Consider the following 72,089-nt stretch of genomic DNA (forward strand, 5'->3'; position numbering starts at 1 on the left):
GGATATAATCTAACCGCCTTGTAAGCTTTGTGCAAGTAAATGAGGACGAGTGCTCAGTCAACAGGCCATATGGAGGGGCCCATTGAATGCCATTCCACATCTAGCAAACGCCTGATCTTTCCATTTGCCGTTTGTTCCATTCGCTTCAGTTTCTCCCTTTGCGTAGGCGAGGGTCATACAGAAGTGGGGTTCATTTGGTCATGCAGCTTCATCCTGGCTCCGAGCCTCAGGGTGATTGAAATCTTGAAATGGCTGATTGTGTCAGCTCAGACAAGAGATTCTAATTACACAAATGCTTTTAGATGTGGAGCTGTGAAACATGTTTGCTTTGCACCAGCAAGATCAACACGGTCTGATTCTACAGGCTTGTATTTTAGGGCGATCGTAACCAAATATTTGAAAAGAGGGTGTGTTGGCAGCAGAGTCTGAAATAACATTCTAAAATCTCGCATTTTCTACAGAGCTATGTGTGGCTGTCAGCATAGATGCCACTGTTACTCAAAGTAAGGAAGCTGGCTCAGGCAGCAGATACTAGAATTCACTCTGCCATAGAATCATAAAATTGTAGAGCCGAAGGGACCCCAAGGGTCATCTAGTCCAGCCCCCTGCAATGCAGGAATCTCAGCTAAAGCATCCATGACAGATAAACATCCAGCACCTTAATGAAGGTTTCAGGTGAACCTCCCTGAGGAGTGAATTCCACAAATGGGGATCCACTGCATTTTGTGATGCAGTTTTCCTTAAAACGTTAAGGGGAAATCTGCATGAAAATGAATGTATTAATGAAAACATACATGCAAGAATTCATTTTATTAGGAGAAAATGTGTAGATTAGTCAAAACCGCTTACAAAATGTATTTATTAAGGAAATATATACTAAAATGCTGAAGAATTTCTATGAGGATTTTTTAAAATTACCGGTACACATTGCTGCAGAAATTAGGAGAATGAATTTCAGATTAGAAAAATGAGAAACGCAGAGAAATGAAATTTACAGATGCTTCCATTCCTGCTGATCCCTACTCTATCGATCTATCACCCTTCATTCCTTACCTGTAACTAAAAAAAGAAATATGCTCCTCCTAAATTATATATTAATTAAATAAATACAGGCAGTCATCATTTTAGGTGCATCTGATATGCGTCCAACCATGCAAATACCTATGTAGAATTGTGCTGGAAATTATTGTGGAAGCATCTCTCTGGTGACTTTCTGTGCTCTTGTGTTGAAAAACAAAAATAAGAAGAAAAACACACACAAATCAGTTACAGGTAGGTAGCCATGTTGGTCTGCCGTATCTGAAGACGTGTGCATGCACACGAAAGCTCATACCAATAACAAACTTAGTTGGTCTCTAAGGTGCTATTGGAAGGAATTTTTTAATTTTGTTTCAACACACAAATCAGCTAGCTTTAAATATGCCACAGGACTTTCCCCATTTTATTGTGCGCTTGTGAGGGGTTCACCTACAGCAACTTCCTGATGAGGCTTAAAGCACCAGTTGGGAGCCATCGGTTTACATCACTTCCTTTTTCCTGTTCAGCCACTCCTCAAGCAGGATGTTGTGCGTGATAATTGCTGGAACATGTTTGCTTAACACAGCCTCATTAATGTTAATGTTAAATGAATAAATAATGAAACATTTAAGGTGTTAATGGAGCATTAATTATTACTGAACTATGGTGGGGTTCCTGTGGAAGGGCGGATGACATCCGCATTAATGCCTAATGACATTTTTTATGACTAGCGTAATTACGGTGAATGTTAAATGAAGTATCTCATGATGGGGGCTGTTAACTTTAATTATCTTATGTGCATAACATGCTTCATTCCTGATATTGCAGCTACACAGGTTAAAAAAAAAATCACAAGAGATGAATAAGATTTTATGTATTTGTTTATAAAAGTACTTACATGCCGTCTCTTGGGGCATAGCCCACTTAAAGCTGCTCACAGTATCATAAAAGCACAATACAGTGCAATGATTCAAAACAATCAAAGTTAACAAAGTTTGCAGCATTAATCATTATTGAAACGGCTAATTAATTCAGTGACGTAGACTAATAAAATAACCAAGCAGAGTTACCGAGCTTTGTAGAAAAAGCCTTTACAAAAAACAAGGTAGAAAATGGGTTTTTAGAACCTGTTTGAAAATCTGCAGCATGGAAGCCATGAACACCTCTGGTGAGGCATCTGGTTCCTGGTTTTTGTAACTGTGGTCGACGCCCCCAGCTGGACCAACAGGGAGATCCTGGGAGACGCCTTCCTCCTACTGGGCTCCAGAGCTGGCGGTTTCCTTCGTTCTCTGAGATGCTTGGAGAAATAAGTTACCATATTTTTCGCTCTATAGGACGCACCAGACCACAAGACGCACCTAGTTTTTGGAGGAGGAAAACAAGAAAAAAAATATTCTGAATCTCAGAAGCCAGAAGAGCAAGAGGGATTGCTGTGCAGTGAAAGCAGCAATCCCTCTTGCTGTTCTGGCTTCTGGGATAGCTGTGCAGTCTGCATTCGCTCCATAAGACGCACACACATTTCCCCTTACTTTTTAGGAGGGAAAAAGTGAGTCTTATAGAGCAAAAAATACGGTATGTAGAGAAAGACATTGTATACAAGGAATAGGCAAAGTGCATTGGCACAAATAAATGTGGACAGCATTTTTTCAGTGGCTAGAACAGGGGTAGCCAACATGGTGCCCTCCAGATGTTGCTGAACTACACCATCCATGAACCCTGATGACTGGCCATGTGGACAAAGGCTGATGGAGCTGGGAGTCCAGCAACATCTGGAGGGTGGTACCATGTTGGCTATCCCTGACCTAGAAGAGAATTCACCTTTTCTGCAGGATGTTTTCTGCAGGAGTTGTTTCCACTCAATAATGCACCGAAGAAATTAAGGCATCTCTGACCCTGCCTCTTGAAGTGTGCAGGGGATGCACAAAGGAAAGCAATGGTTGGATTTCTCCAAGCCTTTTTCATCATTCTTATTGTAATGCAAACTTTAAAGGGGGGGGGGACTATTAAGAGGGGTGAGGGAGTAAACCACTTTTAGAGCATCTCATCCTCTGGTCTGAACTGGGATTTGAATTCAAGCCTCAAAGGTCCAGGCCTTTTGAGTTCCAAGCTAGAAGTAAATGCATTTCAGAAAAGCCATTTTTATTGTCTCATGGAGACTGCATTTATCTTTCACACCAGGGATGTCAAGAGTCCAGAGAAAGACATTTGAGCATGTGCTGTGTTCTGTTCTATAAAAGAGCCACCTGCATATCATTGCCTTGATAGTGATACAGTGTGGGACTTCCTGAATAGAAAAAAGTTTGATATTGAACTATGTAGAAGTATGAGCACAATATTTTATTAAGTCTCCATTTGATCATTTCATGTTGACTTAGCCCAGGAAACAATACCCCATGGGAATAGTTATAGCAAACTCTATCCTATTCCAATGCACTTTCTCCACTCACGGACAACTCCATCAACAGATTTTATTCAGTTGATGTTACAGTGAGATGTAAGCATAAACCTTGGACTGCCATTTTTGGCTGCTTTAAAGAAGTTTTTTCAGTACCTCTTTGTGTTGGCTTAGTCTTGTGTTCTTGGTGACTATACAAAATACAGTGGTACTTCTGGTTAAGAACTTAATTCATTCCGGAGGTCTGTTCTTAACCTGAAACTGTTCTTAACCTGAGGTACCACTTTAGCTAATGGGGCCTCCCGCTGCTGCAGCCGCACGATTTCTGTTCTCATCCTGAAGCAAAGTACTTAACCTGAGGTACTATTTCTGGGTTAGCAGAGTCTGTAACCTGAAGTGTCTGTAACCAGAGGTACCACTGTACGTTCAAATGTGGCAGGGAAGTGATGTCCTCAGGCCATTGCGTAACAGACAATGGGTATGTATCCTTTCAGTCTCTTAGTAGCCATAAGGACTCATAAAATTCACCTTTGTTATCCTAGCATTAATCCCCATACTACATGAATGAATGCAATTTATAAGTGCATGAACATTTGCCAATATCAAGGATTTTGACAATACACAATTGATGCCGGAAACATCATACCAAAAATGACTTACTACTAGACACGCCCACATCGTAAGCCACAATGAGGCATTACAATTCCAGCTACTATCTGTAGCGAACAGTGCCTTCCTATGCAAATTTTTTACAGTCCAATGCACTTTTTCCACAATACATCTGCAATAGTTTTTAAGTTGCAGTAGGCTACAACCTCACCTGAGTTGTGCATTCTTATTCTCTTGAGTTTTCAGTTTGCTTTTGTTTTCTTTGTCTCTGTGTTTGAATTTAGATGAAGCTGTATTGTTGTGTTGTTGATGAATAAAAAAAAGTTAAAAGCGCAAAAAAATTCAAAGACTGTCACTTGCATCTTTTTATATATGCATAAGCCTTGTCATCCACAACCTGGTGGTAGAAGTTTTCTGACAAACTGTCTCCTGGGCTATGTAAAAGTGCTTTCAATATTAATCTCTGATTTATATTTGCTAATTCACCACTAGCATGATACAGGGCTTCTTAGTCTGAAACCTGTCTCTCGCTCTCTGTGATCCTACCTTTGATGTCATAGTCCATGCCTCCAGGAAGCAAGGGCCGCTTTTCTGAATGAATATATACCTTCAGGCACATCTTGCTCTCAACCTCACCAATTGCAGTGCCCAGAATATCTGCCCATGCAACACTGAACAGATTCAAATCATCCAATGCAATTTCTTGGTACTTTAGGTAAAGATAAAGGGACCCCTGACCATTAGGTCCAGTCGTGACTGACTATGGGGTTGCGGCACTCATTTCGCTTTATTGGCCGAGGGAGCCGGCATACAGCTTCCGGGTCATGTGGCCAGCATGACTAAGCCGCTTCTGGCGAACCAGAGCAGCGCATGGAAACGCCGTTTACCTTCCCGCTGGAGCGGTACCTATTTATCTACTTGCACTTTGACGTGCTTTCGAACTGCTAGGTTGGCAGGAGCAGGGACCAAGCAACGGGAGCTCACCCCGTCACAGGGATTCGAACCGCTGACCTTCTGATCGGCAAGTCCTAGGCTCTGTGGTTTAACCCACAGTGCCACCCACGTCCCTTTCTTGGTACTTTAGAAGGAGTTTTATACCAAAGCTGCTGATGCTGATGAATCTAGCCCAGTTAGTCCAAGATGCTGTAGGATAGGGTGCTGCAATCAGCAATATAGTTTTTGAAGTGCAGGAGTAGATCATTCATGACAGTCCCCATAGCCACAATCCCAATAAGAGTTCATAGACATATCCTCAAGTAGAGTCCAAATATGCAGGCAGCTGTAAAAAGGTAAAAGGGTAAATGTTGTGTATACGCACTTCTTTGGCAGACTATGTTTGGGGCACCTTTTCTAGCCCCTCCCCCTTTTTGGGGTGAGCAGAGTGGATCCTAAATAGGACTGGATACAGCTGCCAAGCGCCCAGGTGGCAAAAAAGGTTATTTATGTATGCCACAACTGCAGCTCATGTTTTGTAAGACCAAAAATGGAAAACTAAAGAAGAATGGCAACATAAACTGATGGAATATGCACAGCTTGCAGGTCTAATTTATAGAATAAGAGAACAAGAAGAACATACGTTTAAAGACGATTGGAAAATGTTTATTGAATACATGGAGGAAAATTGTGTATATTTGAAAGATAAATTCATTAAGATAAATTTAACAGTGTAAATAAGTTTTGATGGATGTAACAGTAAATGGAATACTGAATGGTTTAGTTTACCGGTATATAAAATATGCAGGGTTTTATGTTGTGCAAAATGAACCATGGAAAGAGAAGAGGTCTTTGATATTTTAAGATTGTTTAAGTGAATTTTCTAAAATATAATGAAATATAATAAAAATTATATATATAAAAAAGATACAGCTGCCGAGCTACTCAACTCATTCCTTGAGTCAGAATGACTGAATCTGTATAATACCCAATTTATTACAACCCAGTGACTTCTGACTGCATAGACCCAGCTTGTAAAACACACTGAGCTGTAACAAGAGGTCTCCAGCCTGCTGAAACGCAACCTTTCACTTTTGATTAGAAATGCATACGATATTGCAAAGAAATGTTACCATTTAAAGTTCTAGCGTGCAGTCACAACCCCATTCAAAGGAAAGGTGAAGGCCTGTCTCTGACTATTTTCTTCATTCTCTGTCTTCCTCATGCTGCTGCAATCTGTCACAAGCAAACTTGGAAGCCTCATTAACACCTCATTCACTTGCCAGAGTCAGGAAGGTCCATCAGTTACCCTGGTGCTTCTGCAGATGACATCATCGAGGCTGCAGAGCTGCGATCCTTTGTGTTCCTCCTCCACTGCACCATGGATTAGAATTATACGTTCCTCCCCTGACGTATGGAACGTGGGTGGCGCTGTGGGTTAAACCACAGAGCCTAGGGCTTGCCAGTCAGAAGGTTGGCGGTTTGAATCCCCGTGACGGGGTGAGCTCCCATTGCTCGGTCCCTGCTCCTGCCAACCTAGCAGTTCAAAAGCACGTCAAAGTGCAAGTAGATAAATAGGTACCTGACATATTAGACTGAAGGAGGGTATTTATTGTTTCAAGCAATCAGGTACACAACTGTTTATGTACACAAATGGTCCATGTTCTAGTCTGAATGAACATTTGGCATGCATCTGGCTCTGTCTGAGCAAAAAGGAAGTAAGAAGGTGCCTGTTTGCATAATGTGCCATTAACTCAGAGCCATTAGACCTCTGAGAGTGTTCTTGTCTTGGGGAAAGCCAACATTTTGATTGTTCTTCTCCTTCCTAATGGGGAAAACTCCCCCCACTGTCCACAATAGAGTCCACAATAGTTCCAAGACAGCTTTCTGTACATGCTCAGGGGAATACATCATAGGGCAGGAATCCTGAGGGGGGAGAAAAGAAGAAGAGATCTGGGGGATAAAATCCAAGCGATGCCGGTCCGGCGAGGGCATCCTTCAAAGCCAGGCTCATTTCCCAAACAAGAGGCAACAAAACTGTAATGATATTTGATGGTTGAAGTGGCTTCCTAGAGAAAAAGGGGTGCCAATGCGGTGGAGATGAAGATGGTCTTTCAACGTGCCAAGAAACACTGGAACAGCTGTGGATCTGGAAGCAACCTGTAAGACACTAAAGGGCGTTGCAATACTTCTTCCTTCCGGAAATGAAGTTCGGCAGGCGTGAAATTCCTGTTGCCAAATAACCAGGGTGACCAATCTAAGATGTGCTTCAGAAAATTGACAAGTCCTGGCCTGTATCAAAGATGGGGCACTTTGTGCTGGAGTGACATTGCTGTGCGGTAGATCTGCACTGCGCACGAAAATAGTCCACTTCGCCACATCCAAAGCAGGTTTTATCCTTTGCAGGATTCTGGGACACGGTGGAAGACAAAGCTGTGGCTAGCAGGCAAGCTTTATGTGTCTCAGTGTCCACTGACTGGCAGGCTTTAAGCACATCTGCAATGGCTATATTGGGAGTTGTCATCAAAGGGCGTAGTGCTTGCTTACAGTCCTCAAACGCAAGCTGGCGGACAATCAGTTCTTGGGCTGCTACGTCCTGAACTTGCCGCTTAAGAGTGTTATCCAAGCGATCGACAAATTGTCCATAGGGCTTTGTAGGGCCCTGTCTGATGCTGCCACCGCGCTCATTCTTGTCATCAGGAACAGAGGACAGGGCTTCTTGGGCGGCAGCGGTGGTAGCTGTCCAATACATGGAATCAAGGGCCAACTGTTGGGCAATAGTAAGAAAATTGCCTTCGCCAGTTAAGCCATCAAGAACATCAGTTTGGTTCAGCATAATGGGGGCTGGGGGTGCAGGGCCATTGTCTTTGACAGAAGAATACAGTTCCTTTATGAATCTCAAATCAAACTGTTCGTGCCGGGCTGGGCCTCCCTCCGGGGCGGCAGGAGCAATCACAGGGAAGAGATTAGGAGTTGTACAGTCAAAACCCAACAATGGGGCAGCGGCACGGAGAGATTCTTGGAGAGGAGTAGTAGAAGCGGTGCCAAATGCCTTGGGCGGAGGAGGTGGAAGAGCAGGGGGTGCTGCAGAATTTGAAGAATGCAGGGGAGAGACAGGAGTAGGCGAAGGGAGAATGTCCGGCGGTTTAGGAGGTAGGTTTGAGGCAGGCAAAGCGGGAGCTGGGAGGGCGGGCGAAGAAGCTGTTTCAGCAGCCAGAAGAATGTTTGAAGGAGTTAAGCATGACATAGCTTTGTAGACGTTACCCCAGGCATGCAAAACCTTGACATCAATCTGAGGATGATTTTGAAAGAAGTGTCCAATTTTTTTCCAATCGTCTAACTCCCAATTTCCGTCCTGGGGAAACCAGGGACAGTGAGTGTCCAGGGCTTTTATAAGGGACTTAAGGTCAGCTTTCCGAACAGCAAGGTTGTTACTGGCCAAAAGGAATTTAAGGTCTTTAAAAAAATTTTTCTGTGGTGCAGAGAGAGATTTTCCCATGATTGCAAGAGTTGCAAAAAGAGCAGGGAGCAACTTACCAGGGATCCTCGGAAGGATGAATGGCGCCTGAAGCCCTTGCCGGGCGAGGTAAGTGCTGATAAGTCCGTAACGTAGTCCAGAATCACATTCACACGGGAGCTCTCACCGGGGATCCACTACGTGGATGAACGACGCGTCTACAGCCCTGCCGGGCGAGGTGAGGCTGAACGTTGTAAAACAGCATGAAGTCCGAAAGAAATCACACGGGAGCACTCACCAGGGATCCACTACGTGGATGAACGACGTGTTGGTGAGTGCTGAATAATGAAAAACAACGTGAAGTCCGAAGGCAGTCACACGGGGTAGCAAGGGAGCACTCACCGGGATCCGAAGCGGATGAAAGACGCGTGGTGAGCGCTGAACGATGAGAAGCAACGTGAAATCCGAAGTCACTCACACGGGGCACCAATTGTCGAGTTGCAGCTCGGCATCCAGAGAAAAATCAGTCTCACACCTTATTAGGTTCCGAAATATGGCTGCTCTCTAGGGCTGATGCAGCACAGCTTTTATTGTGTGAAATCAGAAAGATACAAAAAATACAAGTCAAGCAATTTGTTCTAGCAAGCAGATAAAGACCTTGGTACTAGACCATGCGAGCGATCAGGCCATGCTACGTTAGCCAATCATAGGACAGCACGAGCTGTTCACGCGCTGTTCATGCTCCAAGGATGCTTCTAGCTATGAAATCACCCTGTAATAATAAGAACCTTGCTCATGCTCTCATGTACAAGCAATCATTTTCCCACACCCCACCCCTATGATGACCTGGGTTCTAAAAACAGATCTTGTGCAAAAGCACAAAGGAATTGTGGTTTTCTTGCCATCTGGACCTTAAAACATATTCTCACCTGGAAACACATAGTAGTTACATGGATGGTTTACAGAAGCATAGCCATGTTAATCTGCTGCAGCAAAAACAATCCAGAGACCCGTAGCACAGTGAAGGCTTAACAAACTTTACTGCTTCATAAGGCTTATGCCATATGCTTTCATGGACAATAGAAACACCTGACAAGTGAAGTTTAATCCACAGGCTTCCACAAAAATTTAGGCCTGATGAGTAGCCAACATCGTGCCCTCAAGTTGTTGGGACTAGAACTCCCATCTTCCTCCCGCCATAAGCCCCAGTTCTAAAATACAGTGGTGTCCCGCAAGACGAATGCCTCGCAAGATGGAAAACCCGCTAGACGAAAGGGTTTTCCGTTTTGGAGGTGCTTCGCAAAACGAATTTCCCTATGGGCTTGCTTTGCAAGACGAAAATGTCTTGTGAGTCTTGCCATTTCCCCCCCGCTCCCCCCCTTTTTCAAAGCCGCTAAGCCGCTAATAGCCTTTTAGCAGCTTAGCCGCTAATCCTTTAATACCCGCTAAGCCGCTAAGCCGCTAATAGCGCTAATCCGCTTAGCCGCTAATAGGGTTGCTTCGCAAGACGAAAAAACCGCTAGACAAAGAGAATCACGGAACGGATTCTTTTCGTCTTGCGAGGCACCACTGTACATATCTCCTGCCAATCTAGCAGTTCGAAAGCACATTAAAGTGCAAGTAGATAAATAGGTACCTCTCTGGCGGGAAGGTAAACGGCATTTCCGTGCGCTGCTCTGGTTCGCCAGAAGTGGCTTAGTCGTGCTGGCCACATGACCCGGAAGCTGTACGCTGGCTCCCTTGACCAATAAACCGAGATGAGTGCCGCAGCCCCGAATCGGTCACGACTGGACCTAATGGTCAGGGGTCTCTTTATCTTTAAACTACTTCTAGACTTAAAAATGAATGTTTTGTCATTGTTATGTCTGCCCCCCTGGGCTCTTTCAGGAGGAAGGGCAGGCTAAAAATCCGATACTTCATCACTGGCCAGGCCTGACGTGAGCTGGAGTCCTGTAACATCTGGAGGCTACAATGTTAGCTACTCTGGCTTACAGCATAATATGATTTGTTAGCCTTTAAGATGAATAGAGGTGGGAAATGTTTTTCCACCCAAGGGTCCCATTCCCATCTGGGCATGAAGTAGGATGGGTGAGGGGAGTGGGGAGAAGGGGTGGCAGCTGTGGAGGGAGTATGGTCTGGGGAGAGTCCCAAAAGCCAGATGGAAAGGCTTGGAGGTTGCATTTGCCCCTGGGCAAATCCCTGGGGGATATCATCAATTTGTCCCTTGGCACCGGGACATTCCCAGGGGAACTAAAGGAGGCAGTGGTGCTCCCGCTCTTAAAGAAAACATCATTAGATCCCTTAGATCTATCCAATTACCGCCCGGTTTCGAATCTTCCATTCCTGGGTAAGGTGATTGAGAGAGCGGTTGCTGAACAGCTTGGTAGGTTTATGGATGAAACATCGGCTCTGGATCCATTCCAGTCTGGCTTCCGCGCTGGTCATGGGACTGAGACGGCTCTGGTCGCCCTAACAGATGATCTCCGCAGGCAGCTGGATCGAGGCGGGTCGGGGCTGCTGATTCTTCTAGACCTGTCAGCAGGCTTTGACATGGCCGATCACGAACTCCTGGACCACCGCCCTGCCGATGTGGGGATCCAGGGCACAGTCCTTCAATGGCTGCGCTCGTTTCTCTCTGGTCGGGGACAGAGGGTGGCGCTTGGGGGGGAATTGTCATCGTGCCACTCCTTGGTGCGTGGAGTGCCTCAGGGTGCGATACTCTCCCCGATGCTTTTTAACATCTTTATGCGCCCCCTCGCCCAGCTTGTCCGGAGTTTTGGGCTGGGCTGCCATCAGTATGCTGATGACACCCAACTCTATCTGTTGATGGATGGCCATCCTGACTCGGCCCCAGACACACTGATCAGATGCTTGGAAGCTGTGGCTGGATGGTTACATGGGAGCCGGTTGAAGTTAAATCCTTCGAAGACAGAGGTCCTCTGGCTGGGACGGGGCGATATGGGATTGAGGGGGCAACTCCCATCTCTTGCGGGGGTGCAATTAGTGCCAGCATCGTCCGTTAAGAGTTTGGGTGTAATCTTCGATACCTCCCTCTCCATGGAGGCGCAGATTGCAGCTATAACAAAGGCGACATTTTTTCATCTCCACCAAGCTAAGCAGTTGGCTCCTTACCTCTCTCGCCCTGACCTAGCTACTGTGATCCATGCGACGGTCACCTCCAGACTGGATTATTGTAACTCACTCTACGTGGGGCTGCCCTTGAGACTGACCCAGAAACTCCAGCAGGTGCAGAATGCCGCGGCGAGACTCCTTACAGGGTCTTCGCTGTGAGATCACATTCACCCGGTGCTATACCAGCTGCACTGGCTCCCGGTGGAGTACAGGATCAGGTTTAAGGTGCTGGTTTTAACCTTCAAAGCCCTACGGGACCGCCTCTCCTGGTATGCCCCACAGAGGAACTTACGGTCTTCAAATAAAAACATCTTGAAGGTCCCAGGCCACAGAGAGGTTAGGCTGGCCTCAACTAGAGCCAGGGCTTTTTCAGCTGCGGCTCCAACCTGGTGGAACGCTCTGTCACAAGAGACAAGGGCCCTGCAGGACTTGACATCTTTTCGCAGGGCCTGCAAGACAGAGCTGTTCCACCAGGCCTTTGGTCAGGGCACAGCCTGCCTCCCTCCTTTGGCAATCTTTACAGAACTTTAGTATGGTTGCCATCAATTTTGATTTTAATTAATTTTTATAATGTTTTTAGAATGTTGCACTATTTTAGTGTTGTTAGCCGCCCTGAGCCCAGCTTCGGCTGGGGAGGGCGGGATATAAATAAAAATTATTTATTATTATTATTATTATTATTATTATTATTATTATTATTATTATTATCTGAATACCGAAGAGTACAGTGGTACCTCGGTTCCTGAACACCTCCGTTGTCGAACTTTTCAGTTCTCAAATGCTGAAAACCCAGAAGTAAATGCTTCTGTTTTCGAACGTTTTTCCAAACTTGAATGTGCGACGCAGCTTCTGCTGAGTGCAAGAAACTCTTGCAACCAATGAGAAGCTGTGCCTTGGTTTTCGAACATTTCAGAAGCCGACGGTCTTCTGGAATGGATTACGTTTGAGAACCAAGGTACCGCTGTATATTTGTCTGTGTACAATGATTACTTTGGTGCTCGGTTAGTAGCCCTGGGAAAGGCCTCTTTCACTTATCAGAGAAGATAGTAGTGGGCTGGATGATCTGAATTTGAACAAGGCAGATGTGTATCTTCTCCTTGGTTGGGCACATCTTATGGCAATTGAAAAACCCATTTTAAAAAGTGATACATTTCTTGCTGCATGCTTTACATTGTGAATTTACCTTCCATTTCCTGCAGTTGTTTTTTTGGGCTTCTTGGCACATAAAAACAAGAGACACTTGATGTTGACAGTCTTCATGTTGGTTTTACTTTACAAAGTGACTGAATGGAACAGAGCAGTGAGGATCTGCTAACGGGAGGGGAGGGGAGGGGAAGAGCCCAACAAAGCAATTAGGAAATGGTTGGGCTCTGTGTCACTTTTATGCCGTGCCTTGTACTAATAAACACAGCTGCTGCTTCGGAAGGAGCCTCTGAATTTGCTAGATGTGAGCAGCGACATTCGGCTCTTGCTTTTGCAAAACGACCAAAAATAAAAGCACGTTAATAAATAAATGGATGTCTGCATCACGCTGCAGCTATGTGCGTTTGGCTCGGCTGTGTTTGTGAAGAGTGCTTTACAAGAGTCAGATGTGAGATTATTCTGGGAAATCTGTGGGGCTCATCGTGTCATCCTCCCTAACACGAGCTGCAGCCAGATCAATCCCAGATCCACTGATGTCAATGGGAGGTTTCGCAACTCACTTCAGCTGGATCCAGAACACATTATCTCAAGGACTGTGCGTTCTGATTCATCTGTGGTTTATGGGTTTATCACGGTGATGTGCTTTCAAGCACAATGCTGTAAGGCAGGGATGGGCAAACTGTTTAGGCCCACGGGAGCATTTTAATTGTTGAGAGGGTGGTCTTGGTGCCACCCCCTGCGGTTACTTCTCAGCCCTCTTCCCCAGATTAGCCTCCCCACCTCACTGAGAGACAGAAAGAGCGAGACTTTGCTTTTTCAAAAGATCTGGGTAAAATTAAGATTCAACAGAATTATTGTGAGCCTTGAAAAGCACCTGGAATTGAAAGAGGAATTGGGAAAGAACAATTTTATAAAATTTTCTGTTTTACAATTTTGAATACCTCATTTAAACATTCTTAAAATATCTTTCCATGGTTCATTCTGCATACCATAAATCCCTGCATATTTTACATAAACTAAACCATTCAGTATTCCATTAGTGCATCCATCAAAACTTATTTACACTGTTGAATTTATCTTAATGCTGCCAGCATTTTCAAGTGTACACAATCCCCCCCATATATTCAGTAAACATTTCCCAATCTTTTTAAACGCTTGTTCTCCCTCAAGCTTCTTCTTTCAGCTCTATGTACATTTCAAGGGAGAAACATGGAATCACCTCATGACCACTGAGTGTGTGGCAGGGAGGTTCAGAGGCTTCCTGGGCACCAGGGGAAAAACTCAAGGGTGCCATTACACCTATGGGCACCATGTTGGTGATGACCTCTGCCATAAGGCCAAACTCTCTCTTGCAGCGGTTTTGTGGTGATTTGGATGAGTTGATGCACTATCGTGGCTTGGCACATGAGTTATTTCAGCCATAAATTCACTAGGTGGTCTTAGGAAGAAGGGTCAGTCTGCAGGCACCCCGCCTGCCCTGCTACCTCTGCCAGTGCATAGCTGTCAACTTTCAGATTTGAAAATAAGGGATCAGCAGCCTCACCTGTCCTGGGGACAGTCTACGGGATATCTAACAATCCAGGTTAGCAGCGGGAAACGGCGCTGGAATAAGGGAATTTCCCGCAAAAAAAAGGGAAGGTTGATAGCTATGTGCCAATGGCGCCAATTTCAGGCAAGATCTCACAGAAATTGCATGAGATCTTGAGGAGCATGTGAGGTCTCACCCTCCTAGTTTGGTCAGAATCAAGTATACACTTCCAGAGTTAATGCTAAATACGTTACTTCTGGTCAGTGGCGTAGAGTGGGGGGTGCAGGGGGGGCCGGCCACACCGGGCGCAACATCTGGGGTTAGGGCAAATCCACAGGTTAGGGGGCGCAAATCCACGGGTTAGGGGGCGCAAATTACTTGCCTTGCTCCGGGTGCTGACAACCCACGCTACGCCACTGCTTCTGGTAAATGAGCCACATACCTGTTAGAGGACCATGAAATTTTGTGTCCCTGGCTGTTTAGACTTGTCCACCCATGTACTTTCTGAAACCAAAGGGGTGCATTGGTTGCTGGATGTGATTCTTGCCCCCAGCTCTCCTTCGTATGTCTGCCTTCCTATGTCCTTATGTTCTCATGCTGCAAGTCTCCTCCCTCACAGGAGCGCCACATTGCATCTGCTTGTGCTCTGTTTGTATATAAGCTTGTAAATAAAGCAAATAAATATTTTTTTTTAATGTCCTAAGTCTCAGAGCGCTCTCGTCTAAAGAAAACCAAACCTAATAGTGTTGCCCTGGGATTATTATTTTTTTAACCACCTGAGCAAGCTAGTGGCCGGCAACAAAGCAATATTCCTGCACTGTGCATGACCTTTGTGTTCGAATTGGCTATAACTTGTGCCTGGGGCTTAGTGAAGCAGTTACCCTAATTTGAAAAAAAGAAGATATTCGGTGCTTTAAACAGAAGAACATGGAGGGTTGGTTTACAGTGAAGAGAACTCCATATTTTTTTTTTGTCAAAGCAGATTTAAGATTCTCATGAATATGGGTAAGAACATCCCATAGGTCTCCCGGACTCTTTTCTCTGAGAGAAACTGATCCTGCAAGGGCTGCTCTGAACTTCCCACTGTGTAGGGAAAAGGAGAACAAAACCTCACCAACTCTGTGGCCTCTTAAATCCCAGCTCCTTCCTTCTATATGTACCTTGCTGCTTTGTGCCTTTGATAGTTGGTTGACACACATAATGCATTTCAGAGCAATCCATGTCCTCTCTTATTTCTCTGTTATTACTTCTGATAAGCCAGAGTCAGGAGAAAGAGACTATATTGTTAAGAAAGGAGAGTGCATTCAGGCAAAATCATCTGGAAATGAATGATAATTATGCTTTGCAGAGTTTTTCCTGTAGGTCTAGGAGAGATAATGAAGGCCTGTGGGAGAAAATTAGCCTTTTCATTCGCCTCAAACAGTGAATTACAGAGTAATGGGCCTCCTGTCTGGCAATTAAGGTAGTTGGAGCAAGAGAGGAAGGAGAGATACAGAGATCCGTCAAGGCGACAAGATGAGTAACTTTTGGGTCTTGGATATTCAAGTGCACCAGAAGTTTTAAATCGACAGATTTGACAAGCAAGACATGTGTCAGGAAAAGAGAGCACCAGCCTATATTAAAAATATTTGAGCTCAGGAAGGCAAGGCTGCAAAGAGGATGAGATTGCTCAGGAAAGATTTTTATTCTCTCTTGAGAGGCTTTCTTTTCCCCATGGAAGCCATTTTACATTCATTTACAAATAAATAGGGAGGCACTTATGCATTGAGGAAAGGCATCACCAATAAAGAAGGGCAAAAGAGGATGTGAATTGGCACAAAATTTACAAGTGAAAATGTGTATGTGTTGATGCAAATTTAGAAGCAATTACTACAATTTACAGTACATCTCACCATACTGGGGGAAACTGTGGCTAAATCACCTCTGTGTCTGCTTTGTAGGTGCTTTGTGTTGATGGGTCAAGACCCTTGGTTGCCCTTTTTAGGGGGGTCTATCTTTAAAGCCAACTTGGGACATGGGTGGCACTGTGGGTTAAACCACAGAGCCTAGGGCTTGCCGATCAGAAGGTCGGCGGTTCGAATCCCCGTGATGGGATGAGCTCCCGTTGTTCAGTCCCAGCTCCTGCCAACCTAGCAGTTCAAAAGCACATCAAAGTGCAAGTAGATCAATAGGTACTGCTCCGGCGGAAAGGTAAACGGCGTTTCCGTGCGCTGCTCTGGTTCACCAGAAGCGGCTTAGTCATGCTGGCCACATGACCCGGAAGCTGTATGCTGGCTCCCTCGGTCAATAGAGCGAGATGAGCGCCACCACTCCATAGTCATCCGCGACTGGACCTAATGTTCAGGGGTCCCTTTACCTTTATCTTTAAAGCCGACAAACAGAGGTGGTCCCTCTGATAGCCCTCCAAACAGAGAGATCTCCTCTGTAAAGTCGGACAGCTGGGCACTCTTCAGCTGAAAGCCAAACACAAGCACAGGTAGATTATTAGCTAGGCAGCCACTGACATGATTGACATACCTGTTTTAAAGTGAGTCCCCTTGGGTTACTTTGTAAGAAAAGCAACTAACTAACTAACTAATAATAACAATAATAATATCTAATAAAAATAAGAACAGCGATAACAACAATAACCTCATTTTCTATTTATTTACTGAATTTATATCCTTCTCTTTCTCCTGAAGGGGCTCAGGGCAGCAAACGGATACACAATTCCAAATCAAAAACATTCTAAGATGGTTAAACCACTGTATTCTAAAAAACAATTACAATTAAAAACATTCTAAAAGCTGTTACAGTTAAAACGTCATTCCATCGAATGATCTCTGGGTTGCCAGGAACAGCATTCTTCAGCCACCAAATATCTGAGTAAACAAGACTATTTTCAAATTCCTCCTGGAAGTTTGTAACGATGGGAACAGGTGCACTTCCCTAGGGAGGTGAGGGCATTTGCTGAAGGCATGGCTCTGTTAAGTTTCCTACAGGGGCAGATCTACTATGAAACGAATGAAGCTTCAGCTTGAGGGCCCCTAATCCCAGAGGGGCCCCAGAAGCGACTTTAGGCTACACTGCTTAAAAATATTGGGTCTAGTAGCCCTAATTTGAGTCATACGACTCAAATCGATAATTATTTTTGTTGTTGTATATACAGTCAAACCTTGGCTGTCGAACGCAATCCGTTCTGAAACGTTTGACAACCAAGGCGTGGCTTCCCACTGGTTGCAAGAGATTCCTGCACCCGAGTGGAAGCCGTGTCAGACGTCTGGCTTCCAAAAAACGTTCGAAAACCGGAGCATTTACTTCTGGTTTTTCGGCATTCAGAAGCCGAAACGTTCCAAAACGGAGCCGTTCAGGAACTGAGGTTTGACTGTATTTTTTTGCATTTAGTTGGGAATGATTAAAAACAGCTCCAAGGAATAAATAACAAATAACAAATAAAAAATGGAAATATCTCTGAACTCAAAAGACCTTCCTTTTTCACCAAATGAACATTTTGTTTAACAACAGTGCAACAGTTGCAAAAACTGCCTCTGTGTTTTATACAATTGCATTCTGTCCCTCTCTGTCTGAACCAATTTTCCCATCTAGCCTTCAATTCTTGTTTCTTTCACACTGCGGACTGTGCTACCTCTTACTCAGTTTCTCCCCCTCCTCCCCCCCCCCTTTTTTTACCATAGTCATTAATCTCCAGCCTGGAATCCTGTCTGATGCTTCTGGGTAATCAAAATATTCTAAATCCACTAAACTCCCCTTATCTGTCAGGGCAGGAGTATCTTCAAAGAATTCCAGCAGGCCGGTTAAGCACGACATGACCTTCCCATGCCTTAATGTGTGCTGCTGGCCCTTACCTTTAATCATAGTGAGATTTCCTAGATGGTCCCCCATCATGACTCTTAAAACCCTTTCACAGCAGCCTCTCAGAGCAGATGTCAAGCTCATTGGCTGGCCTTTCCTGGTATATCTTTTTTTAAACTGGAAATAGGAGCAAAAAGCAATGGGGCAGACAAAAGAGACATTTATTATTCCAGTGCATTTCAAACCCTACTGGTCCTTCTTTGAGGAAATTAAAAGAAATAAAGATTCAACATTTAGATGTGCTGTGTTCTCTTTGGCGTGAGGGGGTCCTCACTTTTGTTGCACTGTATATCTTTTTAAGGCAACAGGGACACATCTATATCCCCCTTCTTAATTTCAAGTATTCATGCTTTTCACATTTAAATATCTGTTTCATGTATGATGCTGTGGTTTAGGTTAGGCAATGGCTTGTTTTAGACTAGTGCATCTTACCTATTTTGCATCTCTTATTCTGGTGGGTTAAGATGCAACAGGGAGCCCAAATCTCAACTTATTCATGAACTCACCATTCTTTTGAAAATAGTCTGCAAAATGAAAGGAACAACACTGACCTACCATACAGGATTGCTAAAAGCTTCTTCAAATAATCTAGGCAAAGTGCATCGAACACTTGAAAATATGTAGTGCAGATAAATAAATAATTACACTAGCTATCACCACCACCATTATTATTATACTTTGTTGTTTTTCATACAAGACACCACAATGTGCATCTGTGAAAGTTTCTAATACTGGCCCAAGCAGAAGAGCTATAAACACTCTAGGTTTCCAAACTGGATAGAGTCACTTGATGATTTACCATGTGTCTGATGGTTGTTCTGGTTTTCTTTTACTATAAATCTGGTTTTGAAAGCCATTTTTGTGGTTCAACAGCAGTTTACAAATATAGACAATAAATTGTAAATAAGTGAGTGTGTCAAATGTTGTATGGATCCACTCAAGTCTTCTTCTCAATGCTCCTGTTTATTTAAGAAATGGTTACATCAACTATTTTAAATAGAAAAATAGCCTATAAATGTTTCAATACATGGCTAGAGTTGCTGCAGAAAACAGCATCCTAGTCCTCAGATCCTCCTTTGCACCTACATGCTGTAGAATTTACCTGAAGTGTCACATTGCGGTTTCTCCATGTCTGTCAACGGCAGCTAATCACATGGAGCAGGGTATGGAGAAATGTTCCATGTCATGGTATCATACCTTGGAGTAATGGCACTTCCAGATGTCCTTTTTACTGTGCATTCATGATGTTTTGTGCTGTTGATGCGACTGGGGCAGTCATACATACACAATCTCACTTTCGATACTACTTGCATCTGCAAAGGTTTTGGGGTGGTCATACAGCTTCATTTCCAAAACACGCACAGCAGTGTATTTTCTGTAATTTCCTGTTGAAATCCTATAACTTTTCACACCACAAATGTGCTGTGGGTAGGAGGTTGTCCTGCTTTAGTTCAGTGTTTCCCAACCGGTGTTCTGCGGCACACTAGTGTGCCGCGAGACGTTGCCTGGTGTGCCGCGAGATGTTGCCTGGAGGGAGGCGGGCGAGTCGGGCGGCGAGAGGCGGGGCGGCGGCGGCGAGGAGAGGCCGCCCAGCGCGGGGCTCTCGCCGTCTGCCTGCCTGGCTGCCTGCGTGGCGCTGACGTCACGGGGCTGTAACGTGCCCCACATAGGCACACGCGGGGCGGCGAGCGAGCTCCCTCCCACATCCCATCGCCGCTCGCTTCGGCCGGCCTACTGGGCTGTCGCAGGCGGAAGGCCTGTGCATGCGCGAGGTTTTCGCGCCTTCGGGATTCCCTTCACGCCTTCCTCCTCCCGGGTCCTTGAGAGCGCGGGAAGCAGCAGCGCGAGACCGGCGTTGAGCCTGGTAGGTATTGCACTTGCCAAGGCAGTCATTTGGGAAATGAAAACTTGCAAAGCAAGCAACCAGTTCAATCTGAAGTACGTGTATGCTTAATATCCTGTATCTGAAACCTGTTCTGCCCCCTCCCCCACACTTGGTGCCATTTTCATCTACACATGCAGCAGAGTAAGTTGACCCAGAATAGTACCAATTCAGATGGCAGATGGGAGAATGACAGTGCTGAATGCTTTCCCATGTAGAACAGTCCCTGCAAATAAAAACCTAGCATATTTGGAAGAGGGATGCTAGCCTAACCATTACCTTCTATGCTGTTACTATTTTTTTATTTTTTTTTACATAAGTAAAAAGTGACCTTTCCCCATCTGGCATGGTGGTGTGCCTCGAGATTTTTTTCATGAAACAAGTGTGCCTTTGCCCAAAAAAGGTTGGGAAACACTGCTTTAGTTGTTGTTGTTGTTGCACAATAGTCCTTCCAGGCAGCAATAGTGTGGTAGTATTGGGGAATGATTGCAACACAACTAATAAGAAAACAAGAAAAATCTACAACCGATGTACCATTATTCTGCCAAGAACATGTTGCAGAGCATACCTAAGTAATGGAATCTATGTTACAGAGAGAGGTGTTACAAAAGCCCGGCGCCTGTCCCTCTCTCTGCCAAGCCATGGCAAGAGCGCATGGGATCTCAGACAGCCCCACAGGGTCTTTGTCCCTTTTGAGAATAGAAGACACAGCAGAGGCTGTCATGCTTTAAGAAATATTTGCCTATTTACACCCTCAATCTGCTTGGAGGCACTGGTGGAGGAAGAGGAGTGCAGGAGGAGCGCACCACCGCCGGCAGCGCGTTTCCAGTGGGGTGCCATTGCGGCTGTCCCCCTGCCTGCACTGGGCGCCACACCCCCAGGAAGCACGCCATGCCCCTACGGATGGCGCACCATGCCCCAAGGAAGTGCATCACGCCCCTACAGGTGGCGCATCACACCCCCGGGATGTGCGCTGCCCCCGCCTGCTCTCTGCCCCCCAGTGCCGGAGCATGAAGCTCCACCACTACTTGGAGGGGGTCCAGATCTTACAGCATGGCCCAGAGTATTGCAGGCAGTCCTTCCTTCACCCTTGCCAAGGTGGATCTCATCCTTTCTTCCTCTTTCTTCTTCCCAGAGGCCCCTTGCCCTCCCCCAGAGAAGTTACCCTGGCCACCTTCCAAATATCCAGTCTCTGGTCACACCAAGGACAAGGAGTTGTTGATGACCCTCAGTGGCTCTCTATGTAACAGTAACAGCTGTACTCTTCCCTCAGCCAGCCAGACTGGTTTGCGTAAGGCAGCCCAGGAATCCCCTTGCAGCTTATATTCTCTCTTCATATCACAAAGAACACAAAATCCTAGCATTTATTAATTTCCAGGGTTTACCCCAAATCTCTAACAGAGGGAATAAAATGTCTGTATAGCGATGCAACTCTTGGAGGCGGCCCCATGTCTCCCCCGAAATCACGGTTCCTCCCATTAAAATAAAACAGAAGTTGAGAGTGGAATATAGGTTGGCGAATTGTGCAGTAACAACACAGAAGGTCATGAAGATCTGGATATAATATAAACTTTCTCAAAGTTGCTTAATTATTTGCCACAGATTGCCTTGGATCCATGGCAGAGTCATCCCAGATTGAAGTGAAACATGTTGCTCCTCAGTTGCTTCAAAATCTTCCCCAACGAACATGGATATTTGATCTCTGATTGCTCCACTGAATGTTGCACTGAGCCACTTGTTTCCTTCTGGTTACATTTCAATAGGATCAGAAAAATCCCAGCTCCCCAACAAACAATGTTTCAGCACATTTAAACTATTAGTTGGAGGATCAAGTATGCCATTTTTGACCCAGATTCAAGTGTTAATTAACCCTCTGTATAATATTCTCATATCTATAACTCTTCTGCTTCAGTTTCTTGCCCTAGGAAGGGTTGACCTTGATATAAGCACTTAATATTTAACTGCAGCAAGAAAGCGGGTGTAAAACATTTATGAATTCTGGATAAATGAATGTAAATACAGGCTCTCTGTTTGACTTATGTTTATGCATTATGCTAATAGGGGATTTAGCATGAATCTCTGTGGGGAAAAGCTGAATAGTCAATATCAATATCTAGTCTGACGCTAAGATCCTTGCAGCGGTTCTGGCAGACAGATAGGTACGCTGAGCCACCCAAACCAGGTCGGATTTGTATGTCACCGACAGGTGGCAGATAATCTTCATCTTGTAATTGACTGGGCTGAATAGGTCCAGTGCTCTCCTTTCTCTGGATGTGGGGCAGGCAGGGTCCATGGTCCCCATCTTTTATCTACACTCCAGCATTTTGTATACCCTGGGAGTTTGTGCACTGGGTGCGGACTTTGTATTTCATGCCCAGATCCAAAATACTGCATAATGGGTTCTTCTCTGCTTTTCCCCCAGACAAGGTTGTCCCCTCTTTCCATGGATTTTTAAATCTTTGTTTGGAACCACTGGCAGCTGCCATTGGAAAAACCACCCAGATTCACAATTTGCAGTACAGGCAACTCCCCATTTATGTGCGTTCAAGGCACGCATGACTGCGTGCACACACATCACCACAAACCTAGAAGTGGCACAAAAAGGGGAAAAAATGGTGCGAAAACAGCACCTAGCAAGCCCAACTACTTTGTTTGGACCTGAAGCACTAAGCGCCTCAGAAATATTTTCAATGATGCATGATGTAAAGGCTTCTGAGCAACATCCTCAGCCAGATGGGTGGGGTATAAATAATAAATTATCATTATTATTATCCTACACTACTGAGACATCTTTACCAAACCCTAACAAATAAGCCAACATGAGATTGATTTCCTAATGTATGGCAATACTTGTGGAGTAAGCTGCATGGCACACCAAGCTCTGCCCTCCAGGGGCGTAGGTGGGCCCTGGGTGTCATCCATGAGGGGGTGACAAGAAGGCACATCGCAGGGGGCTCGCCCCGCCACCACCACCATATGCAGTGGATGGCCCCGCTGCCACCACCGCACATGACGGATAGCCCCCCCCCCACGCAGCTTGCCCCACCCCCCAGGTGCACGGCACGGTCACTGCTCCAGGCGCCCATGCAGCTAACTCCACCACTGCTGCCCTCAAGCACCTCACCACTGCTCTCTACCCACCAGTGCCTGCAGCCCGAAGCAGCTGTGTCACTTTGCCTAATAGTAGGGCTGGCCTGATTCAGTCCATGGAGAACTCTAGATTGATGACAAAGTCCTGACTGTTCACTTCCCTTCTCCTAAACATCAGTGAATACAAGAGATCTAGTTGTTAATGATATGAACAGATGCCATTCTTTTCTATGGGGAATGTAAATAACCCTTTCATGCTGATGGATGCTTTGCTAATCCAAGGGGGGGAAGTAAACAGTGTAGTAAAGCTTGGGAATGGTTTGCTGGTAAGCCTCAATGTACAAAAGAGCTAGTTTTGGCAGAGCCAACGGGCTGAATGCTTGCATTCCAGAAATCTTAGTTACAATTGTCACTGTGGGTCTTTGGGGTTTTGGAGCTGTTGCCACATCATATGCACCTGCCATATTCTTTAATGCCATGTCAAAAGAACCAGTGCAAAAATCAATACATTTCCTTCACTCAAAGTGGCTTAGATCACTGCACGTGAGCTTCCTTGTACAATTACTATATTTCAACCATCCACTTCCTTGTTCCATGTAAAGTCATGGTGCTTATTTGGGTAGTTGGATGTGCTTGTACCGAAACCATTGAAGAGCCACAAAAAAACAAATTTTCATATTTAATAACTGAAGATCAGTCCCACCTCAGTCTTGTTTGGATTTAATAAATATTCCTTGCAACATCTTTTCCTTTGCATTCATAAACTTTTATGAGATTTAATCTAGGTTGTGATTGCTTTCATCCTTTCACCACTTTTCAAGAATATTAATGGCAGAGCTATGATTTACTGCTATTACAAAGGCATAATCTAGCAAAAGTTGCCCTCTGGTTTTAAACCATTATGTCGAGTTGTTTCTATGGTTGGTCTCATTAAGGTTACAGTTTGGCAGCCTTTCATTATAAATTATCAATTTATAATTTCAATTAAATATGTAATATTCAGATGCAGCTTAGTAATTGCTATGAGTTTGTGCCTCCCGCCTCCCCATTCCCAATGGCATGCCTAATCTCATATTCCATGGGTATTGTCACACATTAGGAACTCAATCTCATGTTGGCTCACACATCAGGGCTTCAGGGAATGAATTAAATGCACTATTTTGTTGTGTAGGAAGTTTGTTTAAAAATTGTTGCCTTGGCCCTTTGGTGTGTTGCTTGGCTAGCTTGCTCAAGCCACCTTAAACTATAGATGTACGGTACAATTGTCTTCTGATGGTGGCACATGAAACCAGATTGTGTAGTCCGATCAGAAGGTGAGAAGGCTGCTGGACGGTCTTGGGTTTGGGACAGGGAGTGTCAGGGTTGGGCCAAGGGCAGTATTCTGGGCTGTTAGAGAAGCTGAGAAGCAGTCAGAACTAAAGTATAAGTAAGACTGAAGGAGAAAATAGAAGCCAAATATCAGGAGCATGCCATGAATAACCAAGGTACAGGAACACGCCTGAGCTCAGAAAGAACTTGTTGCTCAAGCTAAGCTCAACTACAACAGGAAAAAGCCGTTTTATACACCTTCCTGCCTAGGAAGATCTAACAGGCTGCCTGATAGGCAGTCTGGGGTCTGAAGGTAGCAGCACATGGGCCCAGAGGTTTCTGACAGACAAGCTAGAACTATGAGATCTCATGTTTCTGAAATAGTGAAGACAAGGAGGCACAACAGAGCCAGACCCTCATAGGATTTGAACGCTCTGCAATCTCTCCATCTAGGTGCAGGTTGTATATATGCATAAATAAAACCTTATATCATAAAAACACCACAGTCTCTGCTGTGCCTCATTGTCCCAAAAGGGAACACAAACCCTGGTCAACTGCCTACAACCCCTGGAATCTCGCACCGCTCATGGAGATTGGAGTGGCATGTAATAATATTAAAAGCTCGTATTTCCCACCCCCCTTTCAATCTCTCCCCTGCCTGCATTCTCTCTCCCTGCCCCCATGTAATGAGTGTGATACACTAACACAAAATCCCACACTGTTTTCACTCCTGTTCCGGCCCTTTCCTTGGAATGCTGGGTGTGGGTTGCACATGTCTTTGGGGCCAGAGGTCTGTGAGGTCCAGAGATACGGCTTACTTCAGAGGCCACCTCAAGGCCACATCTTCTTTGTCCTCTCCTTCCCAGAGGCTCTTGTGCCTGTTCTGAGGTGAAAGCAGGCAGGGGAACTGCAAATGACTGCCATTCTGCTTTTTACCTGCTCTGGAGCAATTTGAAGCGTTCTTGTTACGGGACAATAATTTCATCTGCTCTCAGGGTTGCACTTTTAAATATATGAACAAACTTCCTCTCTGCAACTAGATTCATGATCAAACAAAACTTTTAAATTAATCTCCTAGATTTCCTCTCCATTCTGGAATCGTCTTTCCTCTGACAACAGCAGGATGCTGAAAAAACAGGGACTCGAATGTTCACAGACAAGAGAGAGAGAGCAGAGGCCTTGGCAGCTCTGTAGTGCCCTTCTCAGGTTTCTGTTTCCTTTTTAATGGCTCACACACACCCCTCTCAAGGCCTGTCTCTGATTTTCAGGGCATGACCTTGATTTTACATCAAACATTCTCCTCATCCTGCTGTTGTCTGGCCAGATTACGGATGTTAAAGCTGATCTTTCATTAAAACATTTTGGGTTTTATTGTTTTCCTAAACTAAGACTCATCTAAAACTTTAAAACCCCTATGTTCATCCTTTCCAAAATCTCCCAGACTTTGATTCTTTGTCTCTGACTTAATTATCAGACAGCTGCAAGGTATGATGGTGAAGAGAGAATTTAACTCGGGGAAGAAGCATCCGGTTTAAATCTATCTGAGGAACTACAGCAAATTAATAGCTTTTTTTAAATATGACCGTCTTTTCGTTCATAAGCTAACAGAAACTATTCTAGTTTTCTCTGAAATGATCTGGTTTATTATGACTGAAGCAGCATTTGTGCCGCTATTTATTTGATCTGTCTACTCACTAGGCCATTTGCTAGGCCAATTCTTGCACATCTATCCACAACTTTATTAAGACAGACTTTTGCTGAGGAAAGATTCTTAAGCCCCCTCCAATCAGGATTGGTTTGGGGTGGGCAGCCCTCCTAGCAGTTTTTTGGATTACATGGAGCTCATCCCAAAGAACAACATTGTAAACAGACACTGAACTGTTGGCACACATAATCCACTCTATTTTATCTTGCTCTCAACACTTCAGCCTGAAATAAAAGAGGCTTGCATTGCTTAAGAGCATTTTCCATGTTAACTGGGTAGCGCTTGTTCCTTTAAGCACAACAAACAATATGACAATTATGACAATGACAGCAGCTTCTTCCCTTAATGCCCTCCCAGATGACCTGCTTATTGAACGTTAATCCTGACTTGCTGGCACAAACTTTATATGGAGCTTATTATATGGCATCACTACTTTCCTCCTAGACTTAACTAGGTCAGGCCCCCTCAAGTTGGAAGGAAGTTAAGTTTCTCCACCACATGAACCCAACCAGACACCTGAGCTTCAAGCTCAGACCATGTGCTTGAAAACATTTTACCATATTTTGTAACCCAAAATTTCTGCCTGTGTTTTCTAGCTGCTGCATGGAAAAACACATGAATCCAACATTTGGAAAGTTTGCAAATAAAAAACTCCCACCATGTTAACTTACCAAACTGTGTTGTCTATTCTAGGGTAGAAAGGGGAAGCATTGTAAGCAAACTAAAATAGGATATTTTAAAGGTCTAACAGCCTCTATTCCCATGCTTTGCTGCATGTTTTGTATTTTAAAACCTCTGTTATGGCTCTCTCTTACTGGAGAGTATTCTGCCCCATGTTTGTATCTAGGGAGCCAGCAAATTCTTCTTTATTTAACCAATCATAACTGACACATTTTCGTACCAAGAGCTGGTAAAAAGAAAAACGAAAAACCATACCCATTGGCTGCCTGTTCCCTGCCAAGTGTGCTTCAAAGGGAAGTCAAAGGTGATGTAAGAGGAGTGAATCACATAACACTAACAGAGACAACATTAAGTATCAGTAACCTGGTTGGTTTGAATATGCTAGTAAGAATTGAGCAGGGGACTTTTACACATGCAACCAATAGGGATGAGGGAGACATTTGATGCAACACACTTTTAAAGGCAAGCCTGCCTAACTCATGCTTTATGAAACTATATGGAGACCAAAACAGAGTTATCCTTGAAGATTCACATCTCTCTGAATTTTGAAGTGCAGTTCTCCAACCAAGTGCCAATGGAGTTACTATGCCAGACTGAATTACTTCTAGGTAGAAAATGGACTATATTAATAAAACTGAGGAATGGTAGTTATTAATGAAGTTGATGCCAAAGTAAAATTATGACCACTTTTGCCTGAGCTCAGTGGGATTTGCATCTGAGTAGACATGCTTATGTTTGCACTGTAGAACTCCGACATATCACCTCACAGTGATTCACGCAGCCTCTTCTTGGGGTTCTCTCTCCCTCTCTCGACTCCAGGCTTCAACATGCTGTCACAGCCCCCTGCTAATTGGATACATCTGACATGAGTCGGCTTCTTTGAAAGTTCTCCAAAGGCACCGTTGCAAGGAGCCCATTTGTTTCACACTGAATTTACAGAGTGAAAGTTTTACCAGCTGGAAATCTCTGAACCAAAGCTGTTCTTCCACAAAGAACAAACAAATAGATTGGATCCAGACCATGGAGACTTTCAACTTTTGCGTTAAGGTATCACACTCATTACAGTGGGGGGTGGGGAGACAGAATGCAGGCCGGACTTGTTGAGTTTCAGTAGCAGATTTAAAAGCTGAGACCATACAAGCTTTTAATATTATTATGTTTTCAGCTGTACTTTTCACTTAGCTTCCAAAATTGGTTCACATTTTCCCAAGGCTTTGCCTTCTGAAAGGAAGGGACTGGAGTTCAGTGGCAGAGCACATGCTTCACCCAGAAAAGGTTTCAGGTTCAAGCCCTGGAGTCTCCAGACAAGGCTAGAAAAAACTCCTGACTGAAACCCTGGAGAATCACAGCCATTCAGTATTAGGGATCATTGAATCATTGAATTATAGTTGGAAGGGACCCTGAGGATCAACTAGTCTAACCCCCTGCAATGCAGGAATATGCAGTTGCCCCATACGGGGATCGAACCTGCAACCTTGGCATTATCAGCGCCACGCTCTGACCAACTGAGCTGTCCAGGCACACACAGAGGAGACATTCATTTCAGTTCGCATTTATCATTATTATCTTGATTTATTATCTGTCTTTCATCATAAGATAATCTGTCCTTCAACAAACATAGTCAATGTGCATTTTCCGAAACAATACGCAAAGCGAAACATAGCCACCCATCAAAATTCACACTTCTCGTTGAATTTTTCAATGCAGTTCTCTAGTCATTCAGTGTAGTTCCACACGCCACCAACTTCATTTATTTATTGCTGCTCCAGATGATCAATTTATTGAGCATTTGTCCTGATTCACTTACACAAAGTACACACAGAGGTAAGAATGTATCCCATTTTTATGGAGCGCTTGTTGTTATTTGTTTGTGGGGCAGTTCTGCAACGATTAGCATTCATCCTGATTTGCTTGCAGGGTGTTAAATCGTTCATTCCTCCCACACTGTTAGTTACATTTCCTGCAAAGTCCTGCAAAGTCTGTTTCTTTTTTAAAAGTGGATTTGTTGCACTAATCCGCTTGAATTGCGCAAACCTAAATTTCTGGTATGTGCTTGAAGCTCTCCTGCAAAATACTGGAGGCACTTTTTGTTCTCTCTCAGACCTTCAGCAATCATTCATTTTAAGGTGGCTCAAATTGTGCTTCCCTGCACCTGGCCACTGTCAGTATAGCTGCCTGCCTCTTAACTGATTCAGTACCAACTCATAAAAGATGCATGAACTTTACAAAATTTAGACCGCCTCTCATTTATTCCCAGCTACGAAAGAGAGACAGTGATAGTTTTGTAACTCTCCTAGGATGGGAAAAAGCAACCTCAGCTTCAAATACATTGGTAGCATATTCAATATAGTACTCATATACCTGATACCTACCAGAAGACATTGTTGAGTGGTGTGTGGAGCAGCACATTTTAGCAACTGGGAACAAGATCAGAAAGATCAAATCCCTCTCCAAAAAGTTCATTTGGTTCAGTGCCTCACTGTCTCATGATCTTTTAAAATCACCCGATTTTTTGCAGTCGAGCCTGTAAAAAGTGTAGTAAATTCATTACCATCTACAATCAACAGTGCCCACTAGGAGTTAATTTTTCATGAAGATATAGTACACAGCATACCAAAGTTTCAGAGAAGTGGCAGTTGCACTCAGTCCATATTGTTTTGTTTTATTACTCACCCCACATATTGGAAATGCCAAATGTGTGTGATACGTTGATTCCCCTTGGGTAAAAAAGGAAGTGTCATGGAGCCCGCCAACCCTCTGAAGGCTCTAACCTTTAGGGATTTTTGCCACTGCCTTCCTAGCTAGTGAGATGCAGGGAAGTTCACAGCCTCTCAGGAGATTAACTTGGAAACTGGAAAACTGCCAGCTTACTCTTGCTGGGAGAAAGACTCAGCTCATCTTGCCTTGATATCCTACTTGCCAAACCCTTGTAATGTACGACCCAAAGAGCTTGGCTCTTGGGATACGTTCCTGAGGGTGTTCTGGAACCATCCTCCAGGGTCTGAATTAGAAAGGTTTTATTTTATTTTTTTTAAGTGAGGAAGGAAGGTGTGTGAGAAGGGGGGGGGTTAAACCCCCCCCAAAAGTGCCTAAATGTGGGGCTAAACCATGGGTAGGCAACCTAAGGCCCGGGGGCTGGATCCAGCCCAATCGCCTTCTAAATCCGGCCCATGGACAGTCCAGGAATCAGCGTGTTTTTACATGAGGAGAATGTGTGCTCTTATTTAAAATGCATCTCTGGGTTATTTGTGGGACGTAGGAATTTGTTCACCCCCCCCAAATAGTCCGGCCCCCCACAAGGTCCAAGGGACAGTGGACCGGCCCCCTGCTGAAAAAGTTTGCTGACCCCTGGGCTAAACTTGCCACACATGGTGGACCTGAAGGGTCTTAAAAAGGTTTAGCCGCAGTCAAAGCTATTATACATCATTCTATCCTTATCTTGGGTAGCAGGAGGGCAGATGACCGACAGCTTGAGAGAGCCCAACCAATGGGAAGGCGACATGAGAGACTAGGCGTGTCCTGTGCACAAAAAAATGGGAGCTTATGGGCTGTTATTGTTCTGACTACGCAGGAAGGAGGGGTGAGAATCAGCCCTTTTGCCAGAGCTAGTCTTTGTCTTTGTGGATTTGGAGGAAAAATAAATGCTGCACAAGTCTTGTGGAAATTTAGTCCTTGGTCTATGGAGGTTGGCAGGGTCTGTGCAGAAACGTTTTCGCATGAGGTTACTGACATCTATGTAGGTGACCAGAAGTGAACTCAGAGCATAGACAAGTCCTATTTTTGCTTTTGTCATCAATAGAAGTCTTTAAATTCCAGGCATTATCTTGCCTGTGTTTATTTGAGTCAAGACACTTTTATTTTGATCTATTATTTAGAGGCAATCATGTTTATTAATATTTTGAAGTTGTACAAAGCCCCAGATGCCTCATTACACAGTCAAACAATAAACAAGTGTGCGTTTAGTACATTTGACATAATCCATAAAGAAACCAGTTTATTGTATTAAAAGATTAGATACGCACACTGCCTCTGGCTGAGCTCACGGCCTAACAATATCAACTACTTGCCAAAGACCCCTGAGATGAGCAGGATCTTATTAGGAAGCCAAGTTTGGCAGATAAACTCATGCTGGGAAATCAGTATAAAACAGCATCTGAGCATGGAAGGGGGGGGGGGGGAGAACAAATTTAAGTATTCATCGCACATATTAAAATATGTGGATTTACATAATCAGTACATTTCACCTGCCCCAGCACCCCGCAGATCTTATTTAGAGTGAGGCAACACCCCTAAGGCATTGTGTATCCTAACTCCAGGGATAACCCTGCTTTATAAGCAAACACCTGCTTCTCCTTTGGTTCAGGTCCAGCCAACAACACAACCTAGAAAATGGTCTAGAAAATAGAAATGAGGTAACTGTGAAATGGAAAAAAGGAGAATGAAAGCAAAGGGACTCTCTGTAGCACTAATGTACATACACAACAGGGGTATCAGGCCCATTAATTGACTGGTTGATTAAAAAAAATACTTATATCCTGCAATGTCATAAAAAATATCAAAGCTGTTTACTATACAATTTTTAAAAATCACATAAAAACTAAAACCACAGATCACTGGCTAGCTAATACAGAAATGTTTTCCTTCTGATTTGAGTCTGGACATCTGTGGGTGAGAGACCCAGGTTCAAATCCTGGCCAAGCAATGGCACCCTGGCCATCTCCCTCGCACCATTTTTCTTGACCTGATCTATGCAAGCCAGTGGGAATTTGCTTCTAGGCTCCATAAGCAGGGAAAAAATGTTGCTTGTCTAAGCATTCTCTATTATTGCAAATGCTTTTTGAATTTATCTATGCCCGGGGCATAAATAGTTCTTCATTTCTGCAGGGTACGTAATAACTCTGGAATGTAGTAAAAGGGAGGGACAGCGAGTCTTGTCAGGAGGAGAAACATTCATTGTGTGCACACGCATGTGTATATGGACAAGGTTAATACCTCAATGGAATCATCTTTACTTTTATTCCTCTGCTAGCATCTTTCATTCTCCAGTAGTTTCAAGCACAGTCAAACTCCCACTTTGGGTTTAGATGCAATCATCTTTCTATTATAGGAAGGCTTCATTGTGTTTCCAAAGACCTAGCCAACAGCATCACTTTGAGACCTTGGATTGCTGTGAATTCTGATGTGAACTGACATGATCCACACCTCCTGGACTAAGGTGTGGATTGGGACCAAATTGCCCTTCAAATTTCAAAGTTCCCTGATTTTTGCAACATAGATCTTGGCTAAAAAAAGTACCAAAGTGCCTTAAAATGTGTATTTTAGGATAAAATATTGTTTAGAGATGTGAACATTGAGATAAAATGCAGCCTTAAATGTGTTTTGTAAATGAAAATGTGCATTTTCTTGTGGCATTTTAAAAACTATTCCAGTGATTTATGTGGAAACCCAGATGAAATGGACTTGTGAATGAACAGGTATGAAATGGACACAGATCAGAAATTGATTGATACATTTCACCTCTACTCCCAGGTAGAATCTACACACATATAAAAAACATTTTGAAAAATACATCAAATTTCGCATAGCTCACTGTTGCCATCTATTGTCACATTTGTATACTGCGCTTTACAATACATTAAAAACGTTTTATTTGTGGCTGTATAGCTGAGTCCTCAGCTACTGCATTTAGATGCACTTTTGATGTAGCAGAAATGCAGTTGGATAAAATAAGATCAGATTGGAAAACCACTTAAGAAATTATTAATAACTATTCACAGTGATAATACTGCTAGCTTGCAAGTGAGATAAATTGGTTAACATTCACAGCCTTGCACTGATGCCTCATGGACTGAGGCATAGTAACCAAGAGCATTTTCACATGTGACTCTCAAAAAGCATGTGAGTCTGGAATGCAGTTCATGTGAAAGTTCCTGCAGATGAAGCAAATTGACTATTGGTTCAAAGCAATGTAACTTGTTTTGTTTTATTTATTGGCATGGGACATTGTAAAAACCTACCTGAACATTACTTCTGAATATACCCTCTGAGTCAGTTCAGTTAGCCAACCCAGAACCTCACTGTTGTGGTGGCCTGAACTGCGAAGGGCTTATTTCCATGTTGAAAACCTCACATGTGATGCACATGAGATGATAACATGCGAAATTTGACTGGTTTAGTCCAGAGATGGGTCTTGCTAGATGACAAAGATCTGTGGATTTGCATGTGCTACAGAGGTGTCACTCAATAGAGGGAGAAACCACATGGTGAGTGACTATGTAATCGGCACTGAGCATGTTTTCGGGTTTCATTCAGTGTTTGCCGCTGATTTCAGATAGAGGTGCCCCCAAGAGATCACTGAGTTTCTTGGCAAGTCAATTTGCACGATGAGCTGGAAAATACTGCTGTTTCTGCCAAAATCCACACAAAGGGCTGAGACTTAACAATGCTGCATCAGCAGCTCATAATCAAGTGAATGCGCAGTTTATTGTTTATTGAAATGGGGTTGGGGAGGAGTTCAGCTCAAATGTATAACTAGCTGATCATTGAGAGGTGAAAACTTGATTTTTAACCTGGACAGTAAATCTTTCAATTAAACCTTAAATGTGATCATGTGCCCCCTTCGAGTTACAAAATTGCATGTGCATAACTTGCAGAGGGACACGGGTGGCGCTGTGGGTAAAAGCCTCAGCGCCTAGGGCTTGCCGATCGAAAGGTCGGCGGTTCTAATCCCCGCAGCAGGGTGCGCTCCCGTTGCTCGGTCCCAGCGCCTGCCAACCTAGCAGTTCGAAAGCACCCTCGGGTGCAAGTAGATAAATAGGGACCGCTTACTGGCGGGAAGGTAAATGGCGTTTCCGTGTGCTGCGCTGGCTCACCAGATGCAGCTTTGTCACGCTGGCCACGTGACCCGGAAGTGTCTCCGGACAGCGCTGGCCCCCGGCCTCTTGAGTGAGATGGGCGCACAACCCTAGAGTCTGTCAAGACTGGCCCGTACGGGCAGGGGTACTTTTAACTTGCAGAGCAAAGCAAAATTCTATTAAATGATAGAAGGCAGCATAAGGGAATTCTGTGAAATTTATCTCACAAACTATCCATCACACACACATTATCTATCCACACACACAGCAAGTGTGAGAGAAAGTCTCTAAATATTTGTGTGCACCTACACACAAATGTTAACATGAATGGAGTAGAAGATCATCAAGATTCTGCCATCGCATACGATGAGTTATATGAAAATGTATACTGCATGCTTCTTAGAAATCTTGATGCCATGGGTCTCTCTTCCATGCAGAATCTATCTGTGCCTGGGTTTGCCACATTCTAGAAACTGTTTGTTTCAAAATGCAGCTGTATATTCTAAGTAAAACTGAGCAGTGTACAAAATATAAAAGAAAAAAATTAAGAGCCAGAGTCCAAGAAAGCTTTGGTAAACATATACTGTATATTTTAAAGAAGTGTTTAAAGGTCATTCCTGTCTCTGCCTCACAAATCACCTGAGGGAGGGCATTCCAGAGGGTGGATGCTATCACTGAGAAGGTCCACTTTGGAATTATGAATTTATGAAACTCTCCAAGATTGCAAAGTTGCTGAAGAGTCAAAACATGTCTGGCAGTTTTAAAATTATTAATGTTTCTGAAACATTTGTTTAACTATAGACCTGGATGAATTTTAGATTCATAACATTTTTTTCATATTTAAGCTCCTCCCAATCATATCAAATCAGAACAGCAATTTCCTGATTTTGGGAAACCTGATCTTGAAACACTAGAAAAATTAATACAGTCTAACAATCGGCCAAGGGGCCGAAGACATGGCTTTTCCCACCATGCCTGAACTGGCTATGTGATTGAACCAGCTAGAGGCAGAAATGATGGTGGTTGTTTGGTTTCTACCTTCTTGAAGGGCACCAGAAACTATCTTCCAGAATTCCTTGCTGTCCTTTGCTTGAATTGCCCTGAACAGATGATGCCAATGGCCTTCGTAGAAAGATTTCTTTTTCTTATGGAAGAGCTCTGAAAGATGCTCTTATTATTTTAAGTGGCTTGGGTTCTTCCTGGATTGAAATAGCTGAAATGCTTGTCTCAGAAGAGATTTCTCATCATGGCATTCTTTGTCAAACCATGAGACAGCTTGATGTGTTTGCCTGCTCACGGGTCTCATACTGCCTGTGTATTATAGACTGCAGAAGCAAGATGTTTACCGAAGCTATCTTGACACTCAGTGCTTAGCTGACAAAAGGTTGTTGTTGCCAGTTAAAAAAGCAGTCCCTCGATGGCAGGGTGCGGTCTTTTACCACCTACTATGTTTCAAACATAGTAGTGGCGGGGTGCGCTCCCGCTGCTCGGTCCCAGCGCCTTCCAACCTAGCAGTTCGAAAGCACTCCCAGGTGCAAGTAGATAAATAGGGACCGCTTACTAGCGGGAAGGTAAACGGCGTTTCCGTGTGCTGCGCTGGCTCGCCAGATGCAGCTTTGTCACGCTGGCCACGTGACCCGGAAGTGTCTGCGGACAGCGCTGGCCCCTGGCCTCTTAAGTGAGATGGGTGCACAACCCTAGAGTCTGTCAAGACTGGCCCATACGGGCAGGGGTACCTTTACCTTTACTATGTTTCAAACACTGTATGAGGTCAGGAGAAAATCTGCTCCTATTTCCATATATATATATATGTGTGTGTGTGTGTGTGTGTGTACACACACACACACACACACACACACGTATACATATACAGTGGTACCTCGGGTTACATACGCTTCAGGTTACAGACTCTGCTAACCCAGAAATAGTGCTTCAGGTTAAGAACTTTGCTTCAGGATGAAAACAGAAATTGGGCTCTGGTGGCGCGGTAGCAGGAGGCCCCATTAGCTAAAGTGGTGCCTCAGGTTAAGAACAGTTTCAGGTTAAGTATGGACCTCTGGAACGAATTAAGTACTTAACCCGAGGTACCACTGTATATACATACCATTTTGAACAATCATTTTCTTATCTTATACAATATTTTGGACTTCCATCAACCACCTCTGAAGATTTTTCAGTCTTTATCACTTAGTTTACATTTCTTAATTTCTCTATTACTTTTAATCATCCTTAACTAATAACTCTCATCATAGTCTTCATTGCAATATTTTGTACAAAACATCTTGCAGTCCTACTAGCGTAATCTGTTTATTACAATTGCTTTTCAAATAGTTCAAATATTTACTCCAGTCCTCTAAGAATCTCTGGTCCCGCAGGTTTTGGGTCCTTCCTGTCATCTTATCTAATTCTGCATAGTCCATTAATTTCATTTGCCACTCTTCTTTCGTCGGTAATTCTTCTTGCTTCCATTTCTGTGCCAATAATATTCTTGCTGCCATTGTTGCACATAAAAACAATTTGCTATCCTGAAAATCTGCTCCTATTTCCAACTCTGAGCTTGGAGTTGGAAACAGGGGGACAACACAAGTCCCCCCACTTTTAACAGCTCAGAGCTGGAGGAGGGCAGAAGCTTGAAATAATAATAATAATAATAATAATAATAATAATAATAATAATAATAATAATAATTTTTATTTATACCCCGCCCTCCCCAGCCAAGGCCGGGCTCAGAGCGGCTTACAAGCAATAATAAAAACAAGTTAAATGATTACAACTTTAAAACAAAATTAAAAATACAACATTAAAATATTAAAATGTAGCCTCATCACAGGAGGAGAAGGAAAAGAAAAAAGAAAGAGAGGGAGGGAGGGAATCAAATTGGCTCCAAGCCAAAGGCCAGGTGGAACAACTCTGTCTTACAGGCCCTGCAGAAAGAAATCAGATCCTGCAGGGCCCTGGTCTCATGAGGCAGAGCGTTCCACCAGGCCGGAACCAGAGTTGAAAAGGCCCTGGCTCTGGTTGAAGCCAATCTAATTTCCTTAGGTCACAGGACCACTAGGGTGTTGCTATTTATGGACCCTGAGGCTCTCCGTGGGGCATACCGGGAGAGGCGGTCCCGTAGGTACAAGGGTCCTAGGCCGTGAAGGGCTTTAAAGGTCAAAAGCAGCACCTTAAATCTGATCCTGTACTCCACTGGGAGCCAGTGCAGCTTGAAAAGCACTGAGTGAATATGCTCCCATGGCAGAGACCCCATGAGGAGCCTCGCTGCAGCATTCTGCACCCGCTGGAGTTTCTGGGACAGCTTCATGGCTGACAAGAGGAAATGGAAGCTTGTTAGCTTGTACCACATGTGCCCCTGAAGGGCACTTTGAGCTGAAGAGGGAAGGAGAGACGTGGTGCTCTTACCACTTCTTAACTTTTATGAAAGGTTTTTGATAGTTTTGTATATTTTCTTCTTTTTATCAGTCTTGGAAGTGAGCGAGATAAACAGATCCAGCAGATCAATTTATCTTCCTGATATGCAGACAAAAAAGAGAGAATAAAAAATGTTCTGTTCCTTGTTTCGAGGCCTGTGCCAAGCTTATGTCCAAGGGAGGAGTACTTTCATATCTTATCTGTATATTGTTAGTACGTGGGGTTCCGACTGCTCTGCCAAACCCTGGGGGTTCCATGGAGCCTTATCAAAGGTTACATCAGCCTTCACCAAGCTTGTGCCCTCCAGGTGCTTGCTAATTAATTAATTAATTAATTAATTAATTAATTAATTATCTGCCTTTTGCTCCTATGGAACTCAAGGTGGCTTATAAATTACCTCTCCCATTGGCCCCAGACAGTACCTGAAAACCAGCTTGTCTACAGTTACTAGACTCTTTCCGCACAATGGCAGCCACAGACTATAGCACATGCCTTTATTTGTGTGGAGTAATGGCTCTGTGCATCCTAGAATTCATCAATAAGAACATTTATAGGAACATGCCTATTTCGATACAGAGGTACCTTGGGTTAAGAACTTTGCTTCAGGATGAGAACAGAAATCGTGCTCTGGCAGCGCAGCGGCAGCGGGAGGACCCATTAGCTAAAGTGGTGCTTCAGGTTAAAAACAGTTTCAGGTTAAGAACGGACCTCCGGAATGAATTAAGTACTTAACCCGAGGTACCACTGTATTATAACTTCTGTATGTTTTAAAGTAGGGTTGTAAATCTTTCTTTTGTAAACCCTTTTGAGGTGTCATTTTGTTTTGACAATCAAGCGGCGTATAAATTTTATGAAATAAAAATAATAATATCTCTACTCTACTTTTCAGCCCAAACAAAGCCTCCTCTCCCCCCCTCCGGTTTACAAACAATACACAAAAACAATAATGTCATTAACGTTGCAGTCCTAAAGTGCTTGGGAGGGTGGAGAAGGTGGTTCGCTGTGGTGTCTAAAGCCTTCCTGTTCCCCTGACATGACCTTGGAATGGCGGGGAGGAGAATGCCAGCCCTGTATCTCGTGTGCTCCCCCCTGCTCCCATTGCTCCCAATTCCCACAGTTCCCTGTGAAGAGAGACTGGCTGTTAAACCACTCTGGGAATGTTCACACAACGCTCAGCACCCTTAACAAACTGCAGATCCCATAATTCTTTGAGGGAAGCCATGATTGTTTCAAATGATGTCATAGCACTTAAAATGTATGGCCTGAATGTGGCCTAAATCTCAGTTAGCCCTTGAGTTCCATAGGCTTGGGCCCACAACACTGACTAAAGGAATCTTCCGTCTCCCTAACTCAGTGTGTTCCTGGGCCTTATGGGGAACGGAACGTCTGCACACGCCTCCTTCAGGCAACCCTTTCCCTCTCTCCTCTGTGCACCGCAACCTGCTAGCAGACATCCAGATGCTGATCAGCACATCTGGAGGGCTGGATGGATGTGTGGAAGATGCATATAGACCTCCCCATTCCTTTTGTCAGCACATGCAAACTGAAAAGTACATGGGGTGGAGAGCTGTTTCGAGTCCTCTCCTTCACCCAGGGAAAAAAAATAATACCTTAAACAGAAACAGAAAAACAGAGCAACTGAAAAATACATCAAACGACCATGAGGTCCGAAAAAGAAAAGAGAGAAAAAAGACATTTAAAATGGAGCAAGTTCTTCAAAGTAAATCAGAAGCAACAGTGTCGAAAAACGTTTAGCCCTCCACATCCAAAGCCCTTGGAGCAGGAAGGTTTGACCACACTGTCAACTGCTGACAGTCAGCAAGCCTGAGGGGGGTCCCTGCGAAGGGATTTTGGTAATCAGGACTCCACTAGTAGAAAATGGCTCCTTGTGGCTGACAATACAACTTCCAAAGAGAGCTAGTTTCATCTGATAGCTTTAGAGGTGATCAGTGAGGTTCACAGGGGACCAGGCACTCCTTGACATATCCTGGGGCTAGACCCTTTAGACTGAACTCTTATGCATAGTTACCTGAGTAAGCCCCACTGAATCACATAGTGCAATCCTAAATAACTCTACTAAGAAATAAGCCCTATTAGAAATTTAATGTTTTTATATGTGATCTTCAGATGAAGAGTGGTATAGAAATTTCATTAATAATAAGAATAAGAATAAGAATAAGAATAAACAATAAAGTAAAGGTAAAGGGACCCCTGACCATTAGGTCCAGTCGTGACCGACTCTGGGGTTGTGGTGCTCATCTCGCTTTATTGGCCGAGGGAGCCAGCATACAGCTTCCAGGTCATGTGGCCAGCATGACTAAGCCGCTTCTGGCGAACCAGAGCAGCGCACGGAAACGCCGTTTACCTTCCCGCCAGAGCGGTACCTATTTATCTACTTGCACTTTGGCATGCTTTCGAACTGCTAGGTTGGCAGGAGCAGGGACCGAGCAACGGGAGCTCACACCGTTGCGGGGATTCGAACCACTGACCTTCTGATCAGCAAGCCCTAGGCTCTGTGGTTTAACCCGCAGCACCACCCGCGTCCCTAATAAACAATAGGTTGGCTAAATTACTGCTTAAACAACTATGCCTAAATGTACAGAACTGGAAAACTTGATGTGATTGTGTGTATGAATTTTTGTTTCATATTTGTTTACATGGGCAAGTGAAGGTTGGTATGGAGCAAGACGATATGGGCAGAAGGATATCAAACGTTTTCATTTGCATCTCAGCTTTCTCTGTTTGTTTGAAAGGAATCTTTAAGGACAAGTAAACGCTTAACCTTTGTAAAACAGGGGAAGAAATTGTTTTCAAATTCTGTCTGAAGCTGTGATCAAAATATACCTCATAATATTTGTATGTGGTGAAACCATGTGAAAATGAAACTCTGTTAGGCAAAGTTAATAACAATTACAAAGGAAATTACAGTGTTATCTTCTAGCATTACAAACGTGGAGTATTATTTGGTTTTGTGGTGGTGGTTTTTAAGTAGGTGAAACTCAGAGATATGTAAATCCTTGTGTACCCACTTGCTAACACTTGCCTTTCTGGAAATAACTAATACAAGGAAATCTAAAGATTTTCTGTTTGATAATAATTGCATTTTTAAAGCAAGTATTATTGCTTTAATTAATAAAAGCCAAGTTCCCCCAAAGCAGTGAGGCATTTCTAGAAGACTAAGCTCCTCCTCCCATATCCTGGTAGCTGCTCAACAGCTTCTCTCCACCATGTTATTGGTGCTCGAGTAATACAGCTGATCAAAACTGAATTACATGTCAACTATATTATTATTATTATTATTATTATTATTATTATTATTATTATCATCATCATCATCACTTTTTACCCTAACAGGGACTCAAAGTGGCTTATATAGAACTCAGGAAAAAACCAGAATCAATTGTTTCAAGTTATTCAGAGGAAAGCCAAGCTATAAAGGGCTTCTTAGCTATATTTAAGCCTCTGTACACATTGCCATTTACTGTACTGTGGCTGGCTTTTGAATTTGTGTAGGGACGCAGGTGGCGCTGTGGGTAAAAGCCTCAGCGCCTAGGGTTTGCCGATCGAAAGGTCGGCGGTTCGAATCCCCGCGGCGGGATGTGCTCCCGCTGCTCGGTCCCAGCGCCTGCCAACCTAGCAGTTCGAAAGCACCCCCAGGTGCAAGTAGATAAATAGGGACTGCTTACTGGCGGGAAGGTAAACGGCGTTTCCGTGTGCGGCGCTGGTGCTGGCTCGCCAGATGCAGCTTTGTCACGCTGGCCATGTGACCCGGAAGTGTCTCCAGACAGCGCTGGCCCCCGGCCTCTTGAGTGAGATGGGCGCACAACCCCAGAGTCTGTCAAGACTGGCCCGTATGGGCAGGGGTACCTTTACCTTTACCTTTACCTTTACCTTTACCTTTACCTTTACCTTTACCTTTACCTTTACCTTTACCTTACAAATGCTGTTACCCAGAATGCTGAAATATCCTGTGTTTTCTTGAGAAATAGTGCTGTTTTATAGGGCTGCCAAAGCTCAACAATTTTCAGGGTGTCCTGGTTTTCACTCTTTGAAAAATGAGCAGCCCTATGTTTTATGCATTTGCCCTCAGAGCAGCTTCACTCTGAAAGGAAAAAGCGAAGCCACATTCACTTTGCAGTTAAGCTGAGGCGTGTACACTTGAGACAGCCATGTACAGGTGACAACACATGCACAGATAACAACTTCATGTGCAGGAGTTTGGGGGTGGGTTGTAGGGGCAGGGAAACCAAGTAGGTAACACACACATAAAAGGCATTCCTGCCCTCTCTCTGGTGTGTACAGCAACATGCAAATACAATGTGAAACTCAGCGGGCGGCAAACCACCACACTGCGTTTTTAAGCCGTTAATGTGCACCTAGACTAAGTGACCACTTTAAATGAGATGCAGTTGGGACTGGTTCCTTCCTCCCAGCCCTCTTCATTCATAAACACTCATTCAAGAAAGCCAAGCTAACCCCCAGCTGTGGCCTCTTTCTGTTGGCTCTCTGAGCAGAGAACTTCCTTGCAACTTGGCTCTGGCTATAGAAGTCACAGCTTACAACAACTGTTGCTTTGACGTATTTCACTGGTTTAACCAATATATGCAAAGAAAAGAAAAAGTAAAGCACAAAACAAACATGAAGAAAGTAAGAAATCTAAAAGAAAACACATCATTTCATTTTATAACAATATCCTCTGCTCACAGAAGTTACAAACAGAACCATTTTCTTTTAAGTGAATTACAACAGTCTCTACTTTTTCTGCTATCCAAACCAAATAAGCTGCTTTGAAGCCCCAACTATCAGCTGATTGTCAGTGCTGCAAATCACAGCTCTGGCAATCAGCTGGGATTGGCCACATTAGGTAGATCCCCATTGAGACTACATCAAAAGTGCAGGTGGTATCCAATGTTAGTACGAGAGGTGTCCATTTGCAGTGTGAAATTCCCCCTCTCTTATCCACTGCAGCCTCCTGCATGCTCTCAATAACAGCTCTGGAAGGTTTGGGGACCAACCGGAGCAGAATTTGGGGACATGTGATGGAAGGAGAGGAAGGCGAAATCCCATTGTCCTAGCAGAGTTCCACTCACAGAGCACTGGCTACAACCCGCTCCCTTACTGGGTGTTTTGGACCAAATAGAGACAGCCCCATTGTTGCCGTGAAGTCTCAAACCAGACCAACAGCAGCCTCTGCATGAATGGTGTTGGTGCAATAGTCAGAGGGTTGAAGTAGGACCTGGGAGACCAGGGTTTGATTCCCCACTCGGCCATGAAGCTTGGGCCGGTCACTACCTCTCAGCCTAACCTACCTCACGGGGTTGTTGTGGGGATTAAATAAGGAACAGAAGAACTATGTAAGCCACCTTGAGCTCCATGGAGAGAAAGGTGGGGTATAAATGCAACAAAGAAACAGCATTAAAGGCCCCCAGAACTATTGTCCTGGGGTCCTTCAACATCACACCAGAGACCACTTCAGCCATTCTCCATCAGTGAGACCACTGGGCAGCATGGTGGTCAGTACAGCAGCAGCATCCCCTGTCTGTTTGTCCAATACCAAGTGCAAGCCCACTAAATTTGCCCCAAGATCAAAAGGTTTCCTGGTAAATTAGATGGAACTCCTATGGGAGATGACACCCCCGCTCCTCCAGCCTGGCCTGGGGCTGCACCAAGTATCTGGGTGGACACAGCTCAGTTAGATCACACACACCCAAGTCTATGATACTTGCCATGTGGCCCCTTCATCCATGCAGGGGCATCTTACCCATAGAGGCTAGTGGCGCAGGGCACCAAGGCGCCAAATTCTGGAGGGCGCCAGGGAAGAGGTGGAAGCTGGATGTGGCGCCTCCCGGCATCAGCTCGCTGCCCTCACCCACCTCCGCGCCCAGAGCCTCCGCCTGCAGTGGCCACCATGGCACGAAGTGGCCAGCTGAGCCGGGAGCTGCCGCGCCCAGACTCCGCCTCTTCCCCGCCGGAGGAGCTGCCCTCCAGCCGCTGCTCCCCTCCTCCAGCCACGCAAAGCTGGGCATGTCGCCAGTAACGCCATCCTCCCTAAAAAAGGTTGGCAACTCTGGGAAACGGGGGGTGGGGCACTGTGGTGCCGGATATGCTTAAGACGGCCCCCCATCCATGATCACAGATGCTGACTTGGTACTGACCTTGCTCCCTGATAAGGTAACAGAGGGCTTTCCTTTATTCTGTAGAGCCAATTCATGTCTTCCTTTCCCTTTAAAGAAAGTATCCTAGACTACCTGTCTATGAAGTTGTCACATCTACTTTTTATGATCTTACGTCTGACCACATAAAAAAAATCGAGAAGGCAAAGGCCCAGGTGACCTTTTCATTTGGGTATGTGAAATAGTTATCTTCAGTGCTTTTTTTTTTCTAGAAAAAGAGGTGCCAGTACTCACCATGAAGTTGTCACAGAAAGTGCCACACTTTTTAACAACAGAAAGAGGTGGTGGCACTGCGTACCCTTGAGTACCTCCTGGGGGGAAGCACTGGCTTATACACATTTATTTTTCTTGCAGACTCCATATATAAATTGACTTCCAATGGAAACAGGCATATTATATGTTTTATGGCGGCGGAGGATAATTGCAAATATTGCAGAATAAAATAATATTGGAAATTCACTTGGGAAACTTCAAGGTTTCCTCACACGCCAGCTGGTTCTTGTGTAGTGCCATGTAAATAATAATGAAACGAAACAACCCCAAACTGCCATTGCCAACTTGATGTCAGTGTTTTATTAGCAGCTTCCCTATGTGACAATGTGCCCAGCACAGCTTGTATATGTCTGTCATCCTCCCTCGGTGCTTGTTTTGCGTACCTTAGGGGTGCCAGTCAGAAATGAGAAGACTACATCAAAGAACACACATATTTTTTAGAGCTGTGGTTGTTATGGTTCACACATGTACAGAAGACTCTGGAAAAGGACATTGTAGAACTTTGTTTTTCTTTTGGTATCACACATTGTGCTAAATACTGACCTTAAGCAAATCCATAAAGCGTTAAATATGACACTTAGGGTATGTACACATTAGCTTAAATCACAGCAAGGTTGTTTTTCTCCACTGTGCTTCAAGCCACATTTGTGCAATGGCATGCACATCAGAGAGGGGGTAAGATGTCTTCACCTCACACGCATGAACATTTTGGTTTCTCTGTCCCCTAACTCCTATGCATGAAGCTGTTATCTGCATTTGTGCATGTGTGACAGCTGTCTCAAATGGCTTAAGTATGAAGTGAATGTGGCTTCAGTTTTCTAGTTAGTTTGAAGCTGGTTTGAGAAAAATAACCACCTCAAACCGTAGTCTTTCTCAAGAAACTATAGGATCGCTACAGATTGTGGCTGATGTCATGTGTATTCAGCTTCAAAAACTAGCAGTGGGAGCGCACTGGATGTGGAGTAAGTGGTAATGTGTACATAACTTCTCCTAACGTACGAAGCAGATTCCTGTACACACTTTACATCTCTGAAGGATATTCGTATCACATTTCTGCCCTCAAAGAATTCCAGGCACTGTAGGTTACCCCTCACAGTTGCAATTCCCAGCACCCTTTACAAACCACAGAATTCTCTGAGGTGCTTTGAATGTGCTTTAAATGTATTGTGCGTATGGAGACTATTGCATGGGATATTATCTGCAAGTGCCATCAAAATGCAGGATGAGAATGTTTGAAAATAGAAACAAACAAAAACAGATAGAAAATAGAAGCATACTGTACAGATATAAATATAGATATAAGTATTGCAGGGGAATGAAAGCTTTTCCTCAGACTTGAAAATTAAAAGTTAGTATTCGATCGGAATGCATTTTTTCCTCGTTTCTTTGCTTTTGCATGAGATGTTACAACAATGTTTTGTTGCATATTTTTTTCATTCTAGTATGTTGGTTGGAACCTAACTTTTGGTTCTTGTAAAAAATTCTATTAAAAAAATGCATCCAATAAACATAAAGTTTAAAGAGGAAGCTGCCATTTGTCTGTAGCACTTCATCACGCTGGTTGTGTCACTCCCTTCTTTGCGCTTAACTACAAATTGCTTTCATAAAATGGGAATACTCTTACTTTTTTTCCAGAAAGGCACTCTGATCTGGGTGCCTTTGAACCTCCAACACTGAGGAGTGAACCCCAAGAACGTGTGATTTTGAGCCTTCTAATAGAAGGAAGCTCCAAAGCTGAGGAATAAAGAATAAATCTTGGCAAACTTCTGCTATTTCATTTGGCACATGGAGTTCAGCAAGAGCCTCTTCTGATTTGTTTCTCTGCATTGTGAACATGCAACCAACATGTTGGCCATAGAAGTTTGTAAGTCTCAGGTATGTCAGAATTGTGCCCCAGAATGCTCAAGAAAGAAAAAAAGTAAAAGCAAAGCAAACACTAGAGAAGATATGGAATTTTGAGAAGGTGCCAAGGGCACCAGTCACAAAATGGTGGCTGCCAAGGGAAGGAGGAACCCCAGGGATCCCTACTGTCCAGTGTCCAAACTTTCACAACTCTGACTTCATTCAGTGGCTAAGAGCACTGGAGCAGACAGGTTAGCTCATTTCACACAAAACCTGCACATTTTGCTCCATAACTTTCTTTCTAGGAGAGCTTGAGATTTATTTTAAAAAGAAAAGAAAGAAAGCTCAGATTCTAGGTCCCTCCTGGAGACACCAATGAAGGTTTTTGTGCGCACCATGACACCACAGGCCCTAGGTTAACAATCTCCACACTAGAATACTGGCACAGCATATCTCAACAACATGTCCTTTTAAACATTTTGCATTATCTCATTTCTCTGTGCAATTTTCCAGGACATCCCCGTGCATCACATTTCAGTTGTTGCTTTTACGGCTGCAAGGTATGTATGTAACACGCGTATTTATATCATTTTATGACTCTTTGGAAAACCAGAGGGTAAAAAAATGTCACATGAAAAGTTACGAAATCTGCGAGTTTGAAGCATCTCAGGCTGCATCAAGAGCCTTTATTCGTCCTCGGAAAAGCAGAGCTAAGTTTAGGAATGGAATAGGCCAAGCCCACGAAACCAGACAGGCATGTTTTCAGAACTCAGTCGAGGAGAGTGCTGAAGAAATGCACGTAACAGCCAGGAGAGCAACAGTTCATGCAGGCAGTATTTCATGTGAATTCCTCCTTTATATCTTAGAAGGCTGGAAGGGGCTTGGCTGCCTACTTAGCATCTGTCATCCAGAGGATAGTATGCTAAGAGTAGAGGAAGTTAAGTGTGCATCATGCCAGAAACACAGCCTGTAGATCTTGAAAAGGATTTGGCAAAACATACCCCTTTGGCTCAACCATGGCACCTTCATGGAAATGGCCATAAAGAGCTGCCAGCTCTGAATTACAGTAGCAACAAGGGCAGGGTGCGCATATTCGGGATTTCAGCAAGCTGGTCACGTTCCCCCCCAGAATACTCCATTCTATGAACCTCCCTTCCATTCTGTCCTCTCTCCCTGAGTCAGTCAGCATCTTGTCCCCCTGGGATGCTCAGTCCTCATGAAGTTGTTTGCATGTTGCTGCCCAGCAGGGCTGCCTTTCTTAAAAACAGACTCCAAGCAAATCAGGTAAGCTCAAACAGGAACAGCTTTATGTAAGTACAGAAGAGAGGAAACCATGCTTACTCCTAGGCCTCCAGGCCCATACTAGCTTCCTCTCTCCTCTCACATCCACAATAAGTTTCCTTTGCAAGAACAGGCAACAACGGTTTTGTGCAGGGGTTGCATTCCCCACCACCACGTGTGTCAACAGAAGAAGAAGAAGAAGAAGAAGAAGAAGAAGAAGAAGAAGAAGAAGAAGAAGAAGAAGGGTGGTAGTTTGGATTTGATATCCCACTTTATCATTACTAAGGAGTCTCAAAGCGGCTAACATTCCCCTTTCCCTTCCTCCCCCACAACAAACACTCTGTGAGGTGAGTGGGGCTGAGAGACTTCAGAGAAGTGTGACTGGCCCAAGGTCACCCAGCAGCTTCATGTGGAGGAGCAGAGACGCGAACCCGGTTCCCCAGATTACAAGTCTACCGCTCTTAACCACTACACCACACTGGCTCTCATGTAAGCCCATTCAACCCCTTTCCCAGCCACTTCCGGGGTCAGTGTGATGCACACATTCATGGCCGCCCATCAATTGGTCACATCTACTTTCTCTTGACCAAGGAACTAACTATATTCACAGTTTGAGGAAGTTTCCTCCATCCTCTGGGACCCTCTCAATATTATTATTTTTTGCACTTCCTCCTAGTGTGTGAGTAGCGTTGTTTTGGCTAACTAAGGATGCCCATTCAGAAGGTGAGTACGCTACAAGTACATACAATAGGATGTGCTTTTGGTGGGCAAGAGAATGATATTCACTCATATGATGATGGCCACAGTGCTCAAATTTCTGATTTTGTTCAAAGGGATGTAAGATTTGCTTGATTTTGATATTACAGTATGTGGTTTCATTTGGATATTTGTGTTTCATTTTATGTTATTGCTGTAGCCTTTGGCTGCATCTATGAATAAATATTTCATTTCCAATTATCTCTGCTGCATGCAAAAAGTTGTGTGTGTGTGTGTGTGTGTGTGTGTGTGTGTGTAACCTGGCCCTGTGTCAATGCTGATCTTCAGATACAAAAATAATCCTGTTTAAATGAGTTAAAGTAGCTCGGTATGCACATTTCTATGCAAATAAATCAGAGTCACAGACAATGCAGAATACAAAATAGATGTATTAGATTGTATCTTCTTAACAAGTACAGTAAACACATCAGTGGCGTATATAGCAATTTGCAATTTTTAGAAAGGCGATACAACTTGGAATATTGTGGTAACTTCATAAGAATTGGCTGCAGATTTAGGGCCTAACTGCATGCAACATGAAATGCATTCCTGACAATCATACCATGGGGAGTTTTAACTGTGATTGCAAAGAAAATCCTCCCCAGTACAGTGGTACCACGGGTTAAGAATTTAATTCGTTCTGGAGGTCTGTTCTGAAACTGTTCTTAACCTGAAGCACCACTTTAGCTAATGGGGCCTCCCACTGCCGCCGCACTGCCACTGCACGATTTCTGTTCTCATCCTGAAGCAAAGTTCTTAACCCGAGGAAATATTTCTGGGTTAGCGGAGTCTGTAACTTGAAGCGTATGTAACCTGAGGTACCACTGTACTGTGCTTCGAGTGCTGTATTTGGTCCTTGCTCCACAGTTCAGTGTTAGTACTTGCTCAGAGGTTCTGTGCTCCATGTCTGTTTCAAGCCACTGGCGTCGCAATCCTGACCCCATTTACCTGGAACGAAGGCTGGTTGAATTCAGTAGAACTTACATCTCAGTAGACGTGGTTAGGATTGGGCTGTAAACAGTCTCTGTTGTGGCAATCTACATGCAGTCAGCCCACTCAAACCTATTTCAGAGAAGCCTTTGCCATCATGAACTCTATATTAAAAACAAAGGGATTTCCTAAACAAATGCAGAAGCTGGATGGATATTTGGCATTGTGCAGAGCTAAGAGTGAATCCAATATGATACTCTCAGAAAAGGAATTCTTACACGTGGAATTAGGAAAGTGTTCATCTCTGGATCCATGGAGACACTCCTTGGGGCTTTCCCAATCATAAAAAGATAAACCAGTTTTTATCACTGTACCTGTACTAGCCTCAGTCCAGCAGAGCAGTAGCATAGCAACAATAACACAGCAATTATATTGCATGTTTTACAACATGGCCAAAGTACTCTCCATGCATTTGATGGTTTTCAGATGTCAGCTGAAGACAGTCCTGTTTGCACACGCTTTTAAGAGGCTTTAGTGCAGCTACTCTTTAAAAAATAGTTTTTCAAGCAGATTAAAAATTTCTTCTGTGTCATCTTTTGTTGTTGTTGTTCCACTTTGCTTTTAATTGCCTTTCTGTTGTATTTTGTCATTTTATATACTGTGGGTTTCCCTTATATACCTGATTCAGAAATTACAATACCTTTTGCAGCTCAGACAAGGCAGCCCAGGATTATTATTATTCCCATATTACAAATGGAAAACCGAGGCTGAGAGATGGTGGCTTTGGTGAGACTACCCTCCGTGGTCATAGTTGTCACCCGAGCAATTCCAATCCTTAATATATGGCAGGGGCAATCAACATGTGCCTTCCAGATGTTTTGGGATGGACTCTAGCTCCGTTTTGCTTTCTTGGGCTCCATGATCACTGCAGATGGTGACAGCAGCCACGAAATTAAAAGATGCCTGCTTCTTGGGAGAAAAGCAATGACAAACCTAGACAGCATCTTAAAAAGCAGAGACATCACCTTCCCAACAAAGGTCCGTATAGTTAAAGCTATGGTTTTCCTTGTAGTGATGTATGGAAGTGAGAGCTGGACCATAAAGAAGGCTGATTACCAAAGAATTGATGCTTTTGAATTATGGTGCTGGAGGAGACTCTTGAGAGTCCCATGGACTGCAAGAAGATCAAACCTATCCATTCTTAAGGAAATCAGCCCTGAGTGCTCACTGGAAGGACAGATCCTGAAGCTGAGACTCCAATACTTTGACCACCTCATGAGAAGAGAAGACTCCCTGGAAAAGACCCTGATGTTGGGAAAGATTGAGGGCACAAGGAGAAGGGGACGACAGAGGACAAGATGGTTGGACGGTGTTCTCGAAGCTACAAACATGAGTCTGACCAAACTGCAGGAGGCAGTGGAAGACAGAAGTGCCTGGTGTGCTCTGGTCCATGGGGTCACGAAGAGTCGGACACGACTAAACGACTAAACAACAACAACAACAACTAGCTCCCATCAGCCCTAACTGGCATGACTAAAGGTCAGGGGCAATGGGAGTTGTGGTCCTTAGCATCTGCATGGCCCTACACTGCCTACCCCTTGTGTATGGGCAGTGCTGTGCACTCTTAGATGGGAAGCCACTGCTTCTAATATGGCACCACTTATGGACCATTGTAAAAAAGACCAGGGTCATAAAACAGCAAGGAATTCTCCTGCATAAATTCCTTTCAAATGAACAGGAGCTGTACTAGGATGCTGTCATCTCCTTAATTTCAGCAGGGATTGCACAGAAGACCTAGCCCATGGATTGTGCCCCAAAAGGACATTGGTCCCATTGACACTCTACATTCAAAGCACACTTACGCCACTGGCTTCCTCCACATAATCCTGGGAGCTGTCATTTACCCCTCAGAGAGCTATGATTCCCAGCAACATTAATCAATGATAGTTCTGAGGATTCTCTGGGGGAAGTAACATGCTTTAAATATGCTTTAAATGTATGGTGTGAATGGGACCATGTTTAAGTGAATGTTTTTTTAAAAAAAACCTGGACAACTTTTCCCCTGTAAGCAAAATCTCAGTAAAACACTGGCAATGAATCATGCTATTCTTTGGAACTGATAAGAACATAAACAGCTGAAATTTATGATGCAGACAGTGAAAGATTTATGGAGCTGTTAACTATTTTCCTTGCATTTAATCTCTTGTTTTAAAAAAATAAATAAAAGAGCATACTATAGACAGTGGTGTTACCTAGTGACAATGTGTGTTTGTGTTTAAAAAAAGCATTTTATTGTTTATGGAAAAGAACTGTCAATGATTGTAGATCATTTGTGACTGGGTGGGAAAGAAGGTCAGGAAGAGAAAGGTGAGTACCTTTAAAATACCCTGTGAAAGCTGTCATAGTTGTCTGTATGCACACATAAATAAATGCTTTGCAAATAAATAAAATTAACAGGCAATCTGCTACAAAATCCATCTTGTGGAAAGAGAGGTATTAATAATAAATTTATATTTTGAAAAAATACAGGGCATGATCCGATGAAAACTGTGTGATTCTATGATGTATTTCCAATAAGTGCAAGTATATGTGAGTGCATTAATTCTGTTCTTGCTGGACCTTCCTGTGTCATCCTAAACACATATACTCAAAAGTAAATTAAACTGATGTAAGGATGGGGGAGAAGACCAATCCAGTTTGCATTCAGAAGTGAGCCTACCTAATTCACACTTTCCGAAGGAATGTGACAACTGAAATATCCTTCAAAATTTGCAGTTCTCTGAATTTTGTAACGCTGTTCTCCAGCCAAGTAATTTGTTTAAAAAATGCATATATGGATTTAAGTTGAACAAACAAAAAACTAAAGTTTTGGGGAAAAACTTGACGCCTTTAGAAATAGAGGGGTTTCAGAAGGAAACAGAGTTAACTGTGGTTAAGAAAGTGAAATACCTGGGGGTAAACTTGACGCCTAGAAATTTGAATTTGTTTAAGGACAATTATGAGAAATGCTGGTCAGAAGTTAAGAAAGATTTGGAAACTTGGTCGAGACTGAAGCTTTCCTTGCTGGGCCGAATTGCTGCTGTCAAGATGAATGTTTTGCCAAAAATGTTGTTTTTATTTCAAACCTTGCAGGTCGTGGACAGAGTGGAATGTTTTGGAAAGTGGCAGAGGGATATCTCAAAGTTTGTCTGGCAGGGCAAAAAGCCCCGAATAAAGTTCAAAATACTAACTGATGCAAAAGAAAGAGGGGGGTTTGCCCTGCCAGACTTAAGGTTATACTATGAGGCGGCAGCCTTCTGCTGGTTGAAAGATTGGATTCTATTAGAGAATACAGATGTCCTAGACCTGGAAGGTTTTAATAACTCGTTAGGATGGCATGCTTATCTGTGGTACGGCAAGGCAAAAACACATGGAATGTTCAAAAACCATATTGTCAGGAAAGCAATTTTTATGGTCTGGCTGAAATACAAAGACTTACTTGAAAGTAAGACTCCGAGGTGGTTATCACCAGTGGAGGCTAAGGCGTGGAAAAAACCCAATATGGAGACCGGCTGGCCGAAATATTGGGAACTAATAGAAAAAGTAGGTGACAATTGGAGGTTGCGGAGCTTTGAAAATTTAAAAGATAAGGTGCGAGATTGGTTTCATTATGCCCAAATTAACGAGGTGGTTAAGTTGGACAAAAAAACAGGATTCCAGGTGGAAAAATCGAAACTTGAGACAGAATTGTTAGAACCAAAGACCAAGGTTTTATCGAGAATGTATAACTTGCTGCTTAAGTGGAATACGCAGGATGAGACAGTTAAATCAGCCATGATAAAGTGGGCTCAGGACATTGGTTACAATATCATGTTTGAAGACTGGGAAAGGTTATGGACCACCGGTATGAAATTTACGGCATGTAATGCCTTGAAAGAAAACATTATGAAAATGGTATACAGGTGGTACATGACCCCAGTCAAGCTTGCTAAGATATACCATTTGTCTGATAACAAATGTTGGAAGTGCAAAGAGGCTGAAGGAACATTCTTTCACCTTTGGTGGACTTGCCCAAGAGTGAAGGCCTTCTGGGAAATGATCTACAACGAGTTAAAAAAGGTGTTTAAGTACACCTTCCCTAAAAAACCGGAGGCCTTCCTCTTGGGTATTGTCGGCCAAAAGGTTTTAAAGAAGGATAGAACGTTTTTTATGTATGCTACCACTGCAGCAAGAATTTTGATCGCCAAACACTGGAAGACTCAAGATTTACCCACGCTGGAAGAGTGGCAAACGCAACTGATTGACTACATGGAATTGGCCGAAATGACTGCCAGAATCCGAGACCTGGGAGAAGAAGCAATGGAGGAGGACTGGAAAAAATTCAAGAATTACTTGCAAAAATTTTATAAGTTATATGAACTATAAAATGATGCATAATTTGAAATGCTAGCCCCAGCAATGAGAATGCAACATTTACGGAATTGGATAACATTATTGAAAGAATCAATGTTTAAATGTTAAAAATGATAATATATTCTGTTTTTAGAGTAAATGGACAACAAGGGATTTAAACTTAAACTGCAATTGAAAGTATAAAAGAAACACACGAAACAAGGTTATAATTTGCTGATAAATTTATTGTTAAGAATGCATTGTGCGGGAGATGCGGGGAAGCTCGATAGAAATAAGTTGTTGAAAGGTCATGATTCTTTGTATCTGCTTTTTGTTTTTTTTTGTTTCCTTTTTTTTTTCTTTTTTTTTCTGTCTATGTCTGAAAAAATGCAATAAAAATTATTTTAAAAAAAATGCATATATGAAAGGCAAGCTATGCATAAAGACGCATATATAACTGAAAACAACATACAAAAATGCATCATATTAAGGGAAATATGCATGTATTAGGAAGAATTTGCACTAAAACACTGACAAATTTTCATGAGGTTTTCCCCCCATTTTTTAAAAAATTGCAAACTGATGCAGAAATGTGGAGAACTGAAGATTGGAAGAATAAGAAACTGAGAAAACCCAACCTTTATGGATTTGCCCATCCCTACACTTTCAGTGGGGCTTACTACCTAGCAAGAGTGATTAGAATTGCAGCCTTATTCTTGAATCTAAAGCCAAGCATGACTATTGATCATGCTTTTGATTGAAAAATCAAACTATTGATTTTTTTTTAAAAAATAAACCCCTTAATCATAGATCATAGAATTGTAGGGTTGGAAGGGACCACACCTCACTCCCAAGTGTATATTTCAAGTATATTCATCACCTGTTAACCTGGCCCCATTTTCTCCTCTTTTCTCTATGCTATCTTCTCCACCAATCGCTTAAAATGGTGTGTAGCCTTCCTCACTTTGTTATATAAGAGACTTGGATGCTGCCATACTTTTCATACATTTGGCTTTTACCTGCTGTCAAATGGAGCAGTAAGGCAGTAACAAACTGCTTGGTGTTTATTATTTGTTTTATTCAAGTGATAAAACAAAAAAATGTTTTTCAAAACAATTCCATTACAGATGCAGATTTGAAAAAGATCTCAGCTTAGAGGTTTGCTGAAAGAGGAAGGTATAAAATGGAAGCCTAGAATTCCAGCATGCGCCAGCACTCTCACGACATTGACTCTAATTGCATTAATAGAAGGAGGGACGTTGGACCTGTCATGGGCTACTAATTGTGAGCTTTTGTTTCTTCTGTTTCCTCAAACTTTCGCGGATGTCAAGGTTTCCTCTGGAGCTGTCGGTTCCATTTATCATCTCTTGGTTTTCCCACATAACTCTGAGGTAGCAGGTGGGGGGCCTCATTAATGCCTCATTTTTTCTTTGCGTGACTGGAAACTGGGCTCGCCTACAATTTGGGGTGGATTTGTTTGTTTGTTCCAAGATGAAGCATGTGTGAAGGATCTAGTCATTTTTCTCCCATTAGTAGCCCCGGCATCCTCAGGCTATTGACAGAGCCCCTGAAGCCCAAGCAGTGCCCACTGCTGTCACTTTCCCTGGGCCTGTGCTGGGTGACTGGAAGCCGCCATTTTAACTTTCCGCAATGCCCCAGAACAACACTACGTCACAGACATTGTGGCCACATCTGAAGCACATGGCTCCCCCCCACAAGAATCCTGGGAATTGTCATTTACTCCTCACAGAGCTACAATTGCCAGCACCCTTAAACTACAATTCCCAGAGTTTCCCTGTTGCTCTTTCCTGTCCCCTAAGGAAATCAGCAGGGTAAAGACAGAGCAAAACATGGAGCATGCCATCCAGGAAGGAGCACAGGGTGCCCATGGCATCTAGAGCACAGTCTTTGCCCCTCACACGGCAGCCATCTTTGCAGCTGAACATACACTGTGGATACCATAGCTGCAGTGCAAAAGGAATTAGTCTTAACACTGACACAACTATATGTTTTTACACCACAGCTTCAGATAAGCAGTTGCTGTAACTGGGCAGCGGTCCAAAGCTGGAGAGGAAAATGTTTTGGTTATTCCCTTCCCAAGTTAGTGCTGTGGGTGTACATCGCTTAAGGGCCTGACTCAAAGGTTTCATGCACATCTCATGACAATACAGTACAACTTCTTTAATCAGAACAGCCTGGAAGAAGATATCCTTAATTTCTGACTAATCAGACATTTGGAAGTGGTATTTCCATAGGGCTGAACTGACATGGTGGTCTGGTGGAGAATGCCTTAAGTTGACGATGTTTTCTCACAATGAGACTTAAGTCAGTGTTTGTATTTCCCATGTCTATAACTTAAATCTAAAGTTTACATTTGATACACACACACTCTCAGTGGCTTGTTTCCACAGTCCTGTATTTGCAGCCTCTGAATGCACAAATACCACAAAACATTATTTATTTGTTTAACAATATTTAAATACCACTTGATTACAGTAAAACTTCCAAGTGGTTTACAAGTAAACTGGCCCCAAGCCACTAAGGGCTTTATACACCAATAGTAACACCTTGAACATGGCCTGGTAGCAAATCAACAACCAGTGCAGTTCTCTGAGCACAGGTGTTATATGCTGACAGAGTTTTGTACTCTGTCATAGAAACCATCATAAGTGCTAACTCCCTGAGGCACCCACAAAATTCCCCATGAAGGAGCCAGGCACCCACAAATTTTGGTGCCATGACCATGCACACTGCATCGCACCCACAACCCCAGGCACCCATGGTCACAGGGCCAAGTTGGGATTCCTGGCAACCATGCAACAGCATTCTGTACAAATTGCAGCTTCAGGATCAAGCAGAAAGGAAGCCTTGGGCAGAGAGCATTGCTAAAATGATCCAACAATGAATTCCCAATGCCTGAACTGCTGTGGTCAAGCTCAACTGTGTGAAACTTCAGATTCCTGGTCATTAATGGATTTTGTGGCCCAACATCTGAGCTTCAGTTTTGTTACCATGGTCTACAAAATGTGCATAATGGTGACCTACCCCAGAGGTTGGAAGTGAAGGCAGGTGCTGGAGAAAACAAGGAATCTTGATGTGCTATGGATCATGTGAGTAATAATGGGAAGTAAACCACCACCACCACCAACAACAACCCACTGGATCTTCCATTGTGGGCGTGTATACTAAGATCACAGTCATAAACACCTTCCAGACTGTCACTAGTTTTCGGGCAGGGAACTTAAACTGGATGAGGGCCATTGACCACAATCCAAACTGAATCTGGCATCCTTAAACTAACTGAAATTAATTACCTGAGGCACACCTGTGTTGGATTATGACTTTTAAAATTAGTATTACAAAAACTAAGGAGTGAGATAAAGACGGTTGCTTCCAACTTTATGCAATGACCGAAGCTTGTTTCCTATTTCCTCAAAATCCCGCCTTTGCAAAGCCGCCTGCCAACCTTGTGTACACTGTGGCTTTCTCCACACATGTGTAAGCACTTTTAAGCCATGGCCCCATTAGGAAAAGTGAAGTTTGTTGTGGTGAAACTGTTGCCTTTAAAATCACTTTGTTCTCCTAACCGCAGGAGCACCGAGACTTCTTTGCCACATTGGCCCGGACAGGCTTGATTTATAACAATTTAATTGGTTCACTCAACACATGTGGGCTCTACATGGGTCACACAGGTTTATGAGAGTGCACTGGTGGTTTATAGGCACCTTATGCTAAACCAGGGCTGGTACATGAATTCTATGAGCTAAATAATGCCTTGTTTCCTACCTAATGACATCTGTTTGTTATTTCTAAGCCATATCCCAGCTTCTTTTGATTATTCTGAAATGGCTTCCTCCCTTCCTCCCCAAGCCTTTCATGGTGCTGCCATTTATTAGTATGGTTCGCCCCACCCCTCAGGAACATTTTAATGCTTTTTACATTGATCTTTTTAGCCAGCTTGCCCTTTGAGATTTATAATACACCAACAAGAATGCCACCTATTCAGAACACAGAAAAGGATAAAGAACTACACTCAGCACTGTGACTGAAAGAGTAAAGTTCTACTTGAAGCCTTCCTAGCATGGTGACTCAAGAAATCTGCCATTTTGCTCAGGAGAGTGAGATAATACAGAACTGGCCTCACAGGACAAGTCAGAATGTAAATATACACACATTTTTTCATCATTACTCGGGTGGGGAACCTATGACCATCCAGATGTTGTTGGATTACAGCTCCCATCAGCCCCAGCCAGCATGGCCAATGATCTGGGATGATGGGAGTTGTAATCCAACAACATCTGGAGGACCACAGGTTCCCTACACATACTCTGCTGACAGGAATATTATTCCTGCGCAGAACACTCTTTGGCAAAACCTTTCAGATGCTCTTGTGTAGTTTTTCCTATCCATTTGGTTTTCTTTTGTATCCATTTTGTGATGGTTCCACCACCGTAGCCTTATTTCCATAGAATTCTGTGCCATAAAGGATTTAAGAAGAATTCAAGGACTTAACTAGGCCCATGTTCCTCCATCACAGCCTTTTATCAGAATGCTCACAGGCAATTAGTACTGGATGTCGATGGATTTCAAATTTTCTGACTTGTCTGATTCTTAGGACCATTGATGATACCTTCACATCACTGCTGAGAAAATAAAAAGGACAGCACCCTGATTCACAGTGAACATCTGAAGGGAAAAGACCTTCACACAGCCATCAACTTGGGGCTATTCCAGACAACCTGTTTATTGAACATTTATCCTGAATTGTTTGCAGAGAGATTAAGGTTTAATGATTATTCATTTGGATTTGTTTACGGGGACATTAGCTGATGTTGTGTCAAAGCAAGTATTATCCCAGTGGGGTGATACTTACATTTTGGCTCCTTTCTTCAATGTAGCTCTTGTCCATCTCACTTCTTTCCTCACTCTTCCTCCTTATTTTGCAATACTTATATCTTCTTATCGGGTCTCCCTAGAGCCTCTGCCTGTCCTTTCTCTCCTCTCTCATCCAATCTTCTCAATGCCTGCCTTCACATGGATGGAATTCAATGTTGCACTATGACTAGCAAGCATTTCAGTTGGCTGGGTGAAACAATCCCTCTTCTCCTTCCCCTGCATGCTAAGAAGGGCATCCCCCTTGGAATACACTTCCAACAGAAAAGGCTGTTGAAAAAGGTCAGTTTTAGTGTACTACTCCCATTAGCCCTAGCAAGCATGGCTGTTTAAGTCCAAAACATCTGAAAAGCACCAAGTTGGTGAAAGCTGGACTGGAGGTTCAGTAGAAGATCTTGTTGAAGTCAGAGTAGCCAAATCAAAGCTAAGAAACTTATGACTAACACCCTTATTTGGAAATTAAACCAACGTCCAGACTTTAACATTCAAAAATTTTACTTGCAGGGACTTATATTTATAGTGGAATCAAAATATAATATTTACAATCATCTGCTTCTCCAAGTATGGGCTTACAGTTTTTCCTTCTAACTTCCAAACAATTGTATTTTCCTCTCCTTCCAGAGCTCAGCATTTTCAGCCTTCTGTGCCTCAGTTAGGCCATGCCTTGCAACTCCTATGAAAAATTTCCACTTTTACCTTCTCCTGCAGCTTTGGCCTCTTTCATTCAAGCAGAGAAGTAGCACTCCAACATTCTATTCAACTTAGCAGTGTTCACAGTGGATTCTAAAACACACTCATTTTGCTTCAAATAAAATGGAGTTTCTCCTTCACTAGATACCGCCTATGTGACCAAGGTTAGCTAATCACATTACAGTGGTACCTTGGTTTACGAACTTAATCTGTTCCGGAAGTCTGTTCTTAAACCGAAACCGTTCTGAAACCCTAACCCTAACGAGGCCTCCCACCGCCAGTGCCCTTCCACTGTTCAGCTTCAGATCTTAGACAGAGGTAAAGTTTGCAAACTGGGACACTACTTCCGGTTTTGCGGAGATTGTAAACCAAATAGTTTGTAAACAGAGCTGTTCGTAAACTGAGGTACCACTGTAGAACTACTAGAGAACTCTCTAGAATTCAGACACCAACCAATCAAATTTAAGCACATAGAAATGCATACAAGCATTAATGGTGAAATATGAATGAACTTGGCTATAACCATCAGAATGTTACAGAGGTGGAATTAGGAGAGCACGGCCAGTTGGGTCACACTGGGTGCTGAGCCTCTGGGGTGCTACAGGGGATGCAACAACTATAGATTTATAGTATAATTTAGGATGGAGCATGAAAAGTGGGGGGAATTTTGGCATCACACAGGCAGTGGCGGAGCTTCATGCTCCGACACCGGGGGTCGGAGAGCAGGTGGGGAGTGGCTAGCGCGCATCCTGGGGGCATGGCACCCCTCCTGCAGGTGCATGGTGCGCATCCTGGGGGCATGGCGTGCCGCCCACAGGGGCGTGGTGCATGTCCTGAAGGCATGGCACGCCGCCTGCAGGGGCGTGGCGCCCAGCACGGGCACCGCACCAGGATCGCGTTGCCGGGGGCGGTGCACTCCTCCCGCACTCCTCTTCCTCTGCCAGTGCACACAGGGTGCTGCTGAAATTTGAGACCCAAGATCCGCCACTGAATGTTGCCAACTATATCTTGTACTAGTTGAAACTTCAAGGTAGTCCTAAGATTATATGGAGTTAAATGACATATATCAGTAAAACAGTCGATGCTTCCAGCCTGATAACTGGTATCTGCACTGGTGTGCCACCACCAATAGTAGCTATGATCAGAGTGTGTACATGGTGCTGTGGTCTAAACCACTCAGCCTCTTGGGCTTGCTGATCAGAAGGTCAGTGGTTCAAATCCCCACGATGTGGTGAGCTCCCATTTCTCTGCCCCAGCTCCTGCCAACCTAGCAGTTTGAAAGCACGCCAGTGCAAGTAGATAAATAGGTACCACTGTGGTGGAAAGGTAAATGGCGTTTCCGTAAGCTCTGGTTTCTGTCACGGTGTTCCGTTGCTCCAGAAGTGGTTTAGTCACGCTGGCCCCATGACCCAGAAAGCTGTCTATGGACAAATGCCAGCTCTCTCAGCCTGAAAAGCAAGATGAGCATCACAACCCCATAGTCGCCTTTGACTGAACTTAACCATCCAGGGGTCCTTTACCTTTACCTATATGAGCAAATAATACCAGTAGTACTCAAGGTCACTAGTATTACATGGGGCTTAGAGAAAAATAGCCATTAACAACAAATACCCTCAGTTTCCTCTTCTTAAAGAAACATGTGTAAGGGAACACCTAATGGATTGAATCTGAAAAACCATGGATTGTATCAATTTCTAGGAAGGCTGGATCTGACTCCAAAGATACTGTGACCACCCTCCTCATACCCACACTGGGCAACTCCAACCTCCTTACAGCCTTGCAGCAAAAAAGAAGAAGAAGGGGGAAGGAAAGGAAAAATAAAAAGGTCGCAGCTCATTGATTTTTGCAAACCAGCTCCTGTCATCTTCTCTGTAAAAAACACCATTGAAAGCTCCCAGCTATGCAGTCAGTTCCGAGTGTAGTTTTAAGTGGCATATGCAAGTTTCCAGGCAGGAACTTAATCTAGGGCTTTCTAGCCTGGAGGCAAATACAATGCCCACTGAGCTACAGTAGGCACCAAAAAGCAATTTGAATTTTACATGCTGTCTCACAAGCTGGCCTCACATGGGGCTTCTTGTGTAGTGGCAGGCAACTCGCTGAGAGGTAGCCATCAAATTAACATATGATCCAAGGATTCAAATTTGACCCTTTCCATGAAACATTTAAGTTGTGCATGCCACATGCTTAATATTATTGATCTCTAAGAGTATCTTTTCTCCGAGCAAATCTAGCTTACTGGTATCTTACTTAGCAATTACACACAACAACACCTTGTTTACTAAAGGCGGTTTTATATATATTTCCTGTACCCGTGAAAATCTACGAAAGCATATATATATATATATATATATATAATCCAAGAGTACAAAAAAAGAATAAAAGCAAGAAAAGATGGTGACTATTATTATTCAAAGGCTACAAAAAAAGAGGAAAGATTACAAAGAGAGAATTCTAATATGACTTGATTACTCAATATGGTCATTATACTCAACAGGCATGGAGTACAAGAATGATCATTATATTCAAGAAGTCATTACTTTTACAGATGACCAGACTTAACATGATTGCTCCTACTTCAATATTATCCCACATTTATCATATGAATTACATATACAACTCAAAAGGACATGAAATCTACGTCGATCCCAACAATATGATTTTTGAAAATTGCAATAGTGATGCACAGCCTTGACAGCGTGCAGAATACCTGCATCCTATCAGTGGCGAGACTATGGTGCTCCAAGCCTCTCTCCCTTGACAAAGGTTCTGTTTTGTTTCATTCTACCCCAGATCTTTCCGCTCAAAATGACTTTCAACTCAGGAGCGTGACTAACTGTGAAATCATCATAGGCTGCAAAATCCTCCCAAGACTTGGTGATAAGATGCAAGCAAACTCTCTCGCACAAAGCCGTAAAATCCATCAGCTCTTAGGATTCAGCCAAAATAAATCAATTAAACCTGTGCTATTGTCTAACAGATAGATGTGTCTAATGTAAATGCCAGATGCCTCACTAGAAGGCAGTAAATCTTGACAATGGAGTTAGCCTGATTCATCAGGTCCATTGAACTCAGCACAGCATTTGAGCATTCCCACAACTTTTAACCCCATATTTTGTTCCAAACACAGAGGCTGTGCACACATTACTGGCTTAAGACACAGCTAGGCTGTTGTTTTTCCAAATTTGGATCAAAGCTGGTATTTCAAAAGAAACAATAGGATACCAAAGATATATGGATTGTGGCTAAACTGTGTGTATATTGATTCCCAAAACAGCACACAAGGTGCAGAGTAAACAGGAGCATGTGCACAGCAAGAAACTCATCTCCAGATATAATATAATAATAATAATAATAATAATAATAATAATAATAATAATAATAATAATAATAATTTATTTATACCCTGCCCATCTGGCTGGGTTTCCTCAGCTGCTCTGAGCGACTTCCAGCAAATTATTCCCATGTTGTTCTTTGCAGTAGTAAACTGGAAGAGTAAGCTGGAAGAATTGGTCTTTTGTGTGACAATCCTTCAGGTTGAATGATTTATCCAGGTCTACCAGTGGAACTAGTAGGGAAGACTGTTGTGAATGGCATAGTCTCCATTTGCTTTTGATTGTCATGGGTACAGAATCGGTGTGTCAGGCACTCAGATTCCTCTCAAACGCAGAATTATAACCATATGAAAGTCTTCTTATACTGAATCAGGAAAGGCTCAAAAGAGGCAAGGCCACAAAGTGCAAGTATTGTTTGGCAAGTAATTCCCAATATATTTCAGTTTCCTGAATTAATACTGTTCTTCGCTGTGCAAGGCAAAACTGAAAGATTGCTACAGGTTTCCTGTTCGATTTCTGTGAATATAGCCACCATTGTGGGTTACCCTGAGGCAACACCTGGCCAGAGTCTTGAACTTGACAAAGGAGCATTAATAGGGGACAATGCCATGAGACAAATCATGTCAGATTATTACCAAGGAAGCAGTAACTGCACCTCATCAATCTTGCCTTTCCCCATTATTGGCATGTCAGCCCTTCTGACCATCATAACCTTTCCTTTTTCCTTTTTGCTCATATCAAGTCGGCAGGTCTTTGGTCCATCTACAGTAGATCAAAGGTGCTTAATCTGTGGCCCACACTGGCTGTGGCTGATGGGAATTATAGTTCAACAACATATGGAGGGCACCTGGTGGGCTTCCTCTGAACTAAATTGTGGCTGCCTCATAATAGGTACTTCTACCTCCAGGCTGACTTGATTGCAACAGAAGTTCCAGACTGGTGCTTGGTAATATCCATTAAAGAGAGAGTTAAAAGGATGTCTTAAATTCACTTTCATGTTATTTTTGTCCTACATGTGCCCAGCGCCCTGGGGGGAAAGGGTCAGCAGCTCAGAATCCGAATCGTGGTGTGTAACCCATTAGCCCAGTGGCTCACATTATGTCTGTTTAAATGACTTAATAATCTGATTGCCATGCTCCTTGTTGTTATTTTTTTCTTCAAGCAGGAATACAAATTAATTCCCCCTAAGGAGATCAAAACCAGGAAACATTTAAATGAGACTTCCTGCCCAGTGTGAAATACAAATCCTTTTCATCCGTGGCAAAGTGAGCGAGCCAGACAATGGTGCATTGAAACAGCTTATGCAGTAAAGTTGTATTTGATCAAAGCTGATTTTCAGTTTTAATTAAGATAACAAGGTACCTGGATTAAGGCAACTGGCATCCCACTGACAAACTGCTTAAAGAAACACCAAAAATTCTCCATTAATTGAACGCGCAGAGACCATATGTCAATATTGCTACTAGGCTGGGAAGCCAGCAGCTGAAGCTAATAAATGTTCTCTTCCTCTGCAATGATTGGGGCCTCATAAAAATAACCACCAGCGGTACATCAGCTGTGATATCCCTTCTTTTGAAGTCTGTCCACTACCAGGTGCTTGGCAATTGCAAACCACATTAAGTCTGTGTACACCAAGAGCCCAGCAGAGTTGCCCAGTCATACTGAGAGACAGGGCCTTCCAAAGACATAAAAAGTGGCAGGTGCTAAGCCTGGAGTTCAGCATGAAGCTGATGGATGTCCCATGGAAACATCTCTAAGGGACTTGGGGTCCAGAAAGTACACTGTATCTTGATGCCCCAAGCGGCAGGAGTATGTCATCCAAGAAGTATTCTGCAGACGACATGGAATAAAGTGCCAGCTGAGATGGCAGAAACATAGCATTGTAGAGTTGGAAGGGACCCTGAGGCTCAATTAGTCCAACCCCCTGCAATGCAGGAATGAATATGCAGCTGTCCCATATGGGGACTGAACCTGTAGCCTTGGCGTTCACGCTCTATCCAACTGAGCTATCATGTGCTTAAATTTGTAAACAAGGTGGAGACATATTTCTGGATACTTTCCTATCCAAAAGCTCCCTGCATGTAGTAAGCTAGCACTTAATTCAGGCATGGCCAAACTTGGCCCTCTGCTTTGGGACTACAACTCCCATCATCCCTAGCTAACAGGACCAGTGGTCAGGGATGATGTGAATTGTAGTCTCAAAACAGCTGGAGGGCCACGTTTGGCCATGCCTGACTTAATTGAATAGTCTATACCTGGGATCTCCAAAGCATGTAATTGAATAATCTATAGCTGAAGTCTTCTCTTCTTTGTGGATTTCCCGAAAACATCTGGGAAGTTACCATGGGAAACAGAATAACCATGTGTCCAATCAAACAGGGCTCTTGTGTCTGTATGGCCCTAGTCCACAACGTGGACACAGATTTGGGAAATGGTGGTTCAAGCTCCATATCTGCCATAGGTATTGTGTGAACTTAGGCAAGTCAGTTACTTGGCTCCTAAAAGACACAAGAGTGTAAAGAGAAGTGCAACTAAGGGTGCGTTCACATTACTGCCTTAGAGCGCACTGAAGTTGCTCCCCTCATCCCGTATGTTTCACAGCTCCCTCCCATCTAGCTGTTCACATCAGCACCACTTTATTAGTATCAGATTCATTTCTGTTTCTTCACACCGGGGGGCATTGACAGAGTGAGGATGTGCAAAGTTTTCACACTATGGCAACTAGAGATGAATTAGCTTAAGGACTCCAATTGGTATGAAGCTGCTTTGAGAAACAGCAGAGTCGGGATGATACACGTGCATTTTGGATGATGCTATGAACACTGATTAGAAACCCAGCACTGGAAACACAGGGAGTGCACAGTAAACAGGAATGTGAACATAGCCTAAGGTTGGAAATATGTATGCCGGTGATGAACTGAAACAAAACAATATTTGTTCTACATGTACATTGAACGTTCCTCTGTGGGTTTAGCTTGAACATATTTCAAAAAAGCAATGTAAGCATTTCTATTTCATGTTTTAATAACATTTTCATCTATCCTGAGCTATGGGATAAGGACAGGGTCAAAAAAAAGGAGAAGCGAAATGCTGAATAGCCTGATAAAGCACTGGCTGGTTGGAGAATGATCAACGTGGGGAGTTCAGCTCAATGACCTGCAGATCTTTTTGGACTTATGAACCTATGTTGGTGACGTCCAGGCTGAGCAAGCTACACCCAGGTTTTGCTTTGAATCTCTGGCCTGGAGGTTTGCGGTCTCTCTTATCAGCCTTCTCTATTTTCCTAGGCACACAGCACCAAATGATTGTGCTCTTTATTGTGGTAGAAAATGTATGGCTAATTGAGAAATAAATTTTAAGAGAACCAACAGCACCTAGGAAAGAGGGAAGAAAAGAGCATAAAGAAAAGAAAGAGAGCATTTTTGTGACTGGGGAATAATGGGGTCTGCATGTTTGCGTGCAGATTTTGTGCCGTGACCAGTAAAAGCTGGAATAAATAAGGCAGTGATCAATAGAGACTCCAGTGTAATGTTACTCATTACCATTCTGGGAGCAAAAAGGCCAGAGATGATATCAAACATCAGCCCCCTGTTCCCCTCGAGAAAGCCTACTGATAGGGCAGAAGATGCCAACTGTGAGTCATTCATCGCTGGCTTCAGGTTTCACAACAAAATGATTTTGTGTTTCCAAAAGATCGGCCTGGTTGCAAACAGAGCTCTCTTTCAGCACTGGGATTCTTGGAACGTGCATCGTATATTAGCCTTGAGATGCCATACACCAACACCACAGATTAGCAAGCAAAGGAGGGGGCTCTCCATTACACACATTAATATGCTGTTCAACTTGTATAACAAGAGTTAACGGGAGGATATTTGCTGTGGAGAAATTCTGCAACTTCAAGCATAAAACAATACAGTGGTACCTTGGGTTAAGTACTTAATTTGTTCTGGAGGTCCGTTCTTAACCTGAAACTGTTCTTAACCTGAAGCACCACTTGCGCCGCCAGAGCACGATTTCTGTTCTCATCCTGAAGCAAAGTTCTTAACCCGAGGTACTATTTCTGGGTAAGCGGAGTCTGTAACCTGAAGCGTATGTAACCTGAAGCGTATGTAACCCGAGGTACCACTGTACTGAGAGACTACCCCACTCTCCAAAATCCAGACAGGTATATTTCTCTGCTAAATCAGTCACTTCCCACAAGGGCCACCAAGCTAGAAGGTGAGGCCTGACTTTTTGGTCAGCTTGCAGCTAGCACCTGACAGTTCTGGCAGGCTAAGGGGCAGCGTAATAGAGTCTCACAGAGTTGGAAGGAAACGTGGAGGCCACATAGTCCAACCCACTTCTGAATGCAGGATACAACTACAACATCCCTTACAGATGGCCAGCCAGCCTCAACTTATAGACCTCCAGCAAAGGAGAGAACCTGTCATCTTCCAAGGCAGTCTGTTCAGCTGTGGAATGGCTCCTATTGTTAGCATGTTTTCTGTTGGGATTTTGATGAATGAGGACCAGAGCTTATTCGGCTCGGGTGTGAAGGTCAACAGAAACAGACTACAGTTGTCAAACCAACTTCCACCATGGCTGAGGGTTCACATGAGGAATCGGGCAGCTGAAGCTTGACCCAGAAAAAGCTTCACCTGCTTCATTGCTTCTTGTTACGCTGTTAAAGGAATCGCTTGCAGCAGGTGCGCCACTGCCACCGCTTACCCTCTCCTGCAAGTTCTCACAGAAGACAAATCCTGTTCTACACAAGCAGAATGAGATGATAGCAGCCTGTAGTGGATGTACTGCTTCAGATGGCAGGTGAACAGGGCTATTTGGAATCCTCCGTTATATAAAAACAAAGAGAGAAATAATCCTTTCTGAAATTAAAAGCAGAGGTGAAAGTTTATAGCACAGTCCTTTTCTTACTGTGCTAGTTTCCCACATGCCGATAGGTTTTGCTTGGTTTTAGAATTGATGCTTTTGAATTATGGTGCTGGAGGAGACTCTTGAGAGTCCCATGGACTGCAAGAAGATCAAACCTATCCATTCTTAAGGAAATCAGCCCTGAGTGCTCACTGGAAGGACAGATCGTGAAGCTGAGGCCCCAATACTTTGGCCACCTCATGAGAAGAGAAGACTCCCTGGAAAAGACCCTGATGTTGGGAAAGATGGAGGGCACAAGGAGAAGGGGACGACAGAGGATGAGATGGTTGGACAGTGTTCTCGAAGCTACCAGCATGAGTTTGACCAAACTGCGGGAGGCAGTGGAAGACAGAAGTGCCTGGCATGCTCTGGTCCATGGGGTCACGAAGAGTCGGACACGACTAAATGACTAAACAACAACAAAAGGTAAAGGGACCCCTGACCATTAGGTCCAGTCGTGACTGACTCTGGGCTTGCGGCGCTCAGGGAAGCATTAAAAATGAGATACCCCTAGCTGCAGTACAATTCATTCTACCACCTCTGGATTCCCTCCATTCTCAACTCATTCTGCTCCATGTGGAGATCAGCACAGGGTGGGAGTTAATAGCTACTGACACTGGCTAGAGTAGCAGCTGGAGAAAGGGATGGAATCACTCTCTGCTTCCCAGTTTTTCTTTCTGGGGATTTTCTAATTTTTTAAATATTGAAATTTGGATTAGGGTTAGAACTAGAGATGCTTCCAGATGGGTGCCATTTGGCTATCTTATAACATGCACCAAATCCCGGGGTTTTGTTTTTTTAAAAAAAATAAACAAATTGTGCTTTGGAAAGTGATGACGAAATGCACTGAAAATTGTGGGATGAATGAATGTAAAGATGTATGAACACCCCACAAGCAAATCAGAATGAATATTCAGTAAAGACTAGGCATAGTCCAACCTCCAAGGGAGCTTTGCGCAGGCGAATCGGGATGGATGCTCAGGAGGTCACCTGCAGAGGCCCCTAAACTAGAGTGAAACCCCACTTAATAGCCTCAGAAGAACAAATTAGTCTAACTAGCTCCCAACCATAGAAAAGTCAGAATTTGAAAGCCAGAGCAAAAGCCCCCCCAAATTTGGAGAGGAAATTTCTATACCCTTGTGGAATTTGAATGAGCAGATTAGAACAGAGAATCACAAAGGGAAATATAGGAAGGTGACACATAAAATGCAGCCTAATAAATACCCATTTGTCTGTTTGCCTGGAAGCTAGAGATAATTGTGAACTACGTAAATGCCTGTTCTAGCATAGAGTGTGAATGATCAAAGTGCTCTTCACATCATGGGAAGTAAATAAGCTTCTAATTTGACATTTCATTTGCAGGCCCAAGTGCATTATTTGTATGATTTTTTAAAAAAATGCATTCCCTACCCTCTGAAATCATTGGTTCATTTGCCTGACAGAATAAGGAAGAGTAAAAGGAAAGGAAACTATATTATGTTCATCTGCACTAAACAAAACTCAGTTTGCATCAGCCAGGATGAAAGGTTTTAATGCAAAACTCTCCCCATATTATTTGTGTTTATTTATTTATTTCATTTATACCTTGCCTTTTCTCCAAGTACAGGGTTCTCCTCATCTCCATTTTAACTTCGCAACAACCCTGTGAGGTGTATTGAGGAGGGGAGAGAGGACAAACGGGATGTTCCACGCTATTTTCTACACGAATGTGTTTTCTACATAGGAAACATGAAACAGCCCTTGTTTAGTGTGCTGTGTTAAAAACAAACATCCCTTTTTACCAATGCAAAAGAGCACATTCCCATCATGAGCTTTGCTTTGTAGGTTTGGGGCACAAGTAGTTACAGCTCAGTGGAACAGAGCATGCTAGAAGGAAATAAAACAGCTGACGCCGAAATTGTCACACAGAAGCATAGTATAATTCTTCAAAGGATACTGTGAACATAGGAAAAAGAAAATTTATGGTAAACTGAACTGCAAATTATGCCAAAGGGTTTGTTGTAATGAAGAGTTGTTGATGTTCCTTAAGTGGCTGGAATGAATGCCTGCGTTGTCTTCCGAACAGATCTTGACTGTATCACAAGCAACAACTGAAGTTCGGGCTTCTAGGTCCTTCTAGTCCAGGCTTCCTCAAACTCGGCCCTCCAGATGTTTTGAGACTACAATTCCCATCATCCCTGACCACTGCTCCTGCTAGCTAGGGAGTTGTAGGCCAAAAACATCTGGAGGGCCAAGTTTGAGGAAGCCTGTTCTAGTCAATTAATGCTGTTTCTAGTCCTGTTCAGCTGAGGAGAAATTTTTTAAAGAAATAACTAGGCTATACAGTGGTACCTCAGGTTACATATGCTTCAGGTTACAGACTCCGCTAACCCATAAATAGTACCTCAGGTTAAGAACTTTACCTCAGAATGAGAACAGAAATCGTGCTCCGGCAGCATGGCAGCAGCAGGAGGCCCCATTAGCTAAAGTGGTACCTCAGGTTAAGAACAGTTTCAGGTTAAGAATGGACCTCCAGAACGAATTAAGTTCTTAACCCGAGGTACCACTGTATAAGAATTTATTTCCAAGTTCTGTAATATTTATTGCATTCACATTCCCTCCAGTTTTATCCTTACATCCCACCTTTCTTTCCCTCTCTCCATTTTATCCTCACAAGAACCCTGTGAAGTAGGTAGGCTGAGAGATAGACCAGCCTAGGGTCTCCCAGTGAGCATCATGGCTTGGTGAGGATTATTTGAACCTGAAACTCCCCAGTCCCTCTCTAACCTCTACACCATCCTGGTCACCATCAGAGTGTTATGACGAACTTGCAGTAAACACACTTGGGATAAACATCAGCTTTCCCTCTTTGGCCCATTTTGCTCCTCTTTCCTATGCAAACTCCTGCTGCTGCTGCCAACTTTTGGTCCCCTGCTCACATCAGCACGCTACCTTGTGAATAGCCCTCATTTAAACCTTCTGGTGAATATGACACCACACTGCACCTTGCTGTCTTGAGGTATGAAATAATATTTATTTAAGCTGCACATACTGATAGCCAGCTCTAGCACTCTCCTCTGCTTATGTGCAACTGAGCTGGTCTGAAGCCATTTCATCTCTGGCAGAAGCAGTAGTCTTCCTGTAAATTGCAACATGATTACCGACATTTCTTCCCATGCAAACAGTCATTGTCAACTTGTATGGCAGAAAAAGGAACAACATCTTTATTATGGGGTGCAGTTGGGGAGGCATCAGTTTGCAGCTGCCGAGCACATGAAGGTGAGTGTTCTCTCTGTATAATGTGCATGGCTAATACAAATCAACAGGTGTTAGACATGTGCTTATTCAGATGGGACGTGGGTGGCGCTGTGGTCTAAACCACTGAGCCTCTTGAGCTTGCCGATCAGAAGGTCGGCGGTTCGAATCCCCGCGACGGAGTGAGCTCCCGTTGCTCTGTCCCAGCTCCTGTCAACCTAGCAGTTCAAAAGCATACCAGTGCAAGAGATAAATAGGTACCACTGTGGCGGGAAAGTAAATGGCGTTTCTGTGTGCTCTGGCTTCCATTATGGTGTTCTGTTGAGCCAGAAGCGGTTCAGTCATGCTGGCCACATGACCTAGAAAGGTGTCTGCGGACAAATGCCAGCTCCCTCGGCCTGAAGCAAGATGAGGGCCACACCCCATAGTCACCTTTGACTGGACCCAACCATCCAGGGGTCCTTTACCTTTACCTTATTCAGGTATATACCTCTGTGTTTTTATTTCCCTCTTTTTCTCCAAACAACTCAAGGTAGTTATACACACTTCTCCCCACCCCCATTTTTTCCTCGCAACAACCCTGTAAGGTAGGTTAATGAGGCAGTGACTAGCCTATGATCACCCAGAGAGCTTTGTGGCTGAGTGGGGATTAGAAACCTAGTCCAGCACTCGTAACCACTGCACCACATTGACTCTCTATTACTAAAACCACATATACAGTACAATGCAATGCAATGCAACTAAAGTAATTAATATTAATCATATTACTAAAATCACATGAGCCACTTCCTAAAATGACCCACAACCAACTATTTTAAAAGGATGCGTCTCCTCCTAATAGAAGTCTATCCAGACCATCTAACAAAGATACATATTCAGGAATAAAATCCTGTTCCAAAGGCCTGTTCCAAAGCCACCTCTGTGATGCTTTTATCTCCTCTGACAATATTACTGTCGGGGCAACTGTGAAAACATAAAATAAAATCTAAATTTAAAAATAATAGCATACTACTACCTGACCTAGTAACATTAGCTATAGAATTAAGAATCAATTCATCTGCACTTCCAGAAATGTCCTATATTACATCACTTGCCAGCAATGTCTTCATTTCAGCATCACTGTCACTAATTCAAAGATGCTTTGCCCATCATATTTTCTTTCGCAGAACCATGTGTGTGAAAAACACATTATGCAATGCAATGGGGCTGTTCTTTTTTGGCCATGAGCACACTGACTGGGAAGTCACGCAGGAATCTCTGCATAGGAAATTGTTAGAACTCTTTGATATTGGATGTGAAGTGCATTATAGACACTTTTAAATAAAAACAACAGGTAGAAACTGAGGTACCTGCAGTCACAATATTGGAAGCTACCATATGAAATCAAGATGGAAGCTGTATTTCTGAGCAATCTATCTTCCCTGAAAAATAGGTACATGTGTTACCCTACGGAAGTGACTTTGGGTTGCAGTGAAAATTTAAAAAGATCTGAATTTGCCTGTAGTTAGAGTCTGGTCTGACAGGGATGACTCAAGTCATTTTGCCACCTGAAGCAAAGAACAAAACACCCACTCTCCCTGCGGCAAGATTCTATACACAGAAGCTGACTGGACGGGCAGCTGAATCTTACTTCCATACTGTGGGATAATGTCCTCCAGTGTAAAGGTAAAGGGACTCCTGACCATTAGTTCCAGTCGCGGACGACTCTGGGGTTGCGGTGCTCATCTCGCTTTATTGGCCGAGGGAGCCGGCGTACAGCTTCCGGGTCATGTGGCCAGCATGACTAGGGCCGCTTCTGGTGAACCAGAGCAGCACACAGAAACACGGTTTACCTTCCCGCTTACCTATTTATAGAGTGGTACCTATTTATCTACTTGCACTTTGACGTGCTTTCGAACTGCTAGGTTGGCAGGAGCAGGGACCAAGCAACGGGAGCTCACTCCATCTCAGGGATTCAAACCGCCAACCTTCTGATCAACAAGTCCTCCTAGGCTCTGTGGTTTAACCCACAGTGCCACCCACGTCCCGTCCTCCAGTGTACCTGCGGGTAATAGGCTACTTTAGCGGGTGCATGAAAAGCCTGTGCCACGCATAGCTCTGATTTCCAATAGGTGGGTTAGAAGGAATGGCTGGTTAAGGGAACTGCTCCCCAGCACCTCCTGCCTCATTATGCCTAGTGATAGAAGTGGTCCAGGCAGGTGGACCGCACAAAAGATTTTGGGGTTAACATACTACTTCATCTATTGCTAGGTCTAAATTACTTAGAAGCCATCTGGGCATTAAGCAGTGGATTCCAGGTCCCACCTTGTCCTTATTGCTTAGAGTCATTTGAGAAAGCTGCAGCCAACATGGCACCCATTGGTCCTCCCTAATGCCCATAAACAGAATATACCCCTTAAGGCCTTG

This window comes from Podarcis muralis, chromosome 3, assembly GCF_964188315.1.
Source record: "Podarcis muralis chromosome 3, rPodMur119.hap1.1, whole genome shotgun sequence".
In the NCBI taxonomy this organism is placed as follows: Eukaryota; Metazoa; Chordata; class Lepidosauria; order Squamata; family Lacertidae; genus Podarcis; species Podarcis muralis.